Raw genomic sequence first — 72,089 nt, forward strand, 5'->3', positions numbered from 1 at the left:
CTATGCTCTACACATTATAGTAGAGCGAGTTCACCATATCGTCGTGCTCTTCTTCTCGCACTCTCTCTCATGTCGCACTTCCGCTCGTACTCCTTTAACTGGTATCAGAGCTCAGATCGAGGCTCAGGGCAGCACTGCAGGAGGCTAGAGTCACCAGCTCAGATTGGAGTGAAATTCGACAGGCGAAGACACGGCCCCAAATCCTGTGGGTAAGCCCGAAGGGCTTGGTGTTCTCAGAATTTCATTCTGAGGTCATCTCGGCCATCGTTCGGCTTCGACAAAGGTCTACGCAGGCCATTTTCGACTACGGGGTCTCGACGGGTGCAGATCCGACTCTGCAACTTTGGGGTTTTTCGGCCTACGACTATAGGTGCTGAGGATATCGACACTCCAAGAGTGTTGATTTGTGGCTGTCTACACATCGAAGGACGGCTCATAGTTCTTTTAGGCGTGTCACATACGACACGGGTGCATCTACACACAGACTGTAGGCGACATCCACTAGTTCATCAGGTAGCTTGTGTTTGCTGCTTGATATTCCAGATTTCATCCTGACATTGCAGGTACTTCCACATGGGATGTATTGTCAGAGATGATGTATGTCTGTTGAGGGTTTGCTGGCTGTGAGTCACGCAGCAAACAACCGCCGCAGCGGTTATAGCATACAGTGGGAAATTTGTGGATGTATGACTTTGTGGGAAGTCTATGTACTGTCAGATTTACTGCAGCCTTTGTTGAGGGTCGAGTGAGGTTTTATTGAGCTGGGGGATTCTCGAATGTTGAGATCCTTTCGGTGATACAGGTCTTGGAGCGATCCCTCGAGCACCCTTAGATAGGCAGCTAGGATGTATTGACTGTGAGTTAGACAGTTGGGATTGCATCTTTGCTTTACTGCCGTTGAGGCATTGTCACAGTCTATGCTTACAGGACAGTGACAGGACAGTCAGAGACAGTACAGGTGCAGGACAGGTTTACCCATAGCTTACAGTGTCAGAGAGACAGTGTTTTTGAGCTGTTTTTGGTCTGTTTTTTGAGTACACCAGAGACATTTTACAAAGGAGACTCAGCCGAAATTTATGCAGAATCTGAAGCTTTCTTGGTTCATTTGACAGGTTGATATTGGTTCAGAGGTCAGTTTATAGGGGAAACCTGCCGAATTTTTCCCAGGAAAGTAAACCACTGTGAAGCGTAGCTATGGCTGGATCACAGTGTTAGGAAATAAGACGTAGCTAAATAGATAATTGAGTAGATTACTTAATGGAGAGAGACATATATATATACACGAGATTATAGAGTAGAGAGAGAGAGAGAGAGTACACACGATATACGTGGTTCACCCAATGTGGGCTACGTCCACGGGAAAGCAGCCACTCAATGGCTTTAGTACTTCAAAACAAGAAGTAGTTTACAAAGGGATTATACCCTTAATGGAGCTCCCGCCTTGCTTCACTCTCACCACCTCACACTCACCTTGTTGCATCAACTTCACACTATGAAATGTGTATAGAAATGGCCTCCTTTTATAGGCCAAAAGGGCTGCCCTCTCTTATGAGAGACAACCATGTGTAGCCGCCCTTGTGCGAATAAGTCCAAATCGGACCCTCCAATCCGCCCATGTGTGGCCGCCCTTGAGAAGACAAGTCCGCTTTTGAATTCGGCCACCGGTCATTGAATTCGGCCACCGGCCACCGGCCATTGACTTCCGACCACCGGCCATCGGCCATTGACTACCGGCCACCGGCCAACCGACCGGTTGTTTTCCGACCACTTTCCGGCCGCCGTCCGGCCATAATATTCCGGCGAAAAAAAAAGTCTCGGGGGCCTCCGCCCCCGGGGCCTTTAAAGTTGCCCCTGATTCTTGTCCGTGAAAATTTTGGTTTCCGGTGAGTGATTTTCCTTCACGCACGATGGCTTCTCCTCATAATGGGGGCGTTACAAATGTGCGCTTTTACCACATAAAATTACAAGGGGAAATCAGGCTCCATACTTAACACACAGGACACTGCTCTTTACAATATCAAGAAGCTGGATGGAACCAATTTCCCATTGTGGAAGAAGTAGATTTGGCACGTGTTGGTACAAAAGAAGCAGATAAAACCTATAAAGCTCAAGGGGATAAAACCAGAAGATATGGACGAAGATGAATGGAGCGAAATGGATGAATTGGCACTTTCTACCATTATGTTGACTTTGGCAGAAAGCGTTTACTTCAATGTAGCAGACGAGATGTCGGCTTATCAAGCATGGTTAAAGCTGAGTGATCTTTATGAGAAGCAGAGTGCAGCTTCACAGGTATACTGGCTTAAGAAGCTTGTTGACTTGAAGATGAAAGAAGGGACACCTATGCCCAATCATCTGAATGAATTCAACACAATCTATAGTCAGTTGTCAGCTCAAGGTGTCAAGTTTGATGAACCTGTTAGAGCTATGTTCCTGTTGATCACATTGCCGGAAAGTTGGGACACTTTTCGCACAGCTTTGAGTAATTCTGCACCTCTAGATGGTTTGAACATAGCAGGTGTAGAAGGAAGTCTGCTTACTGAAGAAACCAATAGAAAGACAATGGACAAAGGCAAAGGAACAACCTTAGTTGTCAGGGGAAGGACCAAAGAAAAGTACAAAGGTGGAAAGAGGAATCAATCTCGTAGCAAGTCCCGCAGTGCTAAAGGCAAGAGTGACATAGAATGCTACCATTGTGGCAAGAAGGGTCACATGAAAAGAGACTGCAGAGAATGGAAAGCAGAAAAAGGCAAAGAGAAAGTTGAAGACCATGGTGAGAAGAACAAGTCCTCAGTGAAGATTCAAGAAATAAATGTGACAAACACTGTTGCAGTGGATGACAGTCTAGTGTCAGGAGACATCTACTTCTTGAAGAATACAATGGACTCAGCTCTTCTTACAGCATCTGATGGAAATGCACTGAGTGACTGGATTATAGACTCAGGGGCATCACTTCATGTGTCTCCAAAAAAGGAGTGGTTTACCTCTTATGTGACCACTAAAGATCATGTTCGGCTAGGCAATGGGCAGACATGTGAGATCTTAGGTGTTGGAGATGTTCAATTGAAGTTTCAGAATGGCTCTTCTTTCACGCTGAAGAATGTGAGACATGTTCCCGCAATTACAAAGAGCTTGATCAGCACAGGTTTACTTGATGATGCTGGCTACGTCACCACTTTTGGACAGAACATGTGGAAGATATCCAAGGGTTCTATGACAGTAGCACATGGAGTAAAGTCTAGAGGACTTTACATGATTTATGTATCAAATGTCTCTAAAAATGTAATCAATGTAACCGAGCAGCCGAACGTTTCTTTGTGGCATAGCCGGTTAGGACATATGTCCAAGAAGGGAATGGAAATCTTGTCTCGTTCTGGTTATTTGCCTGGCTTTTCATTTAATGATTTTGAATTCTGTGAACATTGTCTATATGGTAAGCAAACACAGCAGCCACATAAGCATAGAAGCAGTAGAAGAGATACACAGTTGGCACTTGTTCATAGTGATTTGTGTGGACCTATGCCTAACCTATCTCTAGGGGGAGCTTCTTACTTTATGACATTTATAGATGATTACTCGAGGAAAGTATGGGTTTACTTTCTCAAGCACAAGGATGAAGCGTTTAGTGTTTTCAAAACGTTTGTGACACTTGTGGAGAATCAGAGTGGCAAGAAGCTTAAATGCTTACACACTGACAATGGTGGAGAGTATGTTTCAAAGGCCTTTCAGGACTTTTGTGAGACAAAAGGTATAAAACGTGAACTTACTGCTCCTTACAATCCTCCTCAAAATGGTGTTGCTGAGAGGATGAATAGGACCATACAAGAGAAGGTCAGAAGTATGTTGTCTAATGCACAGCTGCCAAATGGGTTTTGGGCTGAAGCTGTATCAACAGCTGTTCATCTTGTAAATAGATCTCCTAGCAAGGTTTTGCAGAAGGATTCAGTGCCAGAGATGGTATGGTCAGGCAAAATGCCCTCATACAAGCATCTCAAAGTCTTTGGCTGTGAGGCATATACTCACGTTCCAAAGGAATTTAGGAAGAAACTTGAGCCAAAGAGTAGAAAGTGCATCTTTCTAGGCTATGATAATTCTGGTGAGATGTGGTACAGACTTTGGGATACCGAATCCAGAAAGGTTGTCCGCAGCAATGATGTTCACTTTAATGAATCCAAATATCATTCTAAACCAGAGAGGGTTGAGGAGATTAGAAGAGTTGTCTTCCAAGAAGATGGACTTGCACGTGCAAGACAAAATGTCAGGGCTCAAGAGGAGCAAGGACAGGATAGAGTGGAACCACAGGTTGTGGCTGAGCCTGAGCCACCTATTGTGCGTAGATCTGGATGTGTCACGCGACCTCCTGATAGGTTTGTTCCATCTATGAATTATGTCATGTTGACTGATTGCAATGAGCCTTCATGTTACAAGGAAGCAGTGCAAATGAAGGACTCCGGGAATTGGCAATTGGCCATGCAGTCAGAGATGACAGCTCTGCATAAAAACAAGACATGGAAGCTAGTTAAATTACCACAGGGCAAAAAGGCTCTACCTTGTAAATGGGTTTACAGGTATAAGATCACCGCTCATGATAGTCAGCCAAAGTACAAAGCAAGGCTTGTTGCCAACGGCTTTAAGCAAGAACAAGGCAATGACTTTGATGAAGTCTTCTCTCCGGTGGTGAAGATGACTACATTGAGATGCTTTCTTGCATTGGTTGCCATATTAGATTTGGTGTTGCACCAAATGGATGTCAAGACAGCGTTCTTGCATGGTGATTTAGATGTGGAAATTTACATGCAGCAGCCAGAAGGGTTTGTTGAGAAAGGCAAGGAAGATTGGGTATGCCAGTTGTTAAAGAGTCTTTATGGCTTAAAACAATCACCGAGGGCATGGTACCATAAATTCCACAAGTTTATGATTTCTCAAGGCTACAAACGTAGTGAGTTCGATCACTGTCTATATACAAAGAAGGCTAAGGATGGCAGTTGGTTGATCCTTATTTTGTATGTGGATGACATGTTGATTGCTGGCAAGCACTTGGAAGAAATTTCAGCTTTGAAGTCAAAGATGGCAAAATCGTTTGACATGAAAGACATGGGTGAAGCAAGTCATATACTTGGTATGCGCATTGAGAGAGACAGATCAAAGAAGTTGATTTGGTTATCTCAAACAGAGTATATTGACAAGGTTTTGCAACGTTTCAATATGGAGAAGGGAAAGGCACTGAGTGTTCCATTGCCACCATATGTGAAACTTAGCAAACAAGATTGTCCTGTGTCTGAGGAAGAACAGGCTGAAATGGATAAGATTCCATATGCGTCTGCAGTGGGTAGTTTGATGTATGCAATGATTGCTACTTGCCCAGACATTGCATTTGCAGTGGGAGTAGTAAGTCGATACATGTCAAACCCAGACAAGAAACATTGGGAGGCGGTGAAAGGAATATTGAGATACCTAAAAGCTACAAAGAGTATGTGTATATGCTATGGGAGTCAGGAGCTAAGTGTAAAGGGTTTTACAGACTCAGATTATGCAGGTGACTTAGACAACCGAAGGTCTACGTCAGGGTATGTCTTTACATTGGCTGGTGGAGTAGTATCATGGCGTTCTAGATTACAAGATTGTGTTACTCAGTCTACTACAGAGGCTGAATATGTTGCAGCATCAGAGGCATGCAAAGAATCAATTTGGCTTAATCGACTAGTAACAGATTTGGGAATCAAAGAAGAGATGCTTGTGATATATTGTGATAGTCAAAGTGCTATACAATTGGCTCGCAATCCAGTTTATCACTCAAAGACAAAGCATGTGGATGTGAAGTATCATTTCATCAGGGAAATGCTCGAGGATAAGCAACTTCAGCTTGTCAAAGTTCACACCACAGAAAATCCTGCTGATCTACTTACAAAAGGACTTCCCTCAGAGAGCTTTGCGCATTTTCGCAAGCAGTTAGGTGTAGGGTAGTACATCACTTCTCTACATCTCTTGTATATTAGCTTGTATAGTAGCTTCTCTCACACTTAAAGTACCACATTGGATTTTAAGTGGGAGGTTGTTGGGGTATAAAGCCCAATGTGGTCGCCCAGGTAAGTGGGCGGGCCACCAGGTATGTACACATATTCTTTTGTAAAAACCTAATAAGAACTCACTATGCTCTACACATTACAGTAGAGCGAGTTCACCATATTGTCGTGCTCTTCTTCTCGCACTCTCTCTCACGTCGCACTTCCGCTCGTACTCCTTTATGATGGTCCAGTGATAGTTAAGGAAATAGAGTTAGCAGACCCAGGAGAAGAGTCCAAACATGTTTTCATTGCCCAAGAAATGACAGAGACTGAGGAGCTTGTACTTAAAGAACTTCTCAAGGAATTAAGGGATATATTTTCTTGGAAATATCATGATATGAAATGCGTTCCATCTTCCGTGGTGCAACACACAATCCCCATGAATAGCATGGCTAAACCAGTTCAGCAACAACCCTACCCAATGAATCCTAAATATGAAAAGATCGTTCAAGAAAAGATTGAAAAGCTTGTGAAATGCGGATTCATATACCCTATTGAGCAGTCAGAATGGGTTTCTCCGATAGTGATTGTGCCAAAAAAGAATGGGAAACTCAAAGTGTGCGTGTATCTCAAGAAGGTCAATGCCGCCACCATTACCCCTTGCCATATTCAGAACATGTGCTTGAAAAAGTTGCAGGAAAGGAAGCTTATAGATTTTTAGATGGATACTCTGGATACAATCAAACCACAATTGCACTAGAGGACCAAACTAGAACGGCTTTTATAACCAAATTTGGAGTGTTCGCATTTCCTGTTATGGCTTTTGGCTTAGCCAATGCCCCTGCTACCTTTCAAACATTAATAAACACTGCTTTTAGAGAATATTTGAGAGAGTTTTCCAAAGCTTTCTTAGATGACCTTTATGTTTATTCCTCTTGGAAAGAACATCTATCATGCTTACAAAAAGTGTTTGAGAAGTGCAGATTGTATTGCATCTCCTTAAACCCTTTCCAATGCCAATTTTGGGTTAAACATGGAGTCATTTTAGGACATATAGTGTCCAAAAATGGGATTTCCATAGATGAGAGCAAAATTAGAGCCATTGCTGAATTGCCACCACCTACAAATTATAAAGGAATTCAAAGGTTCATGGGCCATGTTGGTTATTACCGATGGTTTATTTTAAACTTTGCCGAGATAGCTCGTCCTTTGTACAAGCTTCTTATTGAGTTCCACTGGACCGCGGAGTTTGACCATGCTTACGAGTCATTGAAAAAGAACTTGACAAGCGCTCCCATTCTATGAATGCTCGATTGGAATATAATTTTCCATGTGCATATTGATGCATCAAACTTTTCTATTGGGTGTGTTCTAACTCAACTAGGAGAACATAAATTGCATTAGCTTTGCAAGTCGTCAATTGAATGATACCGAGAGAAACTATACCACTATAGAGCGGGAAGGTTTCGGTATGATTTACGCAATGAAGAAATTTCGCTATTACCTTCTTGCCAACAAGTTTTTTTTCTATGAGGATCATCAAGCCTTGTTGTATCTTGTAAACAAACCTTGTTCCACGGAAAGAATTACACGATGGTTGTTAATTCTCCTTGAGTTTGATTTTATCGTTGTGGTGAGACCTGGTAAAAGACATTTCATGGCGGATCATTTGTCTTGCATACCCAATGGTGAAGCCTCTATAGGAGTCAATGATGAATTGCCCGATACTTCCTTATTTCTAGTCAAGACCATGCCTGAATGGAGTGAGAAGATTGTGAACTTTCTAGTTAATGGTTTTCCACCCAAAGAGCTTCGGAAGGATATAGCTCGAAAACTGTTAAAAGAATGTGAACCTTATTCTCTCATTGCAGGAACTCTCTACAGGCTACGAAAGGACGATATTCTTAGATGTTGTGCCCGTGAAAATGAGTATTTATACATACTGCAAGAAGCTCACATGGATATAGCCAGAGGACATTTCTCAGGGGAACTAACTGCTAGAAAGGTGTTGCAATTAGGCTATTGGTGGCCTACCTTATTCAAGGATGCATCACTCTTTGCAAAAGGATGTGATGAATGCCAACGTTACAAGATCACACAACGAAAGGATAAGATGTCCTTACATCCTGTTAAAGTGACTCAACCATTTGAAAAATGGGGTTTAGAGTTTGTAGGCCCAATTAGTCCAGCAGCTCGTAGCACTCAATCTCGATATATTATCATTGCCGTTGACTATGTGACAAAATGGACTGAAGCAAAATCAACACAAAACGTTGATGCAAAGACAACAACTAAGTTTCTCTTTGAGAACATTATCACACATTTTTGATGCCGCTTTGAACTTGTGAGTGACAATGGAACCCATTTTATAAATGAAGTGATAAAAAAAGAACTCACAGCAGACTTCATGATATCCCACCACAAGTCTATACCTTATTATCCACAAGCAAATGGCCAAGCTGAGAGTACATATAAAACTCTCATCTCCATTTTGACAAAGACAATTGAGGCTCATCATACAAATTGGGATTTAAAGCTTACATCAGCTCTATGGGCTTATCGTACTTCTTACAAAGTGGCTATTAATTGTACACCATTCAAAATGGTATATGGCCAAGAAGGATGGTAACCCTTTAATTGAGCGCTTATACATCCTTGAGAGGTTAGATGAAGAATGACAATTGCTTGTGCAAAATGAAATTGTGGAGAAAGATAGCAGGAAGAAATGGTTTGACCGTCATCTAAAGAACAAAGATATCAATGTTGGTGATAAAGTCCTTATGTATGGAGTGCGTAACGAAAAGAAAAAGTTGAAATATGCAGGAAAAGGACCATATTGACTGTGTGAAATTACCCTGCAAGGTACCATTTGTGTGGAGACTCTAGATGGAGTTGAAACCATTGGATTCCTCAATGGGAGTAAATTCAAAAGGTACTATGATCCTCTAAGCCAGGGAGGGTTACAAGCCATCCATCAAAAGAAAGCAGCCAAAGAACATGCAGCGCTTAAAAAGATCCAAGCAAGAGTTGAAGCTCAAGAAAGACAACAACATCTTAGATACCAACGAGAGGATAATCTGGGAATCACAAAAGCGTTTTTTGAAAGACAGTGATGATGATTCATTGGAATCTGAGCCACCTCTATGATATCCAATTGAACTAAATAGCCTCTATGGGAGAGTACTATATAACGCATTATTGGATACAGGAGCTCAACATAATTTGTTATCCTATGGAGTTTGGTGTCAGCTAGGAAAACCACCCCTATTTACAAGCACCATCCAAGTCAAGGGTGTCAATAAGAAGAAGACCATTGTTTTTGGAATCCTACACACTCTTGTTATTTATGACAAGGAACCGTGGTTCAAAGATTTTTGGTCATGCCTGTTGGTACTATGGAGGGTAATATAAACCTAGGGTGCAAATGGATGTCTGCAGTCAAATGTAATATTGATTGGGAGATCGAGAGTATCACAACGTAGAAACCAACTCATGGCCCTACGGCTTAAGGAATAACACCTGAAATCTCAACTCTTCATAACACAAAAAACAACAAAATATTTCCGATCCAAAAAGTCACAATATCCTTGCCAGTAACACAACCCTCTAAAGCTTCAACTTCCCTGACTACGACAGACAGTGCTGCATCAAAGGCTCAATGTGATCTAACCAAGGGTATATATCAATGGGTACCCAAGGTATCGTTATCGGACTAGCTCCTCATGTAATGCGTCCATAGAGATAAAAGCTTCTACACAACCTCCACCTACCATAGGCAGCCTCCATGAAGCTACAAAAGATTCGACACCTCCCACTATTCAATTATTACCTGATGCACTACTTCAAATTCGTTCATGGGAGAGTACCTTACCACCCTTGCAACTTGATGAGGCACCCAAGGTAATAGAGAACTATTGGCTAAAATACTCACCTATTACCAATTGGAATAACTGGTTCCAAAAGGTGATGACATCCTTTTAAAGTATGATCTACCCAAGGATGGGGGCAGTCTTCATTCACGTCAGCCAATTGAATTATTTTCCTCTTACCCTTCTTTCCCTGACCCTTGAGCTTTCCGATTTTAGGGATTGTATATATATAGATATATAGTAACTAACCACCCTAGTTTATATATATATATATATATATTAAAGAGCAAGAGCAATTAGCAAACGAGTGTGTACAATACTAGTCAAAATCATTGACCCAGACCTACACATGTCACATCAGTTACACTGAAACAGAAACCTATGTCATCAATCAAACACCTAACCATCCTCTATTTGTGCTCACATATATGGCTAGTTCTTACGAATATTCTTTTTACTTGTCCCAAGTAATGCATTTATGTTATCCTCATATTTCCTCTGAATGGGATTCGGTTGAAACACTCGCTTGTGAGAGAAATGTTGAGGAGTTAGAGTGGCTGGTCCACCTCTTGACTACAATGGATCCCTATTCTATCGAGGAAGTTTTGTTACCATATACATGTGGTAGTGATGTGTGTGAACACACTAGGACCGCCGGGGAATTTTTTCCCTCTTTAGGAGGTTTTCCCCCCCGTGCATTGTATATACGTCCATCACTCTAGGGCTATCTATCTTTCCATTGCACACTAAGTAATACACTCTCTATTGTGTGCCTTGAGCTTCCTTCGTCTTCTCCAAGCTGTGTGCATTTCTCTGCAACCCTTTATTCCAACAATTGGTATCAGAGCAGGTTGCGTCGTCCCAGGCTTAGTCGCCAACTGCTCCAGTACACGCCTGCTCACTTTCTCCGATTTCAGTGAGCTTTGGCGAGCGTTCCCAGGTCGACAAATATTTCAGGTAAGCTCGTAGAGCTTGGTCTGCTCAGATTTTTGATTTGGGCTCATTTCGGCCTCCGTTTCCACTACAGGCCGTATTGCACAGGTTATTTCGTCATTTTGTGCAGAATTTCTGTCAGTGCCGTTTTGTGCATAACAGGTGCCTTATAGTCTTCTACGGTTTGTGCTATATAGCACGTGTTGTTCCAGCTCCGTTTCTCCTATTTTTCGGCAGTTTTCACATCAGGTGCAGCATTTACCATGGCTGACAACAACAACACAGATGTGTTCAAGATGTTTGCTGTTGAGGACAGGTTGGATGGGGACAACTACCCTATGTGGGCTTATATGATGCAACATGTTCTTGTGTCAAAGGGCGTCTGGAACATTGTGTAGGGCATTGATGTACGTCTTGGTTTTGAGGATGTAGGCGATGTTGAGGATGTTGCAGGTCTTGCTGCAAGGATTGCTGCTGTTAAAGTTGTTTTGCCTACGGCAAAACAAGCTCGTTGGGATGTTAAGGATGCGCAGGCTCATGCATTGATTGTTTTGTCTGTGAAGCGCACCATTGTTCCTCACATACATTCAGCAAAATCTGCAAAACAGGCTTGGGATATTATAGCAGGTCTTTATGCAAGCCGCAATGAGGCTAAAATTGCTTTGCTGCATAAAGAGCTGGAGTCGCAGATTATGCATGAGGAAGATGATATGGACACTTTCCTTGCTAGTGTCAAGGATATCAATGAGCAACTTATTTCTGCAGGAGAAGTCATTTCAGACAGTTCCCTTGTGCAAACTGTCCTTGATGCCTTACGATTCTTACCAGACTTTTGCTAGTACTTGGAGACTTATGACCCAAGGAAATCCTGAAGTTGTCAAGTTTGTTCCATTATGCACATTGCTGTTGCAAGAGTCACTTTCCAGAAAAAACAGGACTAGGCAACGTGCAGTTGAACAAGCTTTTATTGCTTCTCAAAGAAAGGGTGGTAATAGCAATGCAGCCACTTCTTATGGTTCTGCTGCGAGTGGCAAAAATGCTATTCCTAATGCTTCTGCTGGCATCAATTTGTCTGGAAATTCTGGTGATAAGGGCAAAAAGAATATGCGTTGCCATTATTGTAAAGCTAATGATCACTTGATCAAGTCGTGTCCTAAGTTGAAGGCCAAAGAGGCTAAGAAGAAAGAGGGTGGTTCCACTGCAAATACTGGTTCCACTACAAATGCAGCCATTGTTGAGTCTTCTATGAAAGGAGACTGTAATGCTGATGTTGATGCAGAATGGGCTTTTAGCGTAGAGTGCACTTACAATCCTGATGTCCATGATGCATGCTTGTCAATTGCTGCAGATTCACATGTGTGGTATTTCGACAGTGGTGCTACAAAGCACATTACCTCACATCGTGAATTGTTTACCTCTCTCAAGTCTGTCCCTCATGGGAATTCAGTCACTTGTGCCAACAATGCCTCTTATCCAGTTTAGGGAGTTGGAAAGATTGTGCTTACTGCTGCTAATGGTAGTTCTTTCACACTTGTTGATGCACTTTATGTACCTGGGATCAAGAAGAATCTCTTGTTTGTATCCGCACTTGCTATTCTTGGACTTGTAGTCAAATTTGTGGATGACAGATGTACAGTTCATGATCTCAGTTTTGGTGATGAAATTGTTGCATCTGGCCTTTTGTGCCGTGGGCGGTATAAGCTCACTTTGTATGACAAGTGTGGACAAAATTTTGCAAATACTGTTGCAGATTCAAGGGCTATTTCAGATGCAAAACTTTGGCATGCACGTTTTGGTCATCTGAATTTTGCCAGTTTGCTGCGTTTGCAAAAATCTGATATGGTGGCTTCTTTGCCGCCTCTTGAAGCACCTGTCAAACATGTTTGTGAAGGCTGTATTTTGGGTAAGATGCATCGTTCTAAATTTCCAAAGGATGGTTCAGTTTGGGCCACATGCAGGTTGCACCTTGTGCATAGTGATGTTTGTGGACCCATGCAAACTATGTCCTTGGGCAATTACCTGTACTTCGTGACTTTCATTGATGATTACTCCAGGCATGCATGGGTATTTCCTCTTAAAGAGAAGTCCGAAGTTTTTATGTGCTTCAAACAATTTCTGGCTATGGCTGAAAATGTCTCGAAATGTACTATGGACACCCTCCGTTCCGATCGAGGGGGGGAGTATATGTCTCATGAATTTAATGCATTTCTGGCTAGTCGTGGGATAAAAAACCAATGTATAGTGCCTTATACACCTCAGAAAAATGGTGTTGTTGAGAGGAAAAACAGGTCACTGACGGAAATGGCATGATGTATGGTCAAAAGTCACGCTTTTCCGCATTCTTTTTGGCTTGAGGCCATCATGTGTGCCACTTATGTACTTAACATGTGTCCTACGAAAGCTTTGCAGTCTATTACTCCATATGAAGCATGGCATGATAGAAAGCCTTCTATTGAGCACATGCGTGTTTTTGGCTCTTTGGCATATGCTTTGGTGCCACAAGTGTAGCGCAGAAAATTGGATGATAAGGTTGTCAAATGTATTTTTGTTGGTTATAGTGCTGAAATCAAAGGTTACAGGTTGTATCATCTGCAAAAAAAACGTATTCTGGTTTCTCGGGATGTAGTGTTTGTGGAAGATTCTGTTCAACCCTTGCTGTCATGTACTAGAGACAGTAATGAAGCTCACATGACATTTATGACACTTTGTTGCCTCTTTTCAGTGGTGGAAATACGAATGTAAGTTCCAATGAGGCAAATGTACAGCCTATGGGGGTTTCTGAAAATGTTTTAGATCAGCCTATTACTGATGCAGATGTACATGATGTACTTGATGAGGAAAGGGCTGAAAATGAGCATGCTAGAGGTATGCCAAAATGGCTCGTGCACACTTTGCCTGACAGTAAATTGGATGCACCTTTGTCTAGTCGTACTCGTTAAGGCTCTCGCCATGCATCCTATGCATCAGATTGTTATGCTTTGGCTGTGTCTAGTTTACATGATGTTGAGGAGCCTCTGTCTTTTGATGAAGCACAGAATTCAGAAAATTTGATGGCTGCCATATGCAATCAGAATATGATGCACTTATAGAAAATGACACATGGACTTTATGTGATTTGCCTCCTGGCAAAAAGGCCATTGGTACAAAGTGGGTCTACAAGTTAAAACGCAAGCCGGATGGTGAGATCGATCGCCATAAGGCTCGACTTGTTGCAAAGGGTTATGCACAACAAAAAGGCATTGATTATGAAGAGAGTTTTCTTCCCACTTGTCGTATGACTATTGTGCGTTTTCTATGTGCATTGGCAGCTCATTTTGGTTGGGATGTCCATCAATCAGACATTGTTATTGCTTTCTTGAATGGTGACATATTTGAGGAAGTTTATGTAATGCAACCTCGCGGTTTTGTCATAAAAGGGCAAGAGGACAAAGTGTGCAAATGTAACAAGGTTTTGTATGGGTTCAAGCAATCTCCTCGTGCTTGGTATGAGAAAGCTGACACTCATTTGGTCAAACAAGGCTTTCGTAACAGTCCAACAGAAAGCACATTGTATGTAAAGCGTGAGGGTGATGTACTTCTCATTGTGGTTCTTTATGTTAATGATTTGCTGATCACTGGACCAAATGAGAGACATATTGCTGAATTTAAGGCTGATTTGAATGCTACTTTCAAGATGAAAGATTTGGGGCTGTTGCATCATTACTTGGGTATACAGTTTAAGCAGTGTGATGGTGGTATTGCCTTGTGTCAGAAAAGTTACATAGAGACATTACTATGTAAGTTTGGACTTGAGGATTGCAAACCTATTGCCACTCCCATGGAAACAGGTTTGAAGTTGAGTCTACATGATGCTGGCGATCCTGCTGATGTCACTCTTTACCAAAATGTTGTTGGCTGCCTCATATATGTATGCAACACGAGGCCAGATATTCAGTTTGCAGTCTCACAGGTCAGCAGATTTATGCATAGCCCAGGGTCTAAGCATTGGCAGGCTGTCAAGAGGATTTTCCACTACCTTAGTGGCACTTTACATCTTGGCTTGTTTTATCCGAAGGGGGGATCATTGCCGCCAGACTTACATGCTTTTTCGGACTCAGATTGGGCTGGTTGTTTTGACACACGAGTGTCCACAGGTGGTTTTTGTTTCATGCTTGGCAGTTCATGTATATCATGGTTGAGCAAGAAGCAACCTACTGTGGCCACTTCGAGTTGTGAGGCTGAGTACAGGGCAGTCTTCACAGCTACGGTTGAGTGTGTCTGGCTCAGACGCCTTATGGCTAATTTGGGTGTTGGACAGGACACTGCCAACACTATCTACACTGACAATCAGAGTGCATTGGCAGTTGCGAGGAACCCAGTTTTTCATGCTTGCACAAAGCACATTGAGGTGCATTACCACTATGTCAGGGAGAGGCCCTCAGCAGGAGAGATCATCTTGGCTTATGTGCCAACACAGGACAACCTTGCAGATCTTTTCACAAAGGCATTGTCTCATGAGAAGCTTGAAGCTTTCCACAAAGCTTTGGGCTTACTCCCCTTTGTGGACTGATCATGTCCTCAGGGCATGGCACTTCCCTTTACTCATGTGCCAGCTCTCGTTCACCGCATCACTCCAGGGGGGATTTGTTACCATATACATGTGGTAGTGATGTGTGTAAACACACTAGGACCGCCGGGGCATTTTTCCCCTCTTTAGGAGGTTTTTTCCCCCGTGCATTGTATATACGCCCATCACTCTAGGGCTATCTATCTTTTCATTGCACACTAAGTAATACACTCTCTATTGTGTACCTTGTGCTTCCTTCGTCTTCTCCAAGCTGTGTGCATTTCTCTGTAACCCTAATTCCAACAAGTTTTCCCAATTGCCCAAGTTTACCCTTTTGCCCAGGCTGAGTATGCACGCCTCATGACATTCCTAATACTATTCTGCACGGAAGAGGATGAGGACGAGGACGATAATGGTGATTGGACAGATGAGACACACGGCCTTACCGAAGAGGATTACACCTACTTTGATGATGAGGATGGCGGTTTAGCCTTAGAGCTACCGACCGAGCTCTCCAACCTCCACTTACTTTGATCCTCATCACTCGAGTGATGGAGGGTAGGTAGGATTAGTACGATATGAGTTTTTCTATTTTAGAGTTAAGTGATCAGCAAAGTTTTTTCTTCCCACTGATGTGCCTCTAGAAGGTGTTTGGTGGTGACTATTATGCAGTTTGTGACTACATAAGATGCCTTTGAAGAACAACAACAATGGATGTTTACATGTTACAATGAACGTTCTCCATTATATCACGTGTACTACTTGCTTTTATCTATGCTTTCCATAGTAACATGTTTGCATCTTGTCATTTGAGTTTCTAACAATGCATAAAATTTATGAAGTTGTGACATTGCCAATTTAGATGCTATAATTTTTTCAAACTTCTAGTATCTTGTTCTTCTCTTTGAGTTTGGTCTATTAGTTGGCTTTAAGTAGGTATCAGGACCTTAGGCTAAACTAGGCCACTTAATTGTTGACTTTAATTCCTAAATAGTCTTTTAATTGTAGTAACTTTAGTAATGTTTTAGACTATGGGGATATAGTTCTCTTTAGCTTATTCCATCTAAGTGTGACTTGTGTTGTGAAAGTACATGTATTAAGTTGGTATTTGAGACCTCGAGTCTCCCGGCTAGTTTATGCTCAAGCTGGTATTTGAGACCTTAAGTCTCCCAGCTACTGGTATTTGAGACCTCGAGTCCCCCAGCTACTTGTAGCAACTATGACAACAACAAAAAAGAAAAACAAAAAGAGAACGAAAAGAGAAAGAAAATAGCACAAGCTTCCTTGTATTTTATGTTGATCACTAATATGTAGACCCCGACGAGCATTCCTAGGGTTAACTACTCTTTAGTCGACATTTTGTAATTAACGTTGGTCAATCTAGTACTTACTTTAGCCCTAGCTCTTGTGTACTTCTCTTAGAGTCAATCTTATAGCCCTTAACTCAATTGCATTTCATTCAGGTACTACGCTTGTTCTAGTTGGCAGTATTACAATTCATGAAATTTATTTATTTACTTTTTTGCATTTCCTAGAATATGTATACATCTCACTTATTGCATGCCTGCACATGTTGTCTTTGAGCTTTCACAATGTTGTTTTTCTTCTGCTACAAGTACTCCTATCATGGATCCCGATGCTGCACTATTATATTCTGAGGGTGGAATCTACATCAGGAAGGGGGGCACGTTAACCACCGACGTCCACTTCTAGTAGTCATGGGTCAGGCTTGTCGATCCAATAGGAAAAGGGTAAGAGTGATCGTCGATGAGAGGCACACTCTAACTGGAACATTTAAGGGTTAGTTGGCTAAGCATGGGTGCCCAATTGTGAATGGGTGAGCTCATATAAAAGTCCTCTAAACCTAAAAATCACTCATTCTCTCATTTGTGCAATTGAAGAGTGCTCTTGCTCCATCTACATCTTCTTCTTCATCTCCTTGTGTGTGTATGTATGAGAGAGAGAGAGAGAGAGAGAGAGAGAGAGAGAGAGAGAGATCCATCATTGTGACGGCACGACGGCGACGAGGCGGTTGAGCGTGGCACAACGGTAGCTCCCTCTTCTTCGCGGCGAGAAATCCTCCACGAAGGCGAGCATAGGGCGGTGAGTGACACACCCTTGCTCTCTTGAGCTTGCTAGATTAATGTGGTTGTGTGCTTGCAGCCATTTGTGGCTCGCACACAGTGTACGGAAAGTCCCTTGCTTTGACACGTGCGACAAATGCGCACGTGTCAAAGCAAGGGACATATGTGCACACAATTTAAAATTCAAATCCAAATATGCATAATGGTCTTTTTCATTCATACTAAAAACCAAAATTTCATTAAGGAAATCACAACACAATCTTGATGCTTCAAAAAAAATTTACGATTCATCATGTGTGAAAATGAAGCAATTGTACTTGTTAAACTAAAAGTGTCATTACAAGAAAATCATAATAACCAAATTTTGTTCGAAACACAATTTTATGAACATTGCTTTCCATCATACGTACTTGATGATATGCATATTTAAGATCTCTTACTAAGAATGGATGCAACACTTCAACTTATCAAGTAATTATCAACACAAGGAATAGAAAAACAATTCTTCATTGTGATTTTATTAAGTGCTCTATAGTCAATACACAAATGATAAGTACCATTTTTCTTTTTGACTATGAACTAGTGTACTAAAAGGTGAACTACTTGGTTTAATTAAACCCAATTTAATATTCCTCAATTTAATGTTGAATTTCTCTTTGTTCAATTTGATTTTGATGAAATGGTGCTTAACAAGGTAGTTAATTACCTGAAACAATTTTATTGTGTAGTCTTTCACTCTAGAAGGAGTTAATCCTGAAGGGAGATCTTCAACAAAAATTTCCGTATATTTCATCAAAAGCGTCTCTTGAGAAGGAGATAATTAATCTTGGCGTGTTTGAATTTTATTAATTAGGATAAAAAATAGTTTGCTATCTTTTTGAGATAATCTTTTAGTCTAAGTGGGCTTATAGTGTAAAAGACTTTTCAATATGTGTCACAATGAGTGTATGATTATCATCGTCAATACTTGGATTAATATGATGTCTCCAAGGAATACGCAAGATTAAATCTGTGTTTTGCAATGATGCTACTAAAAAATCTTGTGATTCAATGAAGTTTCCTAATTGGTATTGCAAATCTATTGCCAAATATGCATAACTTAATTTGGTTCCTTGGAAAGCTACTTTTACTTTATAATTCGTGGGAGTCATATGCAATTTCAACTTTTGTACAACACGTTGGAGAGGGGGAATGGGGGAGCACACCCATCACACAACACAAGGCTTCTCTATAGCTCAGGGCATTCATAACAACCCATATCCTCTCGAAAAATACCTTCAAAAAACACAATTCCACTAGCAAACCACCGTCCCTACACACACCAATGCACAAACATGCTCATCGAGATAGATTACCCACACGCGTTTCATAGCTCGTTTCAAACCACACGTCATCATTGCACACAAAACCACTCTCTCACTTCCATTCCACACACAAAAAAGGGCATGGGAGTAAAGCTGCTCACACACACCGACACCAACACAAAAGCATAAGAAAGGTGGCAAGGGAAAGCGGCGCTTGAGGAATGGCTATGGAAGACCGATAACACTCCAAAAAATACCATATACAACTCGTCTACATCAAACGGTGCACCCACATGGTCATGAGGCAAAAAACACACACCATACGAGCTATGCAGGCACACACCTTTGCATAAGAAGCCCCTAAAAAAAACCCACACACTCACCATGGCTCTCTATAGGCATCAATGGCTCAAAGCCCATGCAAAAATCATGCATCAAACTCCCTCTGCTTGGGTTTGATAGGCACACACATACATCCAAAAGCCCCTCTGTGTAGATGCACACCCCGACTCTAGGCCTCTAGCCACAACGCCTTAAAAATGGTTCACAAAGGACCTTTCTAGAGGAACTCCCTCTCATTTTGGGCAATTCGCTCCTCATTGGACCGTCTAGAACCTCAATTTGGAAATTTGGAAGGGCGGCTCCTTGCTTGCTCTCTTCTTTGCACTTGAGGGGGGGTGCACTAGCAATGTCGCTTGTGCCCCTTTGCCATTTTCAATTTTTATTTTATTTTTTTTCTCTCTCTCTTTCTCTTTTTCCACCTTGGTCCCTTTAGATTTTCCCCTTTGATCACTCTTGACCTTTGATCACCTTTAACAGGCTTGGACTGGCCTTTTGACCACCTCAAAATTGTTGACCACCTCAAAATTGTTGACCACCTTGGAGTTGCCCTCTCTGGAACTCTCTCACACATGAGTCCTCCCCGTTGCACTAGCGAGGTCTTTTGTGCGGGGAGGGGGGGGGACCTTGTTTGACAAGCCGTCAAATCCCACTGGCTCTGCTCATCATACACTATCTTTTCAAACCTAATCAAGGCCCAAAAACCTAGATGGCATGCCTGCCAATGTAGTCAACTTGGCACACACCTGGCCCTCGATAAACTTTCCACTTACCATAACTTGCCTATCCGCGCTTTGATTGATGATCTGAAAAGATCGACATGCTTCACAACTCAAGCACTTCATGTCTATCCACTCACATCAGCTCTGGCTACCTAATCTCCACCTGCCTTGTCCGTCGGGGATCTGCAAGACCTTCTAAATTTGAACTGCCATAACTTTCACCCTATAGCTCCATTTGAGGAGCCATCTGGATTGACTCCTATAGCATCTCAAAATCCACATTCCAATGCATGACCCCAACACTTCAAACACTTAGAACTACCATCGCAATTGGCCCCTTCTGGCCTATAAAACCCAATCAACCATACAATTCCTCTATCACTTGCCTACCCAGGTCTTTTGCATCTGCTTTAAGCCTTCACCATGCACCTATATATACCCATAGCCTTGCATATCACCCTTCCCAGCATCGATCAACTTTGGTTGCACCATGATTGCCCAACCCCCTTGTTGAACATTCATGTCAACCACACATAGGCTTATTGAACTAAAAAATTGCACCACCAAACAAGCACTCAATACAGACCAAATCGTGCTATCATATGTAGAAGACATGTCTCTTGCCACCCACTGCCTCTGCTCAAGTGGGTTGCCCAACCCCCCTGCATTACCTGCCATCATCCACATAAATTAAACACCTCACATTGAGCACTCGCAACCATTAACAGAGCAGCTTCCTCTAATGCTGCACCCAAACACAAACACAATAGTGCATATAAAATGCACATCACTGCATTGCTCCAAGAACCCACCTGCATCCAAGAATCTTCAAATAGAGCACCATCGTGCTCACCACCCTACTCAACAAACACACCTGACATACCTAACCCTCCCTCCCAACCATATAAAGTGGAGGCCTCCTCCAAGGACCCCTGCAAATGGCGAATAGCCCACTACATGGCTGCATTCATAAGCATACCCTTCAACCACAAGGCACATACCTCCCTTGACGGCTTTGCCGCACCGTGGGATTTCCCTTCATCCATCAAGCCCTTCTTTGTCAGTTGGCCCTTCAAGGTCGATCATCACCACTTTCCTGTCAGGTTTACCTGCCTATTCTTTAATCACTTGTTCTACCATTGCATCATGCTCCACCAAGGAAGAGAGAAAATCTCCCCATATTGCATCAGCCTCGTATTCTTCCATAGTCAAGGCTACCTTGTCCCGTTTGGCAAAACTCTGCACCTGTTGCACCACCATAGCATGCTCCACTACAACCTTCACCAACATGGCACCGCACACCATCTTTACCTGCATGTATTCACCTCTAGGCCTGGACTCCTCCATTTGCCAGGATATCAACTTCCACTTCACCCTGATCTTAGCACCCATTCACTGCATCTCCACTCACATGCAAGAGATCAAACTCTTCATACCTTGATTGAGATGACTTGGTCTCCCAATTTGTATCAGCATCCATAGAGCTGCTATCACTCGGCTCTGCCTCTTTCTCCATCTCGAGCTCTAGAATCTCCTTTAGCTTTACCGTTTCAACCTCATCTGCAAATTGCACCTTCTGATCTATACCACACTTGAAAGGAGCTTTAACAACCATACTTTGACCACTGCATGCATCTCTGGCTTAATCGGGAGCCACCGGCACTTCCTCTACAGATGGAGCCGCTCTAGCTCCCATCCTTGGCATCGAAACTGATCTATCTCTTTGTAGATCCATAGAACCCTTGCTTCCTCTCGCACTGGCACATCCATTTGCATCACCTTTGGCTGCATTTCCACTACATCGACGTGCTTTGGTATCACTTGACTGGACCAATCCCGCCTAGCTTGGCGCTTCTTCAAAATTTTCTTCATCCGTCCTCTCGCTAAAGCCACTACTTCTTCATATGACACCTGGCTATCTATCTCCACTTTGTCTCGCACCTCCTGATGCAGGCAATCCATGAATTTACTCAATTTAAGAAAAACAACATTCTGTGCAGCAGTTACCTTGACTAGCCGTTCCCAAAGGGCTTCGGACTCCCCTCCAAACACTTGAAAATTACCTTCCAAACTCTACTCTAACGCGTCAAGCTTCCAATTCACTTCATCTAGATGCGCATCCGCTACAAATCTGCTTTGAAAAGCCTCTTTTAAGGCTTTGCAATCCATCTTTTCTTCTTCACACAAACCATTGTACCACCTCCTCACTTTTCCACGAACTAGGAGCAGGAAAACCTGCACCGCGCTTTCTTCCCTCGATAAATTACTCTCCATTAGAAAAAAGGCATAATTTTGGAGCCACGCTTTTGAATCTTCGACCCTAGAATATGGGAAAACCGGACCACATCTCTTCTAGCAGCACCCGCTCTTCAAAAACTGCACCTTTGGCATCGCCAAAATCACCGCTTCAACTTCAACTAGGAGCAATTAGACACTCCTTCGTGGGGGCACCAGAAGATGGAGAGGGGAATGGGGAAACACACCCAGAACACAACACAAGGCCTCTCTATAGCTCAAGACATTCACAACACCCCTATCTTCTTAGAAAACACCTTCAAAAGACATAATTCCACTAGCAAACCATCATCCCTACACACACCAATGCACAAACACACTCATCAAGATCGGCTACCCACACGCTTTTCACAGCTCGTTTAGAACCACACGTCACAGATGCACACAAAACCACTCTTTCACTTCCATTCCACACACAAAAAAGGGCTCGCGAGCAAACCTACTCAAACACACTGGCACCAACACAAAAGTAGAAGAAGTAGACAAGGGGGCAGGGGAAAACGACCCTTGAGAAACGGCTATGGAAGCCCGATCACACTCCAAAAAACACCATATACAACTCTTCTACATCAAATGGCACACCCACATGGTCATCAACAAAAAAAACACACCATACGAGTTGTGCAAGCACACACATCTGCACAAGAAGCCCCTCAAAAAAACCCTCACCATGGCTCTCCACAGGCACCAATGGCTCAAAGCCCATGAAAAAAGAATACATCAAACTCCCTCTACTTGGGCTTGATAGGCACACATATCTGTCCAAAAGCCCCTCTCTGTGTAGACGCACATCCCAACGACTCTAGGCCTCTAGCCACAAAGCCTTAAAAATGGTTCAAAAAGGACCTTTCTAGAGGAACTCCCTCTCATTTTGGGCAACTCGCTCCTCATTGGACCATCTAGAACCTCAATTTGGAAATTTGGAAGGATGGCTCCTTGCTTGCTCTCTCCTTTGAACTTGAGGGGGGGTGCACTAGCAATGTCGCTTGTGCCCCTTTGCCATTTTAACTTTTTTTTTTCTCTCTCTCTTTTTCCACCTTGGTCCCTTTGGATTTTCCCCTTTGATCACTCTTAACCTTTGATCACCTTTAACGGGCTTGGACTGGCCTTTTGACCACTTCAAAATTGTTGATTGCCTTGGAGTTTCCCTCTCTAAAGCTCTCTCACACATGAGTCCTCCTCGTTGCACTAGCAAGGTTGCTAGTGGGGGTGGGGGGGCTTTGCTCTTACTCTTCAAATGGTTTGGCCTTAAGCGGCTGTGGGACAAAGTGCCACACAATGGTCGATAGCAGTAGCTGCATAGCTTCCTTCACCAACCAACGCACCGTCGACGTATCGCCGTCAACAAAAACCTTCCTAAACGCCACCCAATGTCCAACACGTAGCACCCATCGATTGAGTGCCATAGTCAAGACCACGCGAGAGAGCTTGCTCTCTCTCCCTCTCTCCAACTCGTTATGCTAAGTGAGTGTCATACCCCAGGTCATATGGACCGTGCATCAAATGCTTGGAAACACATATGGGTTCACTATCGTTGACACATGGCGGGTCCATACTCACCCCTTCTCAATGTTCAAAAAACCCCACTTTAAACCCTCACAATTTCCTACTTGGTAACCCAATGTTCTTTCTGTAAAGCCCCAATGGGAATGCATATCCTTGACTTCAAATCCCCAGAGCCCCATCGTCCCTTGACCCTTTACTGGCTTCGAACCACGCATCCAAAAAGTGGGGAAAGCGATCTGGACCCTTCTTACCACATATTCCATCCAGTTTCAACTTGTCATATCTTGGTCATTGTGACCCTGAATGACAAGGAGCCATTAGAAAAGGGGAAGGGGGTATACACCTAAAACACACAATGTGCACCTCTCTACAACCCAGGGTAAACACAACACCCCAATCCACTAGGATTCACCTTCAAAATCCACAAAATTTCACCTATACACACTCGTTTTGCCGCACACACACACACACACACACACACACACACACACACACACACTTCACAGGAACCTCAAGCACATTCTACACACACATAACCTCTATTCCACACCGCAGGCACTTACGATCCTCTCTCTCTTGCTCACTTTGCATACACAGACTGTGGTTCAGGGTTACACTCAACCGCACCGCAATCGGCAACACAAGAAAAGCATACAAGTAGGAGAAGGGAAGGGGAGCGGGGAATCAACACCGAGAAGGAGGAAAAGGGCAAGCTTCTTATTGCAAAAGCTTACAAGGGTTCCATGGTTTACACAGAGGAAAGCTCCTCTCACTTCCACTGACCATAATTTGCCCATCGAGGCTCCGATTGATGATCTGAAAAGACCAGCATGCTCCACAACGCAAGCACTTCATGTGTATCCACTCACATCAGTTCTAGCTACTTGTCTCCACCTGCCCTATCTGTCGGGGATCTACAAGTCCTTCTAACTTTGACTTTCACCTTGTAGCTCCGTTTGAGGAGCTGTCTAGACCGACTCCTACAACATCTCAAACTCCACATTCCAAGCATGACCCCAACACTTCAAACAATTGGACCTACCATCCCATTTGGCCACTTTTGGAGCCTTATTGGCCTATAAAACCCCATCAACCATACATTTTCTCTATCACTTGCCTACCCAACTCTTTTGCATCTGCTTTAACCCTTTGCCTTGCACCTGTATATACACATAGTCTTACATAGCACCCTTCCCATCACCGACCAACTTTGCCTGCACCATCATTGTCCAACACCCTTGTTGAACATTCATGTTCAACCACACATAGACTTATTGAACTAAAAAAATCCACCACCAGATAAGCAATCTTACAAACCAAAACCTGCTATCATATGTAGAAGACCCGACTCCCGCCACCCACCACCTCTGCCCAACCCCCTGCATTACCTGCCATCATCCACATAGATCAAACAACTTGCATTGAGCACGCCTATCCATTAGCAGAGCAGCTTCCTCTAATGTTGCACCCAAACACAAACACAATAGTGTATATAAAATGCACATAACATCACTTCACTGCTCCAAGCAACCACCTACATCCAAGCATCTTTAAATAGAGCACAACCACTATGCTCAACAAAGACACATGACATACCTAACCCTCCCTCACAACCATATAAAGTGGAGGCCTCCTTCAAGGACCTATGCACCAACTGGCAGATTTCATACCTCTGGGAGGGCTCTTGGAGTAAAGATCAAGTGGGATGATCAACATATTACTAACATCAACGTGTATGGTCCCTGCTTGGCAAAGGAAAGGGATAAACTCTGGGATCACCTAAAAGATATCCATATGGATGGGGAATGGCTCATGGTGGATGGCTTTAATATGGTGGAGAAGAGAAGGGACAGAATTGGTGGATTCAAATGGCTAAGCCTTTGTGAGAAATGGGCATTGATGGACATGTGGGAGGTAGGCTCATGGAGCAGCCCACCGGGGTTCACATACACCAGCTTGAAATATGCCGATATGGCATCTTGACTGGACCATTAATATTGTTCTCATCAAGCCGATTGGCTACCCTCATGGCTTGAACTGAAGGTGATAACTTCATAGTGTTTATCGGATCACCCACCACCAAGCATTAAATTTAAAAAAACCAAAAGAGAAGATCACTACCCCCAAGGGTCTAAGAGCTTACTTTTGACAGGGGCTGACCTCTTCAAAGGCCCGCTCTTCAAAAGCCCGGCCCTCAAAGCTTTGAGCAAGCTTCATGAAGATGTGCACTCGGGAAGCCCTAGGGCCTGGGATATTTTCACTAACATTATGCAAAAAGCTATTAAAACTATTGGCCCTAGAAGGAAGAAGTACCAAGATGAATGGCTTAAACAGCTCGCTGTCAAAGTCGAGCTTCTAGCCACCAAAAAACAAGAGAGGTTTACTTCAGAGGTGGAGCACAGAAGATGGCTAGAAGCTCAAGCGGACTTAACCGATCACCAAGTAGAGGAGGTGAGGAAGAACAAAATTCTATCCAGAGAAATATTTTTTCAATCGGAGGAGGCCAACCATGCACACTTCTTTAGGGTCCTCAAAGTCAAAAGAAATCAGGGCCTAGTCCACTCGCGTATAGACATAGATGGAAAGGATATTAAGGATCCTAATGAAATGGCTCAATTAATGCTTAATCACTTGCAACAAATTATAGGCTAGTCAAAGGCTCACTTCCTTGCAATGGACAATGCCAAATATACTCTCCTTGAGCATCAAAAGAACGATATTTCTCTTTGAAACCAACCTCCTGTAGAGGGCACTCATCGAGGAAGAATGCTCTCTCACACTGCAAGCTTTGGGAAAAGAGAGGTCCCCTGGTTGGGATGGTTTGACCACTAAGTTCTTCAAAGAAATTTGGGATGATCATAAGCATTAAAAGAGGCCTCATTAAGCCTATCCACAAACAAGTTTGCTACTCCCAACTGAAGCATTGGTGCCCCATAACGAAGATGTTAGTGGCCTTTAAACTCACCACCAAAGCTATTGCCCTTAGGCTCTCCCCTCTCCTCAACAAATTCCTCAATCCCTACCAGTATGGATTCAAGTGGGGATGGTCAATCTATGATAACATTCTCTGGTAGCAATGGTCGGCATTGAATATGCTGCTTTCACTAATCAAGAGTGTGTCGTACTATAGTTGTATCTAGATAAATCCTATGATATGATGACATGGTCGTTCATTGAAGATGTCATGAAGTCATTAGGCTTTGGGCCATGGATGTGCTGGCTGGCAACACCCTTGGTGCTAGTAGCCAATCGGAGCTCTTTTTCAATGAGAAAATTGTGGGCACATTCCAAGTCAAAAGATCAATAAAATAGGGCTACCCACTTGCCCCTCTAAGGTTCGCCATTAGATCCCATCCTCTAGTAACATTGAGAGAATTGTGGGCACAAAATAGGGCTACCCACTTGCCCCTCTAATGTTCACCATTAGAGCCCATCCTTGGTAACATTACAAAGGGGAGATTCAATGGTTGGCTCTGCCTAATAATGAACAACTTTTGGCAAAGCTTTTTGCGGATGACTCATTGCATTTCCTTAAAGCCTGCCCTGAGGTTATCGTGAAGGCTCCAGAAATTGTACAAATGTATGCCTTAGCTTCAAGGTTGAAGTTTAGTATTGAAATCTCTCTCTCTCTCTCTCTCTCTCTCTCTCTCTCTCTCTCTCTCTCTCTCTCTCTGAGCGACTTTTTTGATCCGTTAATGTGGACCGAGGAGATAGTGTCTAAAGGGAAGATATTCCGGCACTTGGGACCCCTGTTGGGGTGGATATAACTCACAATCGAAGATTCTTATGGGGTGGATGTAACTCACAATCAAAGATTCTTATGGGTTATGGAGAAAGTAAGGAATAAGTTGCAAAGGTGGGAGTATGTGCTTCTCCCCTTTTCAAGCAGAGTGACGGTAATCAATTTATTTATGCTCCCTTATATAGCCTTTAATGGTTCGTTGCTTAAGCTAGCTAAATGCAATTGGAAAAAGTTGTTGAAACCAGTAAAGAAATTTCTATGAACAACACTAAAGACTCGACACCCTGGTAGTGGGATGAATGGGAGACAATTGCAAGACCTATGGAGCAAGGCAGTCTCGGGATTCTTAACCCTAGCACTCATGTAGGGGCCTAGTGTGCCAAGTTTGTGGTAGCACTAGCAAAGCAAGGCTAGGCTTGGGCTATTATAGCTAAGGCTATGATGGACAACTCCAGAGTATGCTTGCAAGGTGGCCAATGGAAAGGGCTCAAGATGCACGACAAGCTGCTTGCCCCTTAATGGGCCATACCCAAACTTGGGGGTACAATAGGTGAGATCACTAAAAAATGCAACAGAGCAACGGAGTCCTTGGAATAGAGAGAGTTGTCAAGATTCTTTCACAATTCAATACCTCACTGGTCCCCTTGGCTCTCCAAGGCTGGAAGCATCCTTTTGACCCTTCAATGGGACATAAATATTAATGATCAGCAAAGCCATAGAACTGCTCAATAGGTGGTTTCTGCCAAACTGTGAATCCAAGTATGGCAGTGGCCTAAGAATAGACATTACCGGAAACCGCAAACTAAGGAAGTGTACCTCACCCTTATGGCTTCAAAGGATTGGTTCTCCCCACTTAACAAGCAGTGGGGCAAAAACTGGCTGGGGTCAAGATGGGAGACGATCGTGAAGAACATCTGGCACCCTCAATGGCCGCATAGCATGAAGGTCTTCTTATGGAAGGTGCTATGGGGAGCCATGCCAACTGGGGTGAAGGCTCTTACCAGGGGAATTTGTCCAGATAGATGCTCGCAATGCAGAGCGGCTAGTGAAGACCTCCCTCACCTTTTCAAGGAGTGCTGGAAGATATGTGGAGTAGCAGCAGTAAAGATCTGCAAATGGGTTCAAAAGTCTTGCTGCTTTATCCAACACCTCCCCGTGCTACTTCTAGTTAGGTGGTGTGCAATCATGTTTATAGACAAATGTCACCACGTTTATGAGGTGGCCATGTCATCCAAGGGCTAAGATTCGTGTAGCTTCTCTCCGTCATGGAATAACTCCCTCTAGCGTCGCATATCGTAGAGGGAGAAGAGAAGAAGAAGAGGAGGAGGAGGAGGAGGAGGAGGAGAGAAGTTTGTAACTCATAGGAACAATCCGAAGAGACCTCAAAGATATATCCGACGGGGCTTGAACTCAAGGCCTGCTACTCAAGAAAGAGGAGAGAGAAGAAGAAGAAGAAGAAGAAGAGAAGTTTTGGAGCTGCTGAGAGAGAGAGAGAGAGAGAGAGACAACCTGAAGAATGGTTTGTGAGCTGCAAGCTCAACTTACGAACGGTTGAACGGGCATTGAGCTGCGAGAGAAGCTTCACCACAGCATGAAATTCTCAGCTCAAGGAAATACATGAAAGAGGGAAGGTGTAGCAATGTCCGCGCTCTTCTTCTTCGCAAGAACAGTAGAAGACTCAATTATGGACCGCTTGTACAATCCCACATGGGTTAAGGATCGCGGCAAGCCTTCTACCCAAATTGTGCAGGAGCTCTTCACATATTTGATGCGAGGTCAATGGGTACCAGTCCTCGCCATGCCTGGCGATCGCTCAGCCTAGATGGGCTCCTTTCTACCTTGCATGAAGCAATTTCTGCACCGCCCTCTGTTGATGACCTGGTATACATTCTGCTGAGATGCAGGAAAGAGAGAGATCAAGCTTCTGCGTCCCGGTTGTATGCTTACATGCATACATCTGGGTTGGAAGATCATAAAACACTGGGAAACTACCTCGTCCCTATGTTGGTGGATGTTGGCAACATGCATGATGCCCAGCGGGTTTTCGACATGTTGCCGCATCCTAATGAATGGTCTTGGGAAGCCCTTCTTACTGGTTATATCAAATGTGGCCATCCGCGCAAGGCTTTCGCTCTCTATGAAAGATTGGAGAAGGATGAGTCTGTTTGTCTTAGTGGGCGTGTTCTGGTGCTTTTGCTCAAGGCCTGCACAAACTTGAAGGATATAACTAATGGCATCAGACTGCATGGTGAAATTTCGAGATTTGATTCACTTGAAAATGACGTTTACATCGGTAGTATGCTGGTTGACATGTATGTCAAATGCGGATCACTTACAAAAGCACACCAAGTTTTCAGCAAATTGTCTAGTCAAGATGTTGTTGCTTGGACCACAATCATTGCAGGGTATGCTGAACATGGGTGTGGGAGGCAGGCTATCAAGTTTTATGACCTGATGCGTTCTCAAGGTGTTTGCCCCAATGCAATTGCTTTTGTTTGCATCTTGAAAGCATGCGGCAGCATTGGAGCCATTGATAAGATCAGGGAAATACATGTGCAAATTGAAGTAGAGGGCTTTCTGCAAGAACGACTTGTTGGCAATACCTTAATTGATGTCTATGCAACATGTGGCATGCTCACATTAGCGCGACAAGTCTTTGATAAGCTTCCAAACAGAGATGTCGTTTCATGGAATGCATTGATAAAAGGGTATGTCGAACACGAACATTGTGAAGAAGCACTTAAATGCTGCGAACAAATGCAATTGGAGGGTCTCTCTCCAAGTGCTGTAACTTTTGTGAGCAGCCTGAAAGCCTGTGGCACGCTTGGTTTTATGGATAAAGGGGAAGAAATACATGAAAAAGTCGAGAGACAGGGGTTATTGATCGGGAATCCCTTCATTGGGAGTGCCCTGGTTTCAATGTATCTGAAATGTGGCTCACTTTCGAAGGCTCGACAGGTATTTGACAAGCTTCCATGTAGGGATGTGGTGTTGTGGACTACACTTATTTCAGGATACATCGAAAAGGGGAGCAATAAAGAGGTTCTTGAGCTCTTTGAGCAGATGCAAGTGGACGATGTTCTTCCAAATGCTGTTACTCTTATGTCAATTTTGAAAGCTTGTGCCAATTTACGAGGGCTAGAGAGGGGATGTGAGGTCCATGCAGAAATTGAAAGACAAGGTCTGGTGCAAAACGATCGTATGATTGGCAACAGCTTGGTGGATATGTACGCGAAGTGTGGTGATCTTGTTAAAGCTCAGGAATTGTTTGACAGGCTTCCAGATCGAGACACGGTATCGTGGAATGCACTGATTGGTGGGTATATTGAACATGGATTTATAGAAGAAGCGCTTATATTTTTTGAGGAGATGCAGGTAGAGGGTGTGTCTCCCGATGCCTTCACACTAGCTTACTGCCTGAAAGCTTGTGGTAGCATGCAAGACGCTGACAAGGGTGCTGAAATTCACCTTGAAATCGAGCGACAGGGGCTGCTGGACACGGACCTTATTGGCAATGCTTTGGTTGATATGTATGCCAAGTGTGGCATGCTCAGTAAGGCACAAAAAGTGTTTGACAAGCTTCGAGTTCGAGATGTGATTTCATGGACTGCATTGATAACAGGGTATGCGGAACTCAGCGACGGAGAAAATGCTCTTAAATGCTTTGATAACATGCAGCAGCAGGGTGTTACTCCTAATGCTATTACACTTCTTTGCAGTTTGAAAGCTTGTGGCAGTATAGGAGCCGTCGACAAGGGAGTTGAAGTACACTCTGAGATTGAAAGACAAGGACTTCTGCAAAGCGATCTGGTTGTTGGGAATGCATTGGTTGACATGTATGCCAAGTGTGGCTTGCTTGATTTGGCGCAACAAGTCTTCAATAAACTTCTGGTTTGGGATGTTGTCTCGTGGAATGCTCTTATTGCGGGATATACAGAACACGGTAATGTTGAAGATGCACTTTCGTGTTTTGAGCAGATGCAAATGAGGGGCACACACCCAAATTTCATCACATTTCTTTGCGTTTTGAAAGCCTGTGGCAGCATTGGTGCCACACATAGAGGAGCAAATGTACATGCTGAGATTGAGAGGCGAGGACTTTTGCACAATGGCCTTGTTGGCAACACTTTGGTCAATATGTATGCGAAATGTGGATCGTTGAACAGAGCAATGCAAGTGTTTGACAAACTTCCAGTTCAAGATGTAGTGTCATGGACTTCTCTTATGGCAGGATATGCTGAGATTGGGGAGAGTGAGAATGTTTTCCGCATTTTTGATAGAATGCTAGGAGAAGGCGTAAAGCCAAATCCTGTTACATTCATCGTTCTTCTCACTGCTTGCTCTCGCAAGGGCTTATACAGCGAGTGCCATACTTACTTTGAGGCCATGAGCGGTAGCTATGGAGTCTCTCCCAATCTAGAGCATCATTCTTGTGTAGTTAATCTTCTTGGTCGTAGAGGTGAATTAGACATGGCAGTATCCATGATGAAGAAGATGCCTTTTGCTCCGAGTCCTCTCCTTTGGCATACAATTATGGGTGCTTGTAAAAATTTGGGAAGTGAACAATTTGCAAAACAGACATTTAATGTTGCCGTGCATATAGATGATACGGATTGTGTACCTTATAGCCATCCATCTCACATCTATGCAGGTGCTGAACTGCATGATGTAAGCAGTAAAGTTGAGGCAATGGATGTAGAATGTCACAAAGTAGGTGATTATTTGTAAGCACACATTTTCCTTTTTTTTTTTTTTTTTTTTGGGGGGGGGGGGGGGGGGAACCTCAGAATGAGGGGAAACTCACAAAAATTGAAATGTGAATTGCAGCTTGTCTGGCTCCAGGACAATCAGATTCTAGAGAGGCTTGGAGACGGGAGCACACCACAGTATGCAGCTAATCTTTATTTACACAATTGCAGGTATACATCTAGGAACTGTTACAAGAGAAACACTGAAAATTCTTCTGGGGGCTTGTTGAATGGGATTCAAGAGTTTGGTAAGGGTTGAATAGTACTAAAGAAAACCCCTTTATATGATAATTGATGGATTATAGCCATCACTACAAAAACCCCGTTTCAATTTCAATCTATAATAGGGGTTGGGTGAGTGAGTAGGATGAAAAGCGTTCAAAAACGCAGGAGAAATGAGTGGGAAAGAAAGAAGTGCTTCTTCAAGAAAATATAAGGCAACATGAGTGAAAAAACTTGTTTTAAGGGTGCCCTCCTCTTTATATAAATGTGCACAAATACATAAGCATGATTTGATTTTGCAGAAATTTCGTAGTACAAATAACTAGGGACATTTGGTGCTAATCATTGGAATGTGGCTGTGTTCATGAGGCGATGTCTACCGAACAATGATGGCTTGAATTTTTGACCAATGAACACATTGAACCCTTGACCTTGCAGGCTAAGGTGGAATTATCTCACAGAGTACTTTTGGTTGCCTCCATAGTCCCTCACAGAAAAATTAGAGCTGGTTACACAAAAGTGCATACGATTAATACATCAAGCTTAACACACTACTCACCGTGTTATTAATCATTGGCACATCATGATAGCCGTTTTTTGGCTATCGAATTTTACAATTAAAGGATACCTCACTGGCATCAAGATCACCATGATGTGGTTATTCTCTCTCTCAATTATATTGTACATGAGACTTAGTTAATAATAATATAAATCTTTGGTTAGCTAATCCTTTACTTAAATGAATAAAAAAAGTAGACCAAATATTATGGTCCACTTTTGTATGTGAATATCTCCTCGTAATAAAGAGTATTGTGTGCAAGTAAGTGTTTGCATATATTTAACTTTAGGTGTGTGTTACTATGCTTGAGTATGTCGCCTCTCATTATTTCGATACTCATAATATTTCTTTGTTTACTTTGTATATATACGTAAAAATTGACATGGTACATTTATGAATAACCATACCCACTTGTATTTATCTTTTGCCTTGTGAGACTCCATTCTATCACAAAGATTACAAAAATACTTTCACCATTTCAAGAATTCTAATCTAAGCAATTCTTTTTCACTTTTACTTTTTTACATTAAAAATCAAAAAAATTATACTATGTAATGATAAATAAGAGAGACTTTTCATTCTTATTTTTATAGTCATATACTTTTTTAATTTATCACATTTTATTCTCTCATGATGAACTCATCACTCGAGATTCCACCATAGTCAATGCACTAATTTGATTTTTTTCTATCATGCACCATTTTCATATTTTCAATAGTCCATCCATTGAATTGCTTACAAATTGTGGTCAAGGGGCCATGTCATGCTTACATGCATTATGAAAAACTCGCTTTTGGAGCCACAAGGAAGTGGACCACTCAAAAACTTTGAATTGTGAGAAAAGGTATATACTTTGGGAGAATTTTTTGCGTCCATTTTTCCTGTTCGATTTTTAAAATAATCAAGACATAAAAGTTTTGGCTTATGGACTGAACCTTTGGCTCATGTTTTTTTTGGTAGTTTTGAAACTATGGAGAGAGAGATTGCATAAATTGTAGACCCCAATCTACCCACTTCATGCTAACACAAATCATCCTCAACCTTGCCCACCGCCTTTCTCATATTTACAACAACACTCATCCATCTCTCTCCCCCACGCAAACCTGTAATTTCCTCATCTTCTGTCACCCTTTTGCTCATCATCTTTGTCTCTTTACCTCCAGAGCTTTCATAGTTACCATTACACACATACCCTTCCCTATTTCTCTCTTACACCCAAACAACCAAATTTTCTACAAGTTTCACAAAAAAAAAAGCACCCATAATCATGATAAACCATTGCAAGAGAAGTGTCTTCTTCCATAACCACCGCACTTATCTAACTCCAAGAAGAAACAATGTCTAAACGCAAACGGGAAGCTAAAAGAAGGCAGCGGTCAAGCAACAATCTACACATTTAACGTGAATCCATAGCTTTTTCGTTTCTTTTCTCTTTGTATCACTATCCATGCTTTCACTTAGTATGCATGAAAATTTAATCTTTTTAAATATTAATTTACTTATTAAATCACTAACCACTAATTAAATAATCAAAATGCACCTTTTTAAAATTATCTCAAGCAAGTAGAAAAGACCTAGTAGAATGTACCCACCTCTCTCTTTTTTCATCTCCATTTACTCAAAATAAATTTCTCACTCTTGAGATCAAATCCACTTGAGTCAAAGAGGCAAAAGAGACCCTGATTTGAAAATCCAAAATATTTTAATTTATGTTTTTCTCTTATAATCTTGATTTCGAATAATCTCAATGAGAGCTCTCTCAATCTATAAATAGGACACTCTCTTTCCTTGTAAAGGACCATGAGTGAATGATAAGTAGCCATTAGTAGTGAGAGAGACTCTCACTTGTATCATTGAAGCATAGAAATCATGTACTTATGCAAGCTTGATAGTGTAAGACGTGTTGCTATTATACTCATGTCTATAATTTGAGTTTCATATGGTTGAGTTTTGTGGTCTTGTTTTTTGTTTGAAGGAGCCAATAACTTTGAGACCATAATGTACCAAATACATTTTTGCATCCTACAATTATGGACCCATAGGGTAAGGTCGATTTAGTGTGTGTCACTAAGTTTCTCATGAAGCTCCATGTCTGTGTGTTGTGATCAATTTGTTGTGTTGAAAGTGTAAACCAAAGTGATAGGCATTTGTTTTCTTCTCTCTCTCTCTCTCTCTCTCTCTCTCTCTCTCTCTCTCTCTAACTCGCATCCATAAATAGGTGGTGCTCCAATTTAGTTATCCTTTGATTGTGGGTTGGTTTATTGTGTTGTTTTCTGTTGTGCCATAGCTCCAATTGATCAGCACAAGAGTTTAGAAGAGTGTTTTGAGGCCACTCTCATTGTTGCCCATCCCGGATCGCCTCAATTTGGTGTCCCCACTAAGGACAATCTTGTCTACATTGCTACTTCATATTACATGAGTGCTTAGTCTTTAGCATGATCAATTAGGTTGCATGAATTATGAAATTTTGTATGACCACTTCATCTCCATTGCAAGGAAAATAATATATGGCATTGTGAGTACTAAATTGCAATTTCAATGTGTAATTCATAAAAAATTTGATCTCTGTAGATATACAAAAATAATAGCATCGATGAATCTTTTCATCTTGCCTCTCATCATGTACAACCTTAGTTTGGACATGTATATGTTTATTTTATGTTAAGAATTAGGTCACATGTAGACCATGGATAATGGACCATGAATAGACATTTATCTTTTCCACTTTGCATCAAGCATTAGTGTAAATATGGCAATCAGTAAAAATATCCATTTTCAACAATGTATAGTGTTCATATTTGGTGTTCAAAGGATACAAGACATTATTGCATCACCACTATCACCTTGCTTCTTGTTGACTATCACATATCATTTGATGTGCATGTTTTCACTTTGTTTATTATAACAAACTTAAATTAGCAAAATAGTGCGAGTTAATTTTTAAAAAAAGTATGGAATTGTTTCAATGGAAATCCCACACCAAATGTCAAGATATCCTCTCTTTTTCAAAGAGCCTAGCGAAGATGTGAAGCCACATGGCATTGCACATCAAGAGAGTGGTAGGAGACCAAGAATGTTCAGAGATCTTTAAGGTAGCCTTGAAGAAGGATACTAGCATTTGGTTATTGTCCCTATTTACAAATGTTAGCAAAAATAACCTCATAAATAGAATTACCTAGATGACTACCAAGCATATAAACAAAATTTCTTTGTCTTTGGGCCATATGGGTGAGGAATAGTACAAATATTGGTGATGGCATCAATTTTTTAAGTAAATCAAGGTTCATAATGGGTCTTTTTTTGCATTCCCTAGGCACTTAACCTTGCTATTGTTTGTCATTTTTAACTTAATTTCTAGTGTCGCATGGATGTGCATGTCTGATCTATGCATAAGACCTTTTTTATAATGCAAATATGTATACCCCAATCCGCAAGATCCATTTTAACTGGCCTCCCCTTGATGTAATAATTTAGCACATATGTAATGTTTTCATCCATATTTTCTTGTAAAAATTCAACAACCGGAACATTTTCTTTTGGATTCCTCTCAGTTCTTACTACCTCATGAGTTCCCTCTTAACTTGTGGATATAATGCTAAGAATTGGATTCAAGAAATTTCAGGACCATTACGTTTTATGTCTTCAATAAGGTTGTAAGGAGCCATACTATGTCCAAGAGGAAAATCTTGTAGGTTGATGCACCATCGAATAATTTTTGCTTCCTTATTCTCTTTCACCTTCTTGTTGTGTCCATTCTCACTTTGAGATGTCACCCTTCTTTTTCTTTTCCCTTTCCACAACCATGCTTGATTCCATTAGCTTTAATTTTGTCGTTCCTTGGTGTTGGTAACCCCTCTACCACATGTACAATTGGGCTTTGAAAAGATGGGATTAGCTCTCCTCCTCCAAGTTGAGGTCTTGCCAAACCAGGTCAAGCATTTGGTCTTTGCAAAAGGCCTTCGCTTACATTCATGACTCGTTAATTCAAATTAGGTCTCCCCTAGCTCCCCATGGAGTTAAGGAAAACTATACGTGCCATGTCCAAATTTGCCACAACTCCAATATTGAAAAACATGCTTTGGTTGTGCCTCGCTCCTCTAAGTTCTTTCTTTGGCTTACAATGTGTGGTGAATGCGCAAGTTATTTCAAGATTCATTTAATTTCTCAATCACCTTAGCAATTACCTCAGGCAACTCTCTTTGTGTCTATGATTGTCGTGTCTCCTTAGGCTTTAGATCTTCTATTGCAAACCCCTCTTTTTGTATGCGTTTTGACTTAAGATAATTTACAGTAGCTCTTGTCTTAGCCTCATTATAGGTCCTCCGTGCACCGGTCTCAGCTTTAACTTTGAATGAATAAAAAAGACCAATTATGAACCTTTCTTTCTTTAAAAACTCGATGCCATCACGAGTATTTGTATTATTCCTCACCCATACAACCCAAAGATTTTTTTTTTTTGTTTATATGCTTATTAGTCACCTAAGTCTTTCTGTTTGTGAGACACTTTTTTTTGCTAGTATCTTCAAGGAAGGACAATAACCAAATGCTAGTATCCTTCCTCAAAACTATCTCAAGCATATAAACATTCTTAGTCTCCTACCACCCTCTTGATGTGCAATGCCATGCAAAAATTTGTCAAGAAGAGCTCATTATCCTCGCCAAGCTCTCCAAAAAAGAAAGGATTTCTTGACATTTGGCATGGAGCTTCAGTTAAAAAATTTCCAATTGCAGAACACTTTTTTAAAAAAAAAGTCACACTCTATTTTGCTAAAATGCAGTTTGTTATAGTGAAAACATGCACGTCAAATGGGATGTGATGGTCAACAAGAAGAAAAATGACAAGTTGTGGTGATGCACAATTCTCTTATCTTTTGAGAACCAAGCACAAACACCGTACGTTGTTGAAAATGGATCTAGTGCAAAGTGAATGGATAAATGTCTATTGTTGGTCCATTATCCATAGTCTACATATGACCTAATGCTTAAAATAAAACAAACATATACATATCCAAACTAAGATCGTACCTAATGAAGCTTTTATTTACGCTTGTCTATGAGGATCAAATATTCTACAAATTACACTTTGAAATTGTAACTTGGTCTCAAAATGACATGGATTATATTCCTTGCAATGGAAATTAGTTAGAATTTAAGCAATAAGTGAGCGAATCTCACCTTAAGGGCAAGGGATTAACAAAAAAATCAAGAAAAGAGACAAAAGATTTCACTAAACGCATTTCGCATTATAATAATCTCTTCAGTTAGTGCTAGTTCTTGTACAAAGAAGAAGGATGATATATATATATATATATATATATGGGGGGGGGGGGGGACTTTGGAGGTAGTTAATGGTGGAAGAGACAAAGCTAAGTAAAAGGAAAGACTAGATGGGTGTAGGTGCAGAAATAGGGAGGAAATTTGGAAAAGAGTTAATAGTGGAAAGAATAGAGGTAAGTAAATAAAAGAGAGAACTAGGTTCCAACTAGGTAAATAAAAGGGAGAACTAGGTTCCAAACTATAGAGAAGAGGGGAAAGTATTGGGAAGTGCTCCTAGAAAGAAGGTTGTCATAAAGAGGTTCAAAAAGGATTTTTAGGAGAACAAAAAAGGGGAAAAAATATTCCAAACTAAGAAAAGGGTTTCAAGCATAAAAAAGGGTAGGATATAAAGGGTGACTAAAAGCGCGAATAGGAGAGGGACAAGAGCTTGGTGATGCTAGGATGGTGGAGGAAGAGGGTCAAGAGGTTTGTGGTGCTAGGAGGGTTTGGAGCTTATGAGGGAGACAAGTGTTTTGAGGTTAATATCTTTCTACATTGGGAGCGTTTAAACAACATGTTATGAGTTTTGAAAGATGAGAGAGGTCAGGTGAGGTAGCTATGAGGTTGGAGAGGGGCTTAATGATGGTGTGAGAAAGGCTAAGGTCACAACAAGTGAAAGGAGAAAATGGTATTTTCACAATGGTGGGAGGGGTTTGGAAAGGTTTTTTGTGTACAATGAAGGGCCGATCACAGTAAGAGATGTAGTTACAACAAGCTTGAAGGAGAGAGATAGGATAGCCCCTTTGGCTCTTAATCTATGAAAAGTTTTTGAGAAAAAAGATAGGTAACCATTTAGAGAACTTTCTCTAATGATGTATCTTTTGAGTCCCAAAAGGATAAAGGAAGCTTTTTGATGAGAGAAGTGCCAAGAATGCCAAGGTAAATAATTGAAGGTATTGAGGGATTTTGATGGCAGTGGGTATTCAAGATGCCTGAGGAGGAGAAAGAAGGCCCTTTGAAAAAAACGTACATAAAAAATAGAAGCTTCCTGTGGGAAGACATTTGGGGGTATTTTGACATGGTATAAGAGGGGGTGCCTATAGAATCTGAGAAGCTTGGCTAGTTCCCTGTAGGGGCCAAACCAAATGCCAAAAGCATCAGCAATGAACCTCTTAAAATAGAGAAGTTAGAGAGAAGGTGATGAGTATCTCCTTAGGTTTTAGATCTTCTATTGCATACCCACTTCTTGCATGCATTTTGATTTATGATAATCTGCAGTAGCTCTTGTGTCAGCCTCTTTATAGGTCCTTGATGCACCGGTCTCGACTTTAAATTCTTATGCAGAAAAAAGACCTATTTGAAAATGTTACAATGAGAACTTTTGGAATTTAAAAGGCAATCAATTTTCATGTGATTTCTACCAAGGGGGGAAATGGATATCCATGTATTCTAAGTAGACCATGGCTAATGAGAATGCAAGCTTTGCAGGATTGGGAGAGTGAAAAGTTTAATTGCAGGAATGGAAATCATAAAAAAATTGTCTTTGACATGGAGGAGCACCAAAAGGAAGAGTTACAAGGGGAATCAACTCAAGGTGAAATTGAGGAAGAGTGGACCAATGACATCTTGGAAGAAGAAACTAATTGTAGTATTAAGTGAGGAGAGTCTTCCATTAAATTCATGGGAGTAAGTTTTAGACCAAACAACTAAGCGTCCACTTGTCAAGGCTTGGAGGAGGTGGTCTCTCAAGGCAATCAAGATGTACATAATGAAGAGATACTTGATGGTATATATCCAAAACATTGACATTGGAGAAAGACATGAATATATATGCATGTTTCAAAATTTTCCTAGGCTCTTTGCAAAAGATTACATAGATATGCATTGGGTGGATGCCATTTAGCACAAGATTGATCTAAAACCTTGAAGCTACACCTAAAGCACAGAAGATACAAAGGCTAAGAGAAATTAAGGAGCAAGCCCTACTTGGAGAGATGAGAAAAATTTTAGTTGTAGGGTTCATCTATCCGGTGAATAATTTAGAGTGCGTCCCTCTAGTGGTGGTCACTCTGAAAAATGATGGCAAGTGGAGCGTGTATGTTGACTATCGACCAGTCAATGAGGTAAATAAGAAAAACACTTTTCTCTCCCATTTTAATACAAGATCATAAATGAGGCAGTTGGTCACAAGAAGTACATGGTATGTGATTGCTACTTATGCTACTTCTAGATAAGGATTGCAGAGGAAGACCACCTTATGTCATGGTATGTGATGGCTATTTATGCTACTTCCAGATAAGGATTATAGAGGAAGACCAAAATAAAACCACCTTTATCACTCCTTAAGGTTGTTATGCTTTTAGGCTCATGCCTTTTGGCTTGACTAATGCCCTAGCTACATTTCAATGCTTCATGAATTTTGTGTTTCACGTGCTCTCTAGAAAGTCCATTTGATTTTTCATGTATGATTTTTGCATCTAAAATTTTAAAGATTTATATTTACAAATGCTAGAAGGAAGTTTGACCAGGCTCTATGGTTTGGAGGTCAACTCAATCAAATGCCACATTGGTGCGGGTTGAGGTGATCTTGCTTGGTCACGAAATTTCCTTCAAAGGCATTGAGGTGGATCCTTCCAAAGCCAAGGCACTCACGGATTTACCATCACCAAGGAGTATCGAGGAGAGAAGATGGACCGTACTTCATCATCAAATTCCAGTCCCTGTGATGCAAATTGATTGAAAAGTAAATTAGCTGCATTCAAGTGCTCAAAAACTGTGTCATCTTTATCTAAGGGAAGCTCAAAATCTCCTCATCAAGTACACTTTGTTACTTGCACTTTTGCTCTCATATATATTGTATAACTTGTCCCGAAAAGTATTTAATAGTAGCCTCATCCACTATGGCGAAATACATAGATTAGACTAAGTGTAAGTGAATAGTCGGCTTGGCTTTTGCATCTAGCATCTTTCATTGCACTTTTTATAGCCATCTCCCTCTACATGCTCAAAGATTGGCTCTAATTGATCTTTTTGGATCAGCACATCCTGGATTTGTTGTTTTTGCATAGAGAGATTTTTGTCATCAAACTTTCTAATATTGTAAATGTTCTCAACAAAAGATTCCATTTTTGCAAGGCGTGCACTACGACGAGAATTCTAAAATTCATGTCAAGAAAACGTGGCAAGATTTTGCCAAAACCTTCTTTGTAATGAGGGAAAAATCTCAAGCTAAAATAGTGCTCAAGGCCTCATGAAACACATCTAAATAGATTAGCGAAAAAAAGGTAGAGTCTCTTTTGACGCATAAAATACATAAAATCAAATTTAAAAAGTAGAACGATTTTCAATTATCACTCACAAACAACTGCCATACATGGCATCATGTAACATATCTTATCAGATACATCTCTTAAATCCCAAACAATTTTCCAATCATCTCCCAATTTGTGTACCACCGCACCACACCACAAGGTGGATTACAAGTGCACCATTTATTGGCAACATGCCAGGGATGGAAACCCATCAAGTAAATCATCATCCATGAGAATTCATACAAAACAAACTTATAGAACCAAAGTTCTATCATCAAGCTTATCCTACACAAAACTTCAATGAAAATAGCCAAATTTAGGTTTAGGATCCTCTGCATCCCTGAAATATGCACTCTTGAAACTTGCATTCCTGAAATTTGTACTCTTGAATTTTGGAAATCTTTGCAAATTTTAAAATCAGCAAAAATATCTCCAAAACATCTTCTCAAATAAGCAAAATGCTTTCATGAACCATGGAAAATATGATCCAAATGCTCCATAAACATCTCTTCTTCAACATGTATCATTCTTAGCAAATTAGACTCAAAACAGTTCTCTCTTTGCAACTCCACCATTCCGCTCATCAAAGATTGCAACTTTAGCAAGAAAAACATTGAATTCCTTTGAACTTTACAAGCATTTTGCAAAATCAAGTTCAAAATCTGATTTGCAAGCTCAAAATTCAAGAAATCTCAAAAATTCATTTCAAGTTGAGCTTCATCTACTTCAAACACTTCAAGGTTTGGAGCATCTGCTTCAAACAATTCAAGATTTGGAGCATCTACAACTTTAAGCTTAGTAACCATCATCACATACTTCAAAAGCATCTCCACAATCAATGTTAACTACCAATTTGCCGTAGATAATCTTCTAAATAAATCAAGTTTCAATTCAAAATGAGTTATGAACGGTTGCATATGAAAAATTACCTTGCAAACCATCAAACATTGCTTCTTTAGTATCTTTAAAACCTATGGAAAAGGATTAGAATCATCTGCAGACTCCACCTTTTCAAGAACAAGCTTTCCTTGAACTGTTTGACTCATTTTAGGCAAAAAAAGCCAAATTGATCTTTGTTTCTTGTATCTTGCTTCAAATACCTTCTACAAAGCAGCAAACTCTCCTCTTCTTCAAGTAAGTTCAGGTCCTCATGCTCATTTTCAAATTCAAGTACACATTCAAGAACAAATTTAGTTTTTGTTCCAGGTTTAGGTTCACGTTCAGTTTGAGGTTTAGGTTCAAGGTCAGGTTTCTCTTCAAAAATAATGGATGCAAACTTGCAACCATTAGACACTACCTCTTTGGTATCTCCAACATCTTTTGCATGTAAGTGAAACACTTGGATACTTGCTTTGGACTCAATATGCCAAAACAATTGATTTTTCTAAAAATTTTGATTCAAGAAACACCCAAAATAATTACTTCTTCATCAAATAGATTTGATTCAAGGCATAAAAATCAGCAAATGAGAGACTACTTCACACATAAAAAAACTCCATCAAGATTACTTGCTCATATTTACCCTAAAAAACATAAAGAAATTCACTTTTTAGCTACAAATCTCGTCAATCATTGATATGTCCCTAAAAATGATATATTTTAGGTTCATTTTCAAACTTCTCATGCTCCATCAACACTTTAAACAACTTCACATCAGATTTTTCTATTGTAGGTTGCACGGATTGGTTTTCACGAAGAAACACCCGATCTTTGACTTGAAACATCTTTGCCTCTTATCCACCAAACTCGACTTCAATTTGGTTGGCAGAGTCACTTTGCATCACAACATGCAAAGAACTCCCCCAAAAAATACAATTGTGGATGTAAGAACACACAAGAAACCATCTTGACCTTTAATGTGAATTGATTCACTTGTCACTTTCATTAGAAAACCTCAAGAGAACTGCTCCTCATAGAGATTAGATAACTCTACTCAACAAATATGAAAAAAATAAACTGGATAAACTAGATAAACTTCACATAACTGAAGAACAATTGACTTGTGTTTCCTGAATTTTCTTCCACTTCTTCTTTTCTTGGATGTATTTCAATGCATCATCAAGATTCAAGTCAAACTGCTCATCTAGTTGTTGAAGATGCTACAAGTGAAGGCACGGTGACCCTGCAAAATACGAAAATAACATGCTACAAGCCATAAACGAGCAAATCTGCATACTTGACGACTCACACAAGCACATAATCCAAGCTATACGCAAGTAGAGGGACACATGGAGCAGGAGAGAGCGTGAGAGCACGTGCAAGCACACCTCCTAGGATGGAGTGCTATGCCTTCCCGGTGAGAGAGAAGAGTGGAGAGGAGAGAAGAAAAGACACGATCACTAGGTGCAATCTCCCCCCATGCAAGAGTGAGCCTTTTCCTCTTGCACGTATTTACATAATAGATTTTTGAATGCTCAAAATGAATACACACTATTTGGCCGGACATTAATTGGCCACAACTCATTCAGAGCACTTTAATAATACAATGATAATAATCGGATATCCTTTGTACATTCCATAAAGCACCTATGCATTTGCCACTTGTCAGCTACAATAAACAATAAATATAATAATTTATCATTTCCATTACATACCTCTCCATTAGAAAGCAAATGTCCTCAGTTGCAAATATCAAAAATTTGCAAACGATACTTGTCAAAAATAATGATTAGAAATCTGTGTCAAAAATAGCACATGAAAATTTTATGAAACAAAACAACATTGCTTATGCCTGCCGTCATCCACATACTACCTATTCTAGTGTCCCATATCACTAGAATAAGCAGTATATGTCATACCTTGATGAATCAAGATATCATTGGTCACAATCATCATTCAATAATCAATTCTCATCAATCTCAAGTCCAATTCCATAAATACTATTGCGACAGAAAAGCATCATATAATCATTCCAAATCCAATGTCAAATCCAAGTCCAAATATTTGCCAACATATACCCATTTCAAATCCAAATCCAAATATCCTTCATTTTATATACCCGAGTAACAATATCATACTAAGGATAGTGGTGGCCAGCCATTGCAGCATGATTTCATGATCAGTGTTGCCTAAATCGGAGAGTCTACACCCATAAGGTGTGCTGCCTAAATCGATGAATCTGCACTAATGCTACCTAAATCGGAAGATCTGCATTTAATATTGTTGAAAATAGTGAATCTGTAGGTGTGCTGCCTAAATCGACGGATCTGCATGGACGACAGGTGCTGCCTAAATCGACAAATCTACACCAGGATGAGCATTTACACACTGTCTAAATCGTGTGCACGTGACCAATGGACTAGACAAGGCATAGAAACAAGACCTTTATCATTTGCATAACAACAATTTGAGGCATGTAGGAGTAGGATTGTACTTACAAAATGTTGTTCACTACCCTAGAGCACCTTAACTCATATAAGTAGCTGCATTGCTGAAGGACAGGTCATCTCAGGGAAAATTTATTTCAATACAATTAGGAGCCATGACTTTAGCAGTGTTTGAGTATTCAACTTAGAAGACAATGCAAAGAAATGAAATATGAAAAGAGGAGTGACATATTGGATGTACATACTTGGAGGATATTTAGCATCTGCATACTAGCATTGAAAAATATATATACAAATGAGAGAGAGAAGTACAAGTAGGAGAGAGCTGCAACCATCAAACTTGTGCCAATGTATAGTAAACAAATCCAGAATGTGTCAATTGTGTGCTAATTATTGCTATGAAACAAAACAAAATAGCAACGTGTTTAAGATAATTCAATTTATGTTAAAAGAATAACATCACCACTTGGTTGCTATAGTGATACCATTGTATGAAAGACTCCATATTGAGTTTGATTGCACACGGAGGACTTTTATGACTGTGTATACTAGAATTAGAAAAGAAAAGAACGACAAACACTCTGTAAACATATCCCTTGAAGGAAGGAATAACTAGTAAAATTACTAGAATAGGAATGCTCATGTATGAGTCTTGTTAGTGCAAAGTGCAGATGATAGTGAAAGTTGGTAAGTTTAGTCGTCACATAAATTAGCCGGTGCATATTTCAATTAAGTTTTTAATAGTAAGTACTTGTATTGTTATGAAAGTCCATGCTCATTAGTGCATCCCTAAAGAATGGCCGAGGATACCCATGAGAAGAAAAATTGCAAATGTTTTATCAACAATTGTTTTCAATTGCAAGGAAAAATGGTATTAAATTTAAAGTATTGTAAGAGAACTTCGAGATAGATATGCCATCCCACTTTAAAAAATGATGTAATTTATTTATTTATCATTCACCAAAATACTACAACAGCTTAACACTAAAGCAATTAGTAAAAGAAAATTTAGTCACAAAGTGTTATTATCTATCGTGAAAACTGGGCAACTAGATTAAACAACCACTAAAAGAAAACATCACCACCTCATTAGGAAAAATATGAACCCTCTAGGGGCCCTCTTGGATTAAGGTTAATTAGAGGCCAGCCAATGAGAAGAGGGTGGTGGACACACTCTATGCCCTCAAAAATGTAGGGGGACAAAGTAGTCTTACACTTCTTAAATGGGCTCTTACCTAGTGAGAAGGTGGGTGCGGTGGGGGGGGGGGGGGAGGGTGGGGGGGGGGGGGGGTGGGTGGGCCATATGGAACCTCCAACTTCCCTCCTTTTTGATCTGGTTTTGAAAAAATCCCAAAAATTTGAAAATTTTCAAAATTTTCAAAACTCAAATTTCATCTTCTTAAAACCCACCTAAAACTATTTTATGGTCAAAAAAAGCAAAAAGTCAAAACGTGCACCCAAAAACCCTAAAATTCAATTTTTTAAAAAAACTTTTGAAAAATCTTTTTTTGCTATCCAGAGCTTCCCCAAAAGTAGTTCTTAGGCAAAAAGTGATTTTCTCTCTCTAGAACCCCTTTTCCAACCCCTCCTTGGTTGCAACCATCACACTCATTCTCTACTCCAACACACTCTCTCTCTACACCATCTCCATTGCTGCAACAAGGAAGCTCCTCTCTCCTCCCCTACCACCTTCCATTGCCACACCAAGCAAAGGTTATCTACCTTCTCCTCCCATTGCCACACCAAGCAAGGGTTATCCACCTTCTCCTCCCATTGCCACAAGGGTTATCCACCTTCTCATATCACTTTATCCTCTGTACATTGTAGCAACAAGCAAGTTCCTTCTCCTCCTCCTAGTTTTCTTTGCTCAACCATGGCCAACTCTACTTCGCAAAGGCGGCCAAAGGATGAGGTCACAACACTTGCATGCCACAACACTAGAGGTGTAGATGATGAGTGGGTGCCACAAGAGTTCACCAAAGGTGCTTGGGTATACATGCAACCATCTGCTATTGGCCCTCATCGTGTGGGGAGTCGTGCAAACTTGGATCTTCATTGAAAAGGAAAGCTCCTTGGCTTCAAGAACCGCAAAGACAAGGGGACCGTAGCCATTGTGCAACATGTTTTCTCAATGTCAACCATGCATTTGCAACAACCACCTCGATTTCCAACACATTGTAAGTACATGTTTTGAGAATACAAAGCTAGGTGTGAAATCACAGTGTAATGTTATTATGGATTCATACTTGAGATTTGTCATGCATTTATAGTCATATTTCCATCCACGTTGGTGAAAGAGCAGCCACTACATAGTCTCTCCGACACATTCAATGCTCTACATGCAGATATTGGAGCAATAATGTTCCCACATCTTTGCCCAACCAAACTGGTTCAAAGAAGGATTTTCTTCTATTCTCACTCCTATATTGTCCCTACTTCTACTCAAGCGTTTGGAACGCTTGAACCCATCAAAGTAACTTCCTTATTAAGTATGGAGTGGCCGGTGCTAGATTTGTGGTCGGTAGCATCTTTCAAGAAAAAGATGATAATGGATGTCCAAAACTCTTTGAAATACTCTAAAGCTTCTAGGTCTGTGGGCTTGAGTTGGTGTTTGCCTATTCATTGTTTTGTGCACATTTTTAAAGAGTTTGGATTTGTGGAGACTACCACAATGCTTGTATGTAAAGATGCGCATTACGAGGAATTAGGAAGGCTTTTAGAAGAGGACTGGGGTTTTGTGGAGGGCATGCACAATAGGGACCGGTACCGTTGTAAGGTTGGAGCTTCAGGTATTGGAATGCGCTATTTGAAATCTCGCACCTCCTTGTACATACGATTTCACTATGATCGTTGGATGTGCAAGCTTGGAGTGTGGACTCCCTTACAAAGTGTAGACGGCGCTATTGCAAGCTTTGACATTGCAGTGAAGATGCCCAACGATGCTTTGGAGGCAGTCCAAGTGAACAAGCATTGAACTCTCAGTAATGTTCGAGAACATTTGGTTATTATGGGTTTTGAGGCCCTTCAACAAGCACAATTTCGTTTACAAGGTCACAAGGTGAGAATCCTTCCACCACATTTTCAATACATCATGGTTTGTCGATCATTGGATGCTTATTGTAATGAATGTCCGCAGATTGGGAAGAGAATGGAAGACAAACTGAAGGTCGAGGAGGAATGGGGGATGGATGGAACTATGCTATCGATCTTATAACTTTGTAACTCTTGCAATTTTCAAACTGATCCCCGCTGTAATCAACATGATTTGCTTCGGCAAATCATGCCTTTGAATATAATTTTTTGCATTGGGATGAGAAATCATTTTTTGGTGAAAGTGCCTTTTTTTTAATGTCTTAAACAAAGGGTCCATTATAAGAGGGGGGGCACCTAACTCATTCACTATTTTCACTTTTGCAACTCTTGAGCTCCTCCACTCTCTGTCTACACCCCAGGCTAGACGTGGATGCTTCCACAGCCTCTGTATCTGTAGCCACATCCACCCCTTTGTCACGCTTCATCCTCTTCGTCGAGGACACCAAATACAAAGGGAAGTTGGACCTCCACACCTTTTTTACTTGTCTCCTTGACCTTGATGCCATAGTTGCCCTTCACATGGATGCATTTGCCGAGATTTTTGCGTTCATGGAGGAGTACATCATAAAATATTCTGTATCTATCCCCCCACATGTAGGGATCTGGGTGCCTTGCGATCTTTTGCGCTATATACACAAAGGTGATCGCTCATTCTCCAAGCGGTTGCAATGATTCCAAGAAATTGCAACCGATGCAGGCCATTACTTGGACGAGCAAGCCCCAGGGGTGTCAGCGCTCAAGAAGCGCAAGTTGGGGGTGGAGTACCTTTCTCGGCTCGCAACATTTATCTTCTTGGTGAGCAAGGAACCTGATTTGGAGGAGCTTCGCTTACCACACCTTCAGGTTGGGTCCTTTATCAAGGACACCAAGGAGAAGGAGGTTATCCCCATGAACCCTGCAGCGGAAGGAAAGGCACACCGGCTCGAGTACCCTAGGGGTCTTGAGGAAGTGGTTGAGAAATCCATAGTTGCGGCTGGCCCTAGAGGTAGAAATCAGCCGCTTCTCCTCAGTGTTAGTGGATGGGGAGGAGTATGTGTTCCTGCATGATTTGGAGAAATCATTTGGCCTGCGCATGGATGAATGCTTGAGCGTGCTATGCAACATCACCAAATGTCCCTTAGACAATATGCCAGATGCCCTAGAAAGCAAGCTCTTGCCAGATGGGGACTCTGTTGCTGACACTATTGCAGTTGTATGTGCGGAGGTCCTCGCAGCAGAGCAGTTGCACGTGGCTGATGAAGAATTCCAAGCCACACAAGCTAAGGTTGAGGCTGCTAGGATGCCTATGCCATTATGCAACCTCCCATCTGATGATCCAAAGGTCGTATCTGTGGTGCATGGGAGCATTGACTTGGATGCAAAGGGCAATAGGGAGGAGGACGACAAGGAGCAGGAGGTAAAATGTATCCTTAATTTCATGTTACTATTTTATCCTTCATTGTCTTTTTTCTCAACCTTCATCGGTTTATGACAGGATGTCGTGGAGGTTGATGATTTTGCTGCAAGGACGGGTGGCAAGCGGACGGGCTTTGGACCTCAAGCTTCCCTTGCACATTACCTAGGACAACTCCCCCCTGGCGATGTGGCCATTATCCATAATGAATTTACTCCCCAAGCCCATTTTATGATTTGGTCGTTAAAAGCTTTGAGCAGTTTTTGTGTTTGAGCACCATTGCTCAAACTGCACATCAAGTGTTCCTAGTGCGTAGATCCCTTGTATGCACAGCGTTTGGCACTGGCTTTCGTGGTAAAGTGCTTGCCCAGATAGAGATACATGCTTCCATTGGCTCAACTGACCCAAAGGCCATAGCGCAGTCCCTCTTGACTGGGGAGTTGCCTTACGCGCAAAATAGGCGCCAGGAAATGGTCAAAAAAATTATGAACTCCTTAGATACATGATGTAAAATCACCGTTTTGGAAGTAATACAAAATATTTGAAATTGTCTCTCTATCTTGCAAATTCTTTTGAATGTGATTTGTCAATCTTGAAAATTGTTTCAATTGGTGATATGAAAATTGTTTTGATAAGTGACTTTGTAATTTCAAGTTCTGTATGTAATTTCAGTCAATTTCAGTAAATTTAGGTATTTTATGTTCCCTAGGGGGTAGATAAGCCTACCAAGGGCCAAAAAAATCATGGCCACAAGGGCACGCAAATAGCCCATCTATCAGTTTTGGATGGACGATTTGCGCACCCTTGTGGCCAGGCTTTATTTTGCCCCTGGTAGGCTTATCTACCCCCCAGGGTACTTACAAAGCACAAATTTATTGAAATGAATTGGTTTTGCATCATTAATTTAGATGCACCCTTTCTATGGCAATTCCAGCATATGTTCACACTCAAGGACACTAGAAAAGGTGAAATCAATTATGAAATGAAGTTTCCAGCACACTATCACATGCTTTAGCTCTACCTAGTACACCCCTGCACCAAAAAGTCCAAGGACATTTGAAAAATCCAAATTAATGTTGCATAAACACTTGGTTTCACAATATGTTATTTTTTTTTATATCCTATAGGGAATTCAAAGCTTGAAATGGCCAAAAAAGGGTGTCCACAAGGATCCATGTAAAATAATGTTGCAAAACCAATAGGTTTTAGTAAATTTGTGCTTTTTAAGTACCCTTGGGGGTAGATAAGCCTACAAGGGGCAAAAAAAATCCAGGCCACAAGGGCGCGCAAATGGCCCATCCAAAACTGATGGATGGGCCATTTGCGCGCCCTTGTGGCCAGGCTTTTTTTTGCCCCTTGTAGGCTTATCTACCCCCAAGGGTACTTAAAAAGCACAAATTTACTGAAATTGACTGAAATTACATACAGAACTTGAAATTACAAATTCATTTCATTACAAAGATAATAGACACACTAGACACAACTGTTGATCATATTGTCATTGGAAAGTCAAATCATTACAAAGATAAGGGTGTGCAATACAAAAAGAGGGGTAACTTCGGCTAATGCTCGAAGTCTCGTCGTAATCGACGTGAAAGCTGCATATCTTTTGGCTGTATTGTCACTCGCTTTGTATGTATGGCGCATAGGTTGGTATCTTCCAACACGGAAATGATGTGGGCCTCTGTAGCTTCTTGAATAGCCTCTAGCGCTATTGGTTGCATTCTATACTGATTTCCATAGCTTTGAAGCACCTCCTTCACAGTGCAAGCAAAGGGGGCGCGCCGAATCAAAAGCTCTGTCGTCTTCTGGTAGTGGCAGATTTCTGCAAATACCCTTGCTATTTTTCGGCGCCGCTGCGGTTGTCTTGGGGGCACTTGCACATTTGCTGGCGGACGGCGTTTAGGCTTCTTGAAAAACTTAGACTTGCACTTGTTTACATGCTTAGGGGCTGGTTCATCAGCCTCTTCTAATTCTTCCTCTTCCCTTGGCTGCCGATCTTGTCGTGTGGGGAGAGCTCCCTGGCCTCCAGGCAATGTCTTCCCCCGAACGGCCACCCGGTGTGTGCGCGGTATTTTTTCTCGCAGCCATGGTGACTCACTCTCTGATTCAGTGTCTGTATAGACCACCCGAGTCCTGGATGGTCCTGCTTGTGATTGGTGGCGCGACGGCTGCTCCCTATCGGACTCTGTTGTTTGCTGGCCCTCTTCTTATCTCCAGCGCTGGGCACGTTGCTTCATTCTCCTTCTAGGTGTTATATCTTGAAGAGGTGGAGATTCAACAGTCCTTGATGACTCTCGTGCCCTACCACCATGCCCACTACCAGATGAGTTCATGGAACGGCCAGGCGATTCTGGCCGTTTTCTTGTGCCTTTAAGCCATGACGGCTTCTCACATCCTTGGAGGGTGTTTTTGTTGGCAGGCGGATGCTCTTTCACGGTTTGTTTGGTGTGCGCCATTTCGTTGGTAAGAGCTCACCTGTTCTTAAGAAATGAGTGGTTTATGAGAGCATGCAATATTTATAAGGGCCCATTTAAAAAGGGCCCTGTTCACACTATTTTTTTTTAAAAAAGTATTATTTTTTAAATAAACATGTCACTAAGAGTTGGACCCTGCGTTCACGTTTAGTGACTCGCGCAGTATCCACTTTGATCCTTGTCGCACTCTGCATCGCCGCCATACAGCATGCTTGGTGGGACCTTGCGACATTTGCCACTTGTTGCTATGCTCTTGACGACTCCATACCGCACTTCAATAGCAATCTTGGATTGTCGCGCACGCTCCATTGTGAGCTTACGAAAAAATGTTGTGCGAAAAAACCAATTGAACATCTCCTCCAAATAATTGGATTGCACCATTCCACCACCATGTCGAGTATTTTTGAAGTACACTCCCCTTGCTCGATAATGGGACTTCTCCATGCCTTGAGTGATAAAAATTTCAAGCGATCCATACTTGTGCATAAAAGATGCACCATGCGCAAACAAGATATGTTGTTCACATGAGTAAACGATCCACATTATTAAATAAAAACAATCCCTTGTAATGAATACACCATGTAAAATGACTTACCATGTAATGTGTGGTGTTATTTTCACCTCAAGAAAGGGTGAAGACCTTGGTAAAATCCGCCAAGGCTTCTTGAAATGATTGGCGTTGTTCTTCTGTTGTGCTGTTAAGGCCCATAAGCTTGACCATTTTATCAAAATGTGCCAAAACTTGCTTGCCTTGTTTGCAAGCTCGCCATTTGAATCATTGTTGGTAGTAACTTTGCATAACTCCTTCCAAAGCTCCCAAAGGTTACCTGCCTGCTGGTTGGAGCTGTTTTGAACATCATATCGACTTGGCTTTCCTTGGGAAACTTCCTTCAAAAAGCTTTTTATCCACTCATTGACACTTGTTGAGCAATATCATGGGCCTCCTCTGTGTTCTTTGCAGCAACAATAGACACATTTCCACCGTGACAGCTAATGGAATTCAAGAGTACCTCCACTCTTTCGATCGCTTCCTGGGACTTTTCCAACGGAGTCATTGTGAAAGCATAGTCAATGTGGAGCTTCAATAGCCTATCAAAAATGCGCATGAATGCGTATAATGTACAAAAATGTACATTTGATAGAGGAAATTGAAAGATTGGATTCCAAGCGTGGTCCTTTTGATCACGGTCTAGGGCATTGAGCATGGGACATCTCGGAATAGATGCTTCCCATTCTCTACCTTCATCTCCGACATCACGACAATCTAACCCTTGTTCTCCATGCCCTTGCCATGGAAGCATGGAACCGGCCTTTGCAGTGCTCTTCTGTGATTTTTTTCCATTAGGTTTGTACCCTCGAGTGCAAAATGGACAAGGCATGAGAAAAGAAGCCCCTTGTTTGCAGCCAAGCAAACACTTTATGGTCTTCAAATCCCCACCTAAGTGCCACTCCACATCATAACTACCAAAACCCTCAATCTCCAACTTCTGACCTGCAATTTGGGAGTGTATTACTTCTGTGATCCATGGAGTTCTCTCAAAAATCCATGAAAGTACTCCATTGGTCTCTTTGGGCACCTCAATAGCACCCAACCACCAAATGTCTTTCTCTAACTGCACGCTAAAAGATGGGGTGGGAGATGGCTCAACTGAATCCCTTCGCTTGGTTTGCAGAAGGGCCTCGTTCATTAGAGTGACACTTAGCCTCTCTAACCTTCAGCCTTTCACTATTTGACACTCATCGAGTTTCAGCACAAAAGCGACTTTTGTGCCAAGCACTACAAAATAAATAGTGCTAAGACCTTAAACTTCAGAGTCTACGATAAGAATAATACCAAAGAAAAAAGTAAAGTGTGTCACCTTCTTCAGGTAACTCGTAAAATCTAAGCATGGCTTCTTGAAGCCTTCTAAGATCCACGAAAATATTGTTCCACATTGTGTAAGGAAAGCCCTTCTCCGAAGGTCTTATGGATTGTTTCTTACCTTTTCCCCTTGTCTTTGTTGCGCACGAAGCATAAAGGGAAGTTGGCATTGTGTCCTCAATGTGTAGGTATGTCCCAATGCGGGAGAACACATCTTCGTTTGTGGCCTTTTTTGCGAGCTTGACCTTGTGAGGAACGGGAAATAGGTTTTCCACAATGCCATGTTCTTTGAGGGCATCCTTTAGGAGTTGGAAAATAGCCTGATAGGCTTTGGTGCTGATACCAGCCTCATCACAAGCTTGTTGAACGTCATCATCACTAACCACATTTCTTAATTTACGCATAAGGTCCTTGGTGACTGTATCCTTAATGTGCTTACCTCCAGGTGATTGTAAGATAGAAATCACATCCTGGGTATTGAGACAACTAGTGAGAAGGTTGATTCGATCATCTTGGCTTGTTCCACCGCATGCCTCCTGGATGAAGTTTCTAGCATCAAATAAACATAAATGTTAGAAAATAGTGTGAAGTAAGAATGCATCATGCAAGTAAAGACCAAATCACCTTGTGGCTGTAACTCGTCGTTTGCGTGCTCCTCCCAAATGTGCAAGAGTTTCAATGGATGAATACGTGTGTTTGTGTTCCCTTGCACCAAGGGGTGTTTCTTTCAAGTATGTGATGGTGTTGGTAAGCTTCTGGATATGGGACTCCTTTTCTTGCATTTGTTGTTCAAGAGCTTTAACTACCCTCTCCGAAGAGGCAACACTCTCTTGTAATGCCGTCGTCTTGAGGTGAAGAGCTTGACATTCGTGCATCCACATATGCAAAGAAGCACCTGCACCCATACACAACCGCTTGCAATAGCCTAACAAACCTGCTTCTCCCCTCCCAAAAAATTGAAGAAATGTGGAAAGGCTATTAAACGGTGGATGGAAGCGGCTTATAGGATCGTAAGGGTACAAATGGCCATCCACCCAAATGTCAACATTGGTCTCACAAGCGGTGCGACGTTCCTGTGATGACCTTTGATCACCTTCACTAGTGGTCTTCGGTGCAAATGCCGTGGGTAAGTAAATATGTATGATTTTGGTGTGCGGAGTACGTGGTGGTGGAAGCAAACCATTTGTGATGTCCGTGAGCACCATGGAAGCTGTTGTGTGAGAAAGCAAATGATGAAAAGATAGAGGGGGAAGGGTAGAGAGGTTGAGGAAGATGGGAGGAGAGAAGGAGGGAGGGGGGGGAGGGCGAGATTGGGGAGGAGGAGGAAGGTAGGGGCAGGGAGGGAAAGGAGAGGGAGAGAGAGAGAGGAGGGAGGAAGGAGGAGGAGGAGAGAACAAAATGTTTATTACTTTTTGGGGGAAAAGAGTTTTGAAAAAATGGACTTTCTAAGCTTGTGGGTTAAAAAATGGGTCAAAAAATGATTTTTGGATATGTATATATATTGGGAGGGAGTTTTAAGTTAGAAACAAGTAAAAATGATTTTTTTTTTAAAAAGTCAAATTTTGTCTCTTTGTGACCCACGTTTTTGCTGATGTGGACACACCCCTATGCTTCCTTCACTTTAAAAAAAGCTAGAGAGAGAAAGTAACCCTTTAGGTCCACATCCTACATTTGTCTAAAAAAAAGGCTAGAAAAGCCTACTCAAAACTACCTTCTTCAATGCCCTTGCCCCCTAAACCCCACACAACATTAGCCTTAATCCCTAAAAATTAGGATTTCTTACAAGGCCCATGCAAAGTTCATATTTCTCCTAATGTTGTGGGAAAGTGAGAGAGGCTATAACTGTACTTTCTTTGAGAATGAAATTGACCATAAAAACAACATATTCATGCAATTATGCGTATAATTTCGATCTTTGATAATGTACTTGTAGTATGCATTACCAAGTCAATTGTAAGAATCCAAAATCAAAGGAAAAACGAGAAATAGAGCATTAGGAAGCCGTGAAGTTCAGGAGGTGGATGGACTGTAGCAAGGAGGAGAATTTAGCTCTCTTTAGTTGTTGCGATCGCTTAGAGTTATTGCATGAAAGGCTTTGTTCCATACAATGGACTCCAAGTCAAAAAATGAAGGTTTGTTGACATGGTTTATCCTCACAAACTTATGGTGAAGAAGTTGCCAAGGTTTGAAATTGGACTTTGTGTGATTTCGGGTGGGTGTTACAAAATGGAGCTAATGCCAAAGCTGAACATGAAGATTCCACTTTTCTTCACAAGAATATTGAAGATGGGATTAGATATCCCATAAAGCAGTCTTTGTCGTAGGATCTTATGGGATGGCAAGGGAAAGAAACCTTAATGATGTTACCCATTTGTACATATTCTAGGGCTCTTTATGATGATGGCTCCCTATCAGGTGACCATTGATTCCAAGCTTGATCAGTGGCAACTAAACTTGGCCATCTATGCTTCTACAACAACAAATTACCGGCTCCCAATGTTATCGCTGACCAAGGCATCCAACCCTTTTTTTTGCTTATTTTTGTGGTCTACTTCCTTGTATGTTGTCCTTTGAAGCCGTGTGATTGGGTGGAAACACCGTCCAAAATATACGAGAGAGACTTGAACTTTTGCATTGCATCAACAAATGCAAGGCAATGGCCATGGCATGAGAGTCCTTGAGCACCCTAGCGAGATAGCCCTCGTAGTCGACATAAAGCAAGCAGCAAGGGAGAGTATTCGTTTGAAGGGTGGTCTGATTTGATGAGCAGCAGGGCAAGAGTCCAGAGGGGTCAGGTTCATGGTAAGTGTTGCATAGCCGCCAGCTGAACACACACACACGGGGGGGGGGGGGGGGGAAGAGAGAGAGAGAGAGATCAAACACAGAGTAAAGGAACAACAAGAGCTCGTGTGTGTGTGTGTGTGTGTGGAAAAAATTACAACCAAAAAAATGTGGTGGACAATCGAGTGTAATTACAACGCTTCATGTGTGCGATGCACAGGGGATTGGGAGCTAGGAGCCAAGAGCGGCATAGGCTCGATGTGCGGGCATCAGGAGTTGCAAGCGAGGGGGGGGGAGGCACAATTTGATGGCGGTTGTATGAAAGAGAGAGTACTTGGTCCCCAGCTATGAGAGAGAGATACAGGTTGAGGAGAGAGAAGGAGAGAGAGTTTACCTTGAGTGGAGATCGTTTGGCTGTTGCAGACGATCAGGGAGAGAGAAAAGGATTGCAAAGGGTGGCCGCTCCTTGATTGCATTAGTATGGGGCTACTGGTAATCAAAAAAGGACTGCGGCTAGTGGTGGGGGAAGAGTTTGGTGCATGGCAGATTGCTCGTGGATGAGAGCTGCGGCCCACTCGACTTCAAGGTAGCGAGTGGTTGTCGGTTTGCATGGCGTGTGGTGTAGGGGGGTTTGGTAAAAATCTGGGTATGTGTGTGGCTACGATATGAGGGCAGTCGTCGTAAGCTGGTGAGGTTGCATGGAAGCCTCTGAGTGAGGGTGGGTGGCGGGGAAGGTCAAGTAGACATGAGTGCCCACCGGCACTGAGTGTGTGTGTGTGCGCCCACCAAGCTACTTGTGCTCCACACTCACAAAGACCACACAAACAGTAGATAATCTTTTAAGGCTGTGTATGTCGCACACAAATTCAGAAGGTAACATCCAACTTCCAAGCATGGCACGTGCTAGTTTGTGTGTGTGTGTGTGTGTGTGTGTGTGTGTGTGTGTGTGTGAGAGAGTACAGTTTCGCCTGCGTAACCAGAGAGCAGGTTGAGCATTGTTCACCAAGGAAAATCTCGTGTTGTTTTTGCATCAGTGTTTGGGAAAAATCATTTTTCCAAACATACAAAATTCCTTTCCTTGAATTCACCAAGAGGAAATTTTAGAAAATTAGTCTACTTTTTAGGGTTTTTACACTATTTTTCTCTATTTTGGGGTAGAATTTCTCCTTTTCCCCTTGCCTTCAACCGGCATTTTGGAAATTGAAAACGGCATGATATTAAACTGAGACACATTTTCCCGAACACTGTTTTGCATGCACGTCACTGCGGCTGCACTACTCCAGGCAATTAGTGTGAGCGATCATCCGTCAAGCTGCCGTGCTGCCAAGACATGGTCGACAGTGCTCGAAAAAAACCTAGGTTTAGTGTAATCCCACCTACAAATTTTGAAATTTACCTCTAAATTTTATATTTGAAGGTGAGAAAACCTACAAAATTTTGAAAAAATTAGTGTAATTTGGTGTAAAACCCTTCAAATTTTGTCAATATACCTCTGTTATTTCACATATGTAGGTTTGCCAAGTTTTTGGACAAAAGTTTTTTTTCGAGCACTGGTCGACACTCCCATGCTAGCAAGTTTCCATCAGTGCAGACCCTAGGGGATTGGAGCTCCCCCCTTCATCGTGATTAGTCTGCATGCACTCACGTGTTGTTTGGCATGACAAGAAGGGTGCACAATTGTTGAGCAGTGCATGGGCATTTATCTTTGGGGTCATTCCCATGAGAACAAGATTTCTTCAAGCTTACTTTTCAGGCTTTCAACAGTGGCTTTAGCCAATCCCTGATTCTCCCTTTGACCTTGCACAATGGGAAGGACCTCGAAGGTTGCTCAAAATTTGCATGTTGCAAGTGAAACTAGTAGGCTAATCCAAACAATCTTCATCAGCTATCAAGATCATCTATGTGGGGTTGAAAAAGAAATCCATATTGTTCCAATACTACTAGCATGTTCTCATAGTCGTCCTGATTGGATACCTAATCCTAGTCCTTCTTCTCTATTATACATCTATTGCTTTCATACACCTATAAACACAATCGAATGTTCATTGATGCATCAACGCAAATATAGTTAACTTTCACCCATCATAAATGATTATTCTCTCTATTATAAGGTTTAATTAGCCATGCCTAGCTATGAATTATTCAAGCATAAAAGTAAACCTTGCCTCCTAGTGAACATGGAAAATAGAAAGTAGAAGAAAACAAAAAAACTATGAACATAATGTTAAAACACACTTAGCTTTGGTAGATTTCTTCTGCAGTTCTTCATATCTACACATATTTAACATGTTATAAGCCATAAACGAACGAATCTGCATACTTGATGACTCACACAAGCACATAATCCAAGCTATATACGAGGAGGGAGAGAGGGAGCGGGATAGAGCATGAGAGCACATGCAAGCGCACCTCCTAGGACAGAGTGCTACGTCGGCACGGTGAGAGAGAAGAGTGGAGAGGAGAGAAGAAAAGACACGAGCACTGGGTGCAATCTCCCCCCGTGCAAGAGTGAGCCTTTTCCTCTTACACGTATTTACTTTATAGATTTCTGAATGCTCAAAATAAATACACAGTGTTTGGCCAGACATTAATTGGCCATAGCTCATTCAGATCACTTTAATAATATAATGATAATAATTGGGTATCCTTTGTACATTCCATAAAGCATCTATGCCTTTGCCACTTGTCAGTTGCAATAAACAATAAATACAATAATTTATCATTTCCATTACAGAAGAGGCTTCAAAACTCTATTCATTGGTGATTTAGTGCTCCATGTATAAGAATCCAAAGCTATTGTCATGAATGACTTGCATTATAAAGAATTTTCCCACATAGAAAACAAATAAAATCAACAAATCCTTCGTCAGTGTCGTTGAGCATGAGCACATAGAACCATTGAGAGATAATGAGATCATTCATATCTACTTCATCCACAAAATCACCTAGAAATGCAAAAGCATCATCAGGAACAACCACTCGATTATCATCAAGAAGTTGCAAAATGCTTGCATCATCATCGGTCAAAACCATCTCCTCAACATCAACAAAACCATTGACATCAAGAACTTGGTATGAATTCTCAAGCATATCATTAGCAGACTGAAATTCCTTGTAAAAATATGGACTTCCAATCTCCTTGACTAAATTTGTAAAAGCACTAACATTGTAAAGACAACTCTCTACGCATGCGGGCTAATCATGCAGGGTACATAGTTTCTTTTGTTTTGTACATTGAAGTGTCGAGACTTAAAAGAGTGAGTAAGTGCTTCAAAAACATGAAGAAAATTGAACTTTTTATCAACTTTTGTACGTGAGTAAAGTGAAAATTTCACCAAAGAATAAGGAACTCCATGTTCAGGTAGTGAGCAACGATGAAGGGTGGAGGTTTTATTTTGGAGGTGCCCTTCTTGCTTTGCAAAATCCTAGTGTGGTGAATTGAGAGTGTGTCTATCCTCAATGGGCTTATGATGCTTAGCTCTGCATATTGACCCCTCTTCATCTTGGTTTTGGGTATCGTAGCTATGTTGTGTATAGTTCCTTTTGGTGTGACTAGTTGAGGATAGACTATGCATTGTTTGCTTATACATATGTGAAAGGGAAAGGTTTTCCACAAGTTTATTGTAAGTTTTTTTGTTTATATTTGTGGGTTTCAAATTGGGTATAAAATGGATTTTGTTCAAACTATGTGTATATATGAGAGCTCCTATGGTGTCCCTTAGCTAGCATATGGAAGGGTATTTGAAAAGGAGTGAAGACCTTGAGTTTATCATGAAAAGTACATAGATTTTCATGTTTTTTTTATCAATTTAATTTTATTGATCTGTTTGATTCCTTGAGTGAAATTGAGTATAGAATGATTTGGAGTTGTGTACAAGGAAGCTAGCCCGGGTGAGAGGTCGAAGTGTGTATAAGATTGAGAAACTTTGTGAGTAGAGATCAGTCCATATCCTCTCAAGAAAGCTAATCTCTTCACCCTCTTTTCTTCGTGGGAATTTGAAATCTTGTCGAGGCCAACCCCCCAATCCTACACAATGTATATGTACAATGTAAATGAAAAAATAATAGAATGATCAAATATAAAAAACAACATACTTAGGCTTAGTAGAACACATCTAAATCTAAGCGTGCGCACACACACACACACATACACATTTGTGTACAAAAGTGAGCCATAATATTTTATCTACTTTTTTTTTCATTGAGCTAAATATTAGCTAGTTGAGGATTTTTATCATCAATAACTAATTCTCATAAGTCACACACGTCTGTGATTAGTAGACTTGAGAGAGAGGATCACCACATTATGGTGATATGATGCCATTGTGGTAGCCTATAATTGCAAATTAGATAGTCAAAAATAGCTACCACTTAGCCCTCCCCTTAAACGATGGTATGTTCATATACCATTAATTGGTTAATATTGGAATGATAATTGCAAATATTCATGCATTGATTCCTCCATATTTCTTTCTTCTTTGATATCTTTGCATCTTTATGCATCACATATCAAGGAGCGCATGATTTCACTTGATGAGAGGAAAAACAATAGTAGCAACATACCTTATTAGGCTTCTCGTTGACTTGCTTGTTCTTTATGTCCTTTGGAAGGATGTGACTTAAATAGGGCTTTATTCACTAGCCATTCACTTTCTTAGGATGCTATGTTTCCATCCATGTCCATCAATTGATAATAACTGGAATTGAAGGCCTTCTTGACAAGGTATGTCCCTTCCCATTTAGTATTGAATTTGACGTCAAACGCCTTATCAAGGTGATTATCATACCTTAGCACTAAGCCCCCTTCCTTCATTCCCTTCTCTTTTATTTTGTCGTCTAGCTTACCTTTTGCTTGTATGGAATTCCTGCAATAGCACTCATAGGAAGCTTCTATCTTTTACTCAAGCTCAACTAAAGTAAGATGACGCCCAGCCATGCCTCATGTTCTCCTTGTGCACACTTTCCTATGAGTTGCAATGTTGGAATGTTTAGCTCATGCTTCCTAGCCATACACAAGGTGAAATGGTATAAACATTGTTGCATCCCTATAGGTAGTTCAATATGACCATAACGCCCCATCCCAAAAGTCATTCCATGGCTTTGTTTTGTTTTTCACCTTCCTCATGATTCCTACAAAAACATCATTAGTCTTTTCCACCAAACTGTTTGACTAGGGATAATAGGGTGTGACATGGCGATGTAAAGTGTGAAGCTCTTCACAAAATTTTCCCTTTCTAAAATCCTAGACCATTTTCAGAAACTATCTCCAAAGATGTGTCAAATCTATTACAATGAATATGAGTGTATACAAATCACCGTCTTCTCATGTACTTTTGCCACACTTTGTACCTCCACCCACCTTCTCATGTAGTCTACAACCACGCATATATATTGCTTACCACTTTTTCGTTTTAGGTAGTGGACCCATAACATCAATGCCCCATTTCTCAAAAGGTCCACTCACAATTTTTGATTGAAATTGGTTATACAATAACCTTTTATTTTCATTAATCTTGTAATAGTGACAACTTTTACACTAGTGTTGGACATCAACATGCAAACTTGGCCAAACATACCCCTAGACCAAAATTTCATTTATTGATACTCATTTACAAAAGGACCACTACAAGGTTCTTCATGCAAGCCTTCTAAAATGGATGAGATCTCCTCCATGGTAGGCACTCTTCTACACACTTGATCCTTTCCTCATTGATAGACAACATGTTCTAAGAACAAAAGAGAACTTGCCTTTTTCACAAGCCTCCTCTTTTGCTCCTTCATGAAGCCTTGAGGAAATTCTCCTTCCAAGATGTAGCCCATAATGGGAGCCGATGAATCCATCCATTGGTATGTTGGTTGCTTCACAATTGTTGCTACCATGATAATATGTGCTTCATTCTCACCTTCAAGGATTGCTTATTGTGCAAGTAAATTTGCTTCTACCTTTTCTTTCCTAAGAATCTGATACAATTGCATCCCTTCAAATTGATTGAATAACTTACAACTAGCATAGACCTTTTTCTTTAGCCTTTCATTCTTGCATGCCCAGATGCATAAAATCTGCTTCACAATGAGAAGGAAGTCCCCTTTTACCATGAGACATTATATCTTTTAAACCAAGCACATCTTTAAGCCGTGGAGTAGTATGCCATACTTTTGGTTCATTGTTGTTGGTAGATCCAAATAAATTGACTTAGTCTCTCATAAAATCTTCACCATCTTGGTTGAGAAGCACAAGCCCTGCCCTTGCTCTACCTATGGCTTGCCTAAAAGCTTCATAAAAAAATGAGGTAAATGCATTAGGTCTACATTTTGGTGGTGGGAGGTAGCATCTTCACTTTAGACTCCCTACAACTGAAGAATATGGCACACCGATGATTTCTGCTCTCTCAACATCTGATTTGGGAAAATTTTCCTTGTGATGGTAGTGGGGTACTCACTGAATTTCTCGTTGCACTGCAAGTCCTTGTGGATATAGGATTCTTAAGATAACTCAAGAATTTCCTTTTTCCTGTCTCGAGTCTTGATACATATACCAAAAAATGATTTGCTTTACCGAAATCCTTCATAGAAAAGTTGTTACTCAACATTTGCTTCAATTTGGCAATGTCCTCAGTGGACTTTGCTGCATTGAGAATGTCATCAACATAAAATGAGAATGACTAAAGAACCATCTCCAAGTTTCTTTGTATACAATTTGTAATAATCTTGACTTCTTCTAAAACCTTGGGATTGCATAAAAGCATCAAACTTTTGATACCACTGTCTTGAACCCTGCTTTAAGCTATGAAGTGCTTTCTTGAGTTTGCATACAAGCTCCTCCCTACTAGGTTTTTCAAAAACTTTAGGTTGCTTAATGCAAACATCTTCTTATAGATCTCCATGAAGAAAGGCTATCTTCACATCCATTTGGATGAGTTATATGTCCTCAATGGAAACTAGGGCAAGTATTGTGCACAGTGTAGTCATCTTGACCATGAGCGAGAATATTTTATCTAAATCAAATCCCTTATGTTGCGTCAATCCCTTAGCAACCAATCTATCCTTATACTTAGGTTTAAGATCATCAGATGTAAATTTCTTCTTGTAAACAATTTTCAAGGTAAGGGTTGCTTTCCTTCTAGCAATTCAACCAAGTCCCATGTCTCATTGTTGACAATCGAGTTGTACTCAGATTGCATGGCTTCGTCCCACTTTACCTTGTCATCCATTTGCATGGCTTCTTTGTAACAAGCTGGCTCACCGCAGTCAGCCAACATGACATAATCGAACCCTGACTGAAACTGCTCAAGTTGATGTGAGGGTCTAGTAGATCATCTCAAAGCTTGACTACTGCTCATTGCCTAGTCAATTGGAGTGTTGTTAGTGGAAGGTACATACTAGATTTTTGAGTTGTCATAGATTCTTAGTCAATGTCCTTGAATGTGACTTTTCTATACTCAACCTCTTTGGTAGGTTTGTTGTGCAGCTTTGAGAACATGTGAAATACAAATTACTTTGTGAGATTCTAAGTTCCAAAGACGATATCCCATCTCTCTGTCTGCACCATAATAACCAAGGAAAATGCACTTGTGTGACTTTGGATCTAGTGTTTTTTGAAGCTCTTTGGGCACATGTGTATATGCCTCACATCCAAAGACATGAAAATGATCATAATGTGGCTTCTTTCTAGACCACAAATCCTCTAGAATCTAATAATTCAATGGTGTACTAGGTGACCAATTGATGATATGTACTACTGTTGGTAGTGCCTCTGCTCAAAAACCTTTCGATTCACCATAGAAAGCATGGCTGTGACTTTCTTTTTTGCAACTCCATTCTAATTGGGTGTGTAAGGTACAATAAGCTATCTCTTAGTACCTCTCTTACTACTAAAATTCTCAAACTCCTTGGAGATGAATTCTCCTCCATTATCACTCCTTAAGCTTTTGATCTAGACCAATTTTCTACTAGTGCTAAAAAAAATTGGAAAGTAGAGGACACCTGATCATTATGTCACAAAGGATAAACCCACACCTTCCTAATGGTATCATATATGAAAGTCACAAAATAGCTAGCTCCCCCTAGAGACTTGGTTGACATAGGACTGCAAACGTTGCTATGGATAAGCTCTGGTGGTTTGCAAATGCTTCCTATACAATGGTGATGAGGTGGTCCTAGTTTGTTTTCCATAGATGCAATGCTCACACATAGAAAATTTGGAACAACTTAAGATAGGTAAATAACCAGATTGAGCTAGTTTTTCATTCCCTTTTGGCTCATATGGCCTAGTTGGCTATGCCACAACTTAGTAGATGGCAAATCTTTGCTATGGATATACAATCTTCTATTACACACAAAACGAACATAGACTAAAGAATTCCTTGCTTTTGTACCCATGAGAATCACAAGATTTATCTTCTTGATTGACCATGACCCATTCCCAAACGTGGTTGAGTAACCCAAGTCATCAAGCTGACCAGTAGATATTAAACTTTTTGCTAACTTGGGAACATGTCTAACATTCTTGACTATGAGTTCCGTGCCATTATGCAAGACTAGCTTGATGTCTTCAACACCATGTATCTCAAGCTCATAGGCATCATTGAGCTTCACTTTGACATGAGTATGTTTATACATAGAGAACCATTCTCTATGAGGTGTCACGTGGAAACTAGCTCCAAAATCAATGACACAATTTTGATAAAAACTAGAATCTTGTGCAATAAGGGCATCTAGACTAAGAGTTGTTGTAAAAACTAGAACATCTAAGGAACTATGGACCTTAGGCACATCTGTAATCTTAGGAGACTCTAGCACATTGACCTCGTCATTCTTAGCTTTGCCCTTGCCATTATTTTTAGACTTCTTGCTATCTTGAGACCTTTTCTTGTCTCTTTGCCATGTACGGCAATCTTTCTTTAGGTTTCCTTTCTTGTTGCAATCATAGCACTTGACAGTGCACAAAGAACCTATGCAAGCCTTGCTTTTGGCATGGTTATGAGTGCAACATCTTTGACCTTTGTCCACTGGCTACATATGCATCAATTTTGCATGCTCCATAGACTTCCTGTGTATCTCTTCACCGAGTAGACTGGAAAAAAATACAACATTGTAGGCCAAATTGCCCTCAAGTGTAGAGTTAATAATTCTGTGAAAAATATGTCCCATGAAGAGGGTATAAAATTTGACAGATCTAGTAGAGTTCACATGGTCTAATGAGCTTGAGAAGTATTTTTCTAGCCTTAAAATGATTTTGTTAGATATGTTGGGGTAAAGGTCCATGGCCTCCAGGCCTATTTCTCCCTAACCCCACTAATTCCCTTACTAACCCTTCTATATATACAAAATAATAAAGAGGCACACACTCCTCTCCTTCATGATGTGTTGTGTTCCCCCTTCGTGCCTTGCTCTCTCCCTTCCCTGCACACACGAGCATGGGCAGCCTAGCCCCACAACTGGTATGAGAGCACTAGGCCTCCCTCTCCAACTCCGAGCCCACAGCTTCGCTGGGCAACGTGGAGTTTTTCTTTTCTTTTTGAAATTGCAAATCAAGCAGTGCAAAAAATCAATAGTTTTTGAAGCACTACAAGATTGGAATATTGAAGGTGGGTGTCACATTCATGCCTTCAAATTGGTGGCTCAAGGAGGGAGAGATCAACGCTTGACCCCAAATCAGAGTAGCAAAGGCGAGCTACAGTCCGGTAGCACAAACCCAGAAAACAAAAATCGGGCAAACTAAGACTTAGCTTGTTGCTTATGTCTAAGCTTGAGCAATGCTTCACACATACACACACATAAGCATGTGTGTGAAGCTGCACATTGACGATCTTGACATCCTATAGAGAGAGAAAGAGAGAGAGAGAGAGACTTACTCTCTGGCTTATCATCATTGTCAACTAGCCTTATCAATATCCACATCCTTGCTACCTCACCACATTAACTATCACCCGTGACAACCATTTTTTGATCATTTTTGGCACCTCCATCCGGTGGCAAAAGTTGCCACTAGATTCTAGCCAACATTGACATATAGATTTTGGCATAGCAAGTTTATAGGGGGGCTTTTGAGACCATATGCACCTACTCTCTTTGTGGCCCGACACATCGACAGGCTTTTAAGTGCATTCGAATATCTCTGGTTTTAGATAGACATAGGTACAAGGCCTTCATAGGCACTTTTGGCAGTGGTTTTAACAATAGCTTCACTACGGGATGTTATGCATTGGTAGATGTGTTTTCTTTTGAGCAATTAAAGTGCCATTGAGCTCTTTTGAGAGGAGATATCCCATAGGGATCTTGTCTACTATTTGCATCAATTTTTGGTGTCTTTTTGTGTGTGGTTCTCACTCATGTACATTGAGTTGTGGATATTTCCTAATGCACACCGTGTGGAGACATTTCTTGGCTTTTTTTGGCAGTTTTTTGGATCATTTCTAAGACTTGGATCAGAAGAGTCCTTTCTAAGACTGTGGCTAGCGTTTTGTTCTAGTATCCTTTGGAGGGTCTTGCATTAGGTTTTATTGAGTGCAGCTATTCCCAAACGTTGAGATACCTTTGGTGATATAGGTTTTGCGAGTTGTGTAGTTTGTGAATCTTGGATTAAGTTCCAAGCACTTCACTATGTACTATATATAGTTATTATCAATTAGTTTTTTTCTAAATAAGGGATTTTGGGGGTGTCAAGTTTGGATTTTGGAAAAAATTCTACCACCGGGTGTGCCAAGTGTTAACCTGAAGTGTTATTGGACTTTTTACTAAGGTTATACCTTAATTATTTTTTTCAATTGATATGCAACTTTTCAAGCACTTCAATGGACATGGGAAGAGCCTCAACCTTTGGAAATATCATGTATGGGACTCAGCATGGTCAAGGAAAGGCGAAGGAATGGAGTTCTATGGCATTCTTGATGCATTCTTGCCATTCAGTCGGGTAGTTTCCTTAATTGAGCCTAAACTATTTCTTGATGCTTGTAACTCAATAATGGAATGAGCAATGGAATCATTACGTGTAGCTCTCTCTGTGTGTCTCTCTCACAACCTTCTTCCTCCTTTTCTTTGTATGTAAACATATAGAGGGTGAGCCTCTACAGAGAGTAAGATGTAGATACATAGAAATCATGGCAAGATGCTGGGGGAAAACAGATAGAATACTGAAAAAATCTACCAAAACTGCATAGACCATAAACAGATGTATAGACCATAGCAAAACCACATATGGTATACATAAATTGCCTAAAAAAGCTTGTCAATCTAGCTCACTCTTGAACGAGCAGGTCTATTTACACCTATCCAAAATCCTTGTAAACCTGTGAATCTGCCACTTGCAAGCTATAACTAGCTCACTCGATATCCACATGTGCATACATAGCAAAATAATCGCACAGAAATTTGATTGAAATACTCTTTGAAGTAACCCTCATAGTCATACATGAGTACATAACATGTGCATCATAATCCACACTGGAAAACACGACATGTGGGTAGAAAACCATGGTTGGAAAGTGATCCTCAGACAAAACTCCAACACTCTTCACATGTGTTGTCGATGTCAAATCTTAGCCTCTGAGCAAAGTGCTCAAGAAACCATTTCTCAAGAGACCCGAGAAGAACTATGGATTGGCTCTCCTCAACCGCTCCCAATGTAGTCAATGTGGGGCAGTCCGGAGATGTCAATGATGAAGGTGGTGTACGATGTGTGCGTGTGAGAAGAGGAAGAGGAATAAGGACACACCATGTGGGGTGGGGCAGAGTAATCAATGCTTCCTCTCTCTTTCTTCACTATCTCCCTTGGTTTCTTCTTGCTTCTACAAGGCCTATGTGTGTGTGTGTGTGTGTGTGTGTAGCTGTTTAAATCTTAACTAATAAGACATAATTGAATTTTTACATTCAAAAGACAGTTGGCCAAGGAATAATGAATTGATATGTACAAAAATAACTCAGTATCAGAATTATTTAGGTACAATGATTGTAGGAAAGAGATCCTCTTTCAGTAAGGTTGGTAGTAGTAAAAAAACTTCCCCATTCCTCAGTGGGTATTTCATCACAGTAATGTTGCTTGCCAAAGAAAAGAAAACCCTCCAAGATAAGATAGAGTCCTTACCTGCATCCATCCAAACAAGACAACAATTCACTTAGCCTTGGATGTGTTTTACAGGTATCAATGGACCATATCAGTTGTTATCCATGTCCATCTTACAGAATTTAATTACTTTAGACAAGCTTAGGTTATTAGATTTTTTATCAGTCTTTACATATTCCTTCCAAAATCAGTGGTACAATCTACCTTCTAATCTAAGTGGTGAAGTCCACCAAGAATTAAATTTTTTTAAAGAATAGTGAGGTTTACTTGTTAAGCCATAGCTTGGTAGCTATGCTTGAGCCCATAGTAGCAACCATATACTTATTAATCAATAGAGTATAAAAAAAACTCCATTTTTACCAAGTGGAACCTCATTTCTTGAGCCATATCTCGATGTTTATGCCAAGTTTGAGGGTACCAACCATATACTTACCTTCAACCTCCCAAGATTTCTCCATAGCTCGGTAGCTATGCTTACACTAACAGTAGCAAACATATACTTACCAATCAGAAATAGAGTATCAAAAAAACCCATTTTTTTTCAAGTGGAACTTTATGTCATGAGCCAAAGGCCAGTTTTTTACTCCAAAGCTGAGAGTAATCTCCATATACTTACCTTCAAAACTTCAAGTTTTTCATTAAGTCCTTAGCATCCAATACAGTTCGATAGTGTTCAGCCCTGTTTTTAGCCAAGATGCTTTAAAGTTTCCACCGTCATGGGTGCTAGATGGGTTAAGATAACCCCAACCCCTTCTCCCCATATGAAATCATGAGGGAAGGTGTTATGCAGAAGTCCAAGAGTTGCCATATTTCATAAAACAGAAAAGCCAGACGTATCCATGCTGGTGTCAGACAGAATTTTATCACCAAAAAAACAAGCTTTCAGAAAACCCAAGGTTCCATTCTCATTCCATGCGGTCAGTAGCCTTAGCTTCAGGCCAGAGCTAAAAATGCATTAGCTATATACTTACCCCCCCCCCCCCCCCCCCCTTTTTTTATAACCAAGTGATTTAGCATTCATACACGAAAATTATAATGTCCGGTTACTGTTAGGCCTGCAAAACGAAGACCAGTGTCGGCTAAAACAGAGCTCAAAGAAGACCAGTGTCGGCTAAAACAGAGCTCAAAGAAGACCAGTGTCGGCTAAAATAGAGCCCAAAAAAACAGCCTGTATCGGCTAAAACAAAGCCCTTTCTTTTTTGAAAAAACCTTAGGTCGGTAAATGGCAAGACGTGCAGCGGCTTAAGCCAAACCAAGAGAACCAATGATGCACAGTTTTTTTCAAAAGACCAGTTGACAGCAAATTCCCTCAATCCTTCTAATAAGTCCCATTAGGTGTGCTTTTAATCAATCAAAAAATGCCTTGCTACCATATCTAAGGGCTACAACGGTTTTTGTCAAAAAACAGTCTACGCAGAGTATTGCCAAAACAAATTAGTAAAGTAAAAACCCCTAAGAAAATGAATGTTATACAGTTCATCGCTATGCTATGAGAGCTACTGTAAGCAGTACCAACCAAATGTTTTACTACTAGAAGCAACAGATAACCAATGTTCAAAGATTTTTTCTTAAGCACAGGTGTGAGGTAAAAAGGCCTAGAGAAAAACCTGAGTATTTTGAGTAGTGAGCTCCATAGCTCGGACAGTGAAGCAAACAGTACACCGCCTATAGTCAGAACAACAAAAATACACACAGGCTAAGTGAGGGGCAAGGTGCGCCCTCACCTTTTTTATAGGTTGGACTGCATACTCCTGAGCGTGATCGATGAGAGAGGCAAGCCGCCCTACTATGTAGCGTCATCAAGTGATGCACAGAAAGCCTTGCAAGGGGAGATCCATAGCCAGGATGTGCAGGCCGCCTACCATTTGTAATGAGAGCCCGGCGTTTTCACTCACGCCGATTACTCTAGGAGAGAAAATGTTATGCAAGGGCATAGTCCCATAGGTCATAAGTGGCATGTTATGAGTCAGTATCCCATGAGTGCTTAAGAGGGGGGGGGGGGGGGGGGGGGGGTTGTGTGAAATTTTATATAGAAGGAGAAAAAAAGACCTAAAGTTTTTATAGTACCACAGTGTGTGTGTGATTCACACACTCACTTTTTGACACACACTACCTTCCCTTCTCGCCTTGCTTTCTCAAACATAATTGGGGAATGCCCACATGCTGCTACAAGGAGTTGCCAAGCTCTCAAAACATATAAATGTAAGCTTCTTTACCTTTGGATGCGCTACAAAAGCTGTGTGTTGTGTTACTTTGATTTTTAGAAATTAAAGTTGCCCTCCTTGCGCCACTCACCAAAAAATGGCCCCACTTGCCTTGCTTCTACTCCTTATGATTTTTTATGGTAGCCCTTAATGGAGCGCTCCTCACTTGATGCATCTACATTGGGTATCCATGCAAACAAAGAAGTTCCAAGCCCAAAGTTTTTTATTTAATGTTGTCTAGTGCTGCTTTCGTTTGCTAATTGAAAGCTTGCTTTTGGTTTTGTATGCTGCTATCGAGAGCAGTACTTGCTCTCTCACAAGCTCTTCTCCACTTGAATTATGGCTCCCACTATTGGAATTAGGGTTGCATGGAAACACATATAGCTTGGAGAAGACGAAAGAAGATCAAGGCACACAATAGAGAGTGTATTACTTAGTGAGAAACGGAAAGATAAGAGACCCCTAGAGTGATGGGCATATATACAATGCACGGGGGGGAAAACCTCCTAGTGAGGGAAAAAATACCCCGACGGTCCTAAGTGTGTTCACACACATCACTACCACATGTATATGGTAACTAATCCCCCCCGGGAGTGATGCGGTGAACGAGAGTTGGCACATAGAGAATAGGGAAGTGCCATGACCTGAGGACATGATCAGTCCACAAAGGGGAGTAAGCCCAAAGCTTTGCGGAATGATTTGAACTTCTCACGAGACAATTCCTTTGTGAAAACACTACAAGGTTGTTGTGTGTTGGCACATGAGCCAAGATGATCTCTCCTGCAGAGAGCCTCTCCCTTGACATAGTGGTAATGCATATCAATGTGCTTTGTGAGAGCATGAAAAATTGGGTTCCTTGCAGCTGCTAATGTGTTCTGACTATCAGTTTAGATAGTGTTGGTAGTGTCCTGTCCAACACCCAAATCAGCCATAAGGAGTTTGAGCCATACACACTCAGTTGTAGCGGTGAAGACTACCCTGTACTCAGCCTCAGAACTGAAAGTGGCCACAATAGGTTGCTTCTTGCTCAACCATGATACGCATGTACTATCGAGCATGAACAAAAACCACTTGTGGACACTCGTGTCAAAACAACCAACCCAATAATCCGAGTCCAAAAAAGCATGTAAATCTGGTGGCAATGATCCCCCCTTGGGATAAAACAAGCCAAGATGCAAAGTGCCAATCAAGTAGCGAAAAATCCTCTTGACAACCTACTAATGTTTAGACCCTGGGCTATGCATGAATCTGTTGACTTGTGAGACTGCAAACTAAATACCCGGTCTGTTGCATACATAAATAAGGTAGCCAACAATAGTTCGGTAAAGAGTGACATCAGCAGGATCAGCAAGATCATGAAGAATCGAATTCAAATATGTTTCCATGGGAGTGGCAATAGGTTTGCAATCCTTAAGTCCAAACTTACATAGCAATGTCTCTATGTAACTTGTC

At 41.2% G+C, this 72,089-nt stretch overlaps 1 protein-coding gene across 1 annotated transcript; it reads left to right on the plus strand.

Annotated features, from left to right (window-relative positions):
* The first annotated feature begins 28,756 nt into the window (after positions 1–28,756).
* LOC147441526 (pentatricopeptide repeat-containing protein At5g39350-like) lies at positions 28,757–32,471 on the plus strand. Its single transcript, XM_086483140.1, has 2 exons — positions 28,757–32,055; positions 32,173–32,471. Exons 1-2 carry the CDS (start codon positions 29,125–29,127, stop codon positions 32,350–32,352), a joined length of 3,111 nt encoding a protein of 1,036 aa, XP_086339266.1. The 5' UTR covers positions 28,757–29,124; the 3' UTR covers positions 32,353–32,471.
* The last annotated feature ends 39,618 nt before the right edge of the window (positions 32,472–72,089 follow it).

This window comes from Adiantum capillus-veneris, chromosome 15, assembly GCF_014529385.1.
Source record: "Adiantum capillus-veneris isolate H3 chromosome 15, ASM1452938v2, whole genome shotgun sequence".
NCBI lineage: Eukaryota > Viridiplantae > Streptophyta > Polypodiopsida > Polypodiales > Pteridaceae > Adiantum > Adiantum capillus-veneris.

Coding starts and splice junctions, on each gene's coding strand:
- LOC147441526 (XM_086483140.1), top strand. CDS start 29,125: ATGGGTACCAGTCCTCGCCATGCCTGGCGATCGCTCAGCCTAGATGGG. Junction 32,056..32,172: donor TGGATGTAGAATGTCACAAA/GTAGGTGATTAT, acceptor TGTGAATTGCAG/CTTGTCTGGCTCCAGGACAA.